This window comes from Ornithorhynchus anatinus, chromosome 18 (assembly GCF_004115215.2).
Source record: "Ornithorhynchus anatinus isolate Pmale09 chromosome 18, mOrnAna1.pri.v4, whole genome shotgun sequence".
Classification (NCBI taxonomy): domain Eukaryota; kingdom Metazoa; phylum Chordata; class Mammalia; order Monotremata; family Ornithorhynchidae; genus Ornithorhynchus; species Ornithorhynchus anatinus.
Window position 1 is genome coordinate 14,788,641 of NC_041745.1, and position 69,401 is coordinate 14,858,041.

Below are 69,401 nucleotides of genomic sequence, written 5' to 3' on the forward strand. Positions count from 1 at the left end.
CCGCCGGGGGCCGCCCCCTCCTCCTACGTCGGTCCGACGGCATCCGCCGCGCCCCCGGCTACGTGCGGGGCGCCGTGCCGGGCGCCCGGGACGGGCGACCCGGCGACGGACGGAGACGACCCCCGCCCGTCGGCGGGCTCGCGCGTCCGACCTCGGCTGCCCGGGCTCCGTCCTCTCCCGGTCCTCCTTGCCCCTCTCGGGCCGGTCGTTCTCGGTGTCCTTCGCGGGCTCCTCCTCCTCCGCCGCCGCCTCCCCGCCCCTCCCCCCCCCCGTGGGGGTCCCTGGAGGTGCGGCCCTTCCCCCCCCTCCCATCCCCCATCCGCGCCCGCTCCCCGGGAGAGCCCGTCGGCCCCCACGGCCTCGAGCCCCGCCCCCGTGCGGATCCGACCCGGGCGTCCGGCCCCCGTCTCCCTCCGTCTCGGCGGTCCCGCGGCCCCCCCGGCCCCCGAGGGCCGCTCCGACGTCCCCCCCGTCGCCTCGGGCGCGTCCGAGGCGGGGCTCCTCCCCTTCCCGCGCCCGCCCCGTCGGACCCCCGCCCCTCCCCTCCCCGTAGACGGCGCCCCCGCCCTCCCCCCCCTCGCGGGCCCGCGACCTGGGCGTCGCCTCCTCGGGTCGCGTCCGTCGAGCGCCGTGCGCGGGGCGCCGCGCCGAGCGCTCGGCGAGTATGACGCGACCATCGACGGGGCCCGCCCCCGCGGGCCCTCGGACCGCCGGGCCCGCGCTCCGGCCGCCGGGCCGCGCCGCCCGGCGCCCGGCGTGGAGCACGTGCTTAACGGATGCCCTTTTTAAATCGGAACACCCCCCCAGGCCTCGCCGCCCACGCCCACCTCGGGTCCAAAATCAATCTCCGGGAGGACGCCCCCGTGCCCACGGACGCTTTATTGAGGACGCTCCGCGCCGGCCGGGGAGGCTTCCCGCGGCGGGCCGACGGGGGGGGCGGAGGGAGGGGGGGGACCGGGCGGGGGCCGGCCGACGGAGCTTCGCTCGCGGGGGAGGGAGAGGGCGGGGCCGGGCCGGACGGGACGCCGGGAGGCGGGGAGGGGTCCCCTCGCCCGCCTCCCGGGGCGGTGGCGGCCCCCGGCCGAGATCCGCCGCCGCCCTTCCGGGGCCGGGGCGGCGGGGACGCCCTCCGGCCGCGAGCGCTCGGCGGCGCCTCGCGGGCGGGGACCGCGTCCGGCCGCTCTCCCGTCGGGCTCCCCGAGCCCCGGGCGCGGCGTGAATGGGGAGCCGCACCGCCGGAGGGGGAGGGGGGTCGGACCGGAAGCGGGCGAGAGAGGCCGGGGATCCCACGGGAAGGTGGGGGGGGCGGGCCGGAGACCGGAGCCCCCGGGCCGGCCCCTCCCCTCGCGAGCCCCGGGCCGGCTCCGCTCCGCCGCTCCCCGTCCCTCCCTCCCCGGGCCGGGCAGGGGGCCCCGTTGGGAGGGGACGCCCCAGACCCCCGCGGGCCGCCGGGCCGGACCCCGGGATTCCACCTTCCGCCGAGGTTGGGGGGGGGGGGGTCCGGCGGCTCCCCGCTCCGCCTCCGGGGCGGGGGGGGGGGGGGTGGCGCGTCAAACGTCCGTCATCTCGTCCTCCAGCTCGGCGGCCTCCGTCCCGCCCGGCGCCTCCGCCTCCTCCTCCTCCTCCTCCTCGTCGTCGTCCTCCTCGGAGGTCACGCTGGGGTCGTCCGCCTCCGCCACGCATTTGGGGCACGAGCAGACGAACAGGTAGTTCTCCCTGGGGGGGGGGGGGGGGGGGGCGGGCCGGGTCGGCCGGGAGGAGCGCGGCGCCCCCCGCCTCCCCCCGCCCCGGGGAGACCCCCGCCGCCCCCCCGCCCCCGGGGCGACCGGCCCTACCGGAGGATCCTGCGGCGGCTGTGCCGGCTCCGTCCGCGTTGGCAGCGGTCTAGGTAGCTGATGCAGATCTCCTGGGGGGGCGACGGGGCGGTCCCGCTCGCGGGCGGCTCCGTCCCCCGGGAGCCCTCCCCGCCCGGCCCCGGGACCCTCGGCTCCCCGGCCTGGGGGACGGACGCCGAGACCGCGACCCCCACGCGGGCCGGGGACCGCGGCCGACCCCGTCCGGCGCCGGGCGCGCCGCGGGCGGGTCGTTCTCCGACCATCCTCCGGCTCCCCGGGGGCCTCGGTTCCCTCCCCTGGAAAACGGGGCCGAAGACCGGGAGCCCCGCGCGGGACCCGACGACCCCGCATCTCCCCCGGCGCTCGGGACGGCGCTCGGCGCCTAGCGGGCGCTTACGGACGCCGACCTCGTCGTCCGCCATTTGGCGAGCCTCGGCGGCGGGGCGAGGGCGACGCGACGCGCTCCCCGCGGGCCCGCCCGTCGGCGCGTCCCCCCTCCCGGACCGGGGGCCCCCCGCCGCGCGCCGACGCCCGCGCCGGCCGCCGGGGCGGACGCGAATCGACCGGCCGGGACGGGGAGCCGGCCGCCCCGCGGACCGGCGGCGGGGCCGGGATCGGGACCCGCGACCCCCGGCTCTCCTCCACCGTGACCCGGGGGGCGCGGCCGGCGTCGCGCCCCCTCACCTCTCCGGCCCCGATGTCCTCCAGCGCCGTCAAGTGCAGGAGGGAGTCGTCGTCGGGGAACGAGGCCTCCGCGTTGGGGACGCAGCTGTGGTTACCTGCGGCGGGGGAGAGAGGGGGACGCCGAGACGGCCGCCCGGTGACGCGCGCGGCCCCCCCCCGCCCCCGGCCCGCCCCTCCCCGCCGGGGGCGGAACGGAGTCTCCCGCGTCCCCCCGGGTTCGTCTCTCCTCCTGCCCCGACCCTCCCCCGGCGCGACGGGACCCCGCGGGTCCCGATCTCTGGACCGCGAGCCCCGGGGCCGGGCGCCGAGTGGGCGCCGCCCCCCCGTCCTCCCCCGCGCGCCCCCCCCCCCCCCCCCCCGCCCCGGCCCCCCTACTCACAGCAGCTCTGGAGCACGTAGAGGCCCGACCCCTCACAGTTCAGGAACTCGCCCGTCTCTGCGACGCCACGGGGCGGGAGGGGAAGACACGGACCGCGCGATGAGGCGACGGGGGCGCGGGGACGTCGCGCGGCCCGCCCGGGATCCCGGCTGGCGCCCTCCGGCTCTCGGCCCCCGGCTCCCGCCCCCGAGCCGCGCCGCTCCGCCGGCCGCCCCCGGGCGCTCGGGACGGCGCCCTGCCCGCGGCGAGCGCTCGGGAGGTAGGCCCCGACCCGGCGCCTCCCTTCGCCGTCGACCCGCCGCGGCGGTGTCGCCGTCACGGGCGCCCGCCGCGTCGACGGCGTTTACGGTTATCGTGATGGCGCTCCGTTCGGTCGCGACCTATCGGGCGCCTGCCGGGCGCGGAGCGCCGCGCTGAGCGCCCGGGAAGGCGCGGCACGGCGACGAGGCCTTCGCCGGGCGCCCGCCGGGCGCCGGGGCGGAGGGGAGCGAACCGGGCCGGCCCCGGCCCCCGCCCCGCGTGGGGCCCGCGGCCTCCGTCCCCGTTGGACGGCCGAGGGCGCCGAGGCCCGGGGGGGCGACTCGCCCGGGGTCACGCGGCGGCCCTTCTGACTTAACGGCGCGGGGATCCGGTACGCGCCCGCTACGCGCCGGGCGCCGTTCCGAGCGCCGGGGGCCCGCGGTCTCCGCCCCCCCCCGTTCCGTTCCGCGGCCGAGGGAGCGGCGGGGCGGGGCTCCGGACCCGCGACGCGCGACTCCCCGGCCCGGGCTCTCTCCGCCGAGCCCCCCGGGGCGGCGCCGCGGGGGGCGGGGATCCTCACCTCTCTCGATGTCCTTGTAGAGCTGGTCGATAAAGGCGTCCAGCTGCCGACGGTCCCGGGGCTTCAGCTCCAGGGCCTCGCAGCCTTGGACCCAGCGGCTCAGGGAGCTGCGGGGGGCGGGGGCGTCGGCGCGGCCCCGCGCCGGCCCCGCTCGCCGCCGCGCGATGCCGCTCCTCCGGTCCGACGGCCTCGAGGTCCTCCCGCCCCGTCGCCCGCCTCCCCCCGCGACCCCGCCCCCCCCGGCCGTCTCCCCGAGCGTCCCGGCGCTCCGCCCGACCGACCCGACCGACGCGGGCCCCGGATCGGCCGCCTCGACCCCGCCGCCGCCGGGGACGACTCGGGGGGGGGGCGTCCGGCCCCCCGCTCACCTCGTCCCGATCCCTTGCCCGTTGGTGCCGACCAGCGCGAAGAGGGAGCGAAATCCGTCGGGGGTGAACCACTGCGGCGGGGGGCGAGCGGGAGGGAGAGGGGCTGGGGGGGACGCCGCGGGCCGCCCCTCCGTGCCGGGCGCCTCCCGGGGGCCGGCCGCCGGACCCTGACCCCCCGGGGGCCGGCGAGCCCGGCGCCGGGCGGGGATCGTCTCCGGCGGTCCCGTTCCAGGCGCTCGACGGATACCATCGAGTGAACCGTCCGTTCCGAGCGCTCGGCGCGCTGCTCCGCGCCCGGCGGGCGCTCGACCGATACTACGGCACGAGCCGTCCGTTCCAGGTGCTCACGCTCGGTACGGTGCCCTGCGCCTAATGAGCGCTCGACGAATGCTACCCAACGGACCGTCCCTTCCGAGCGCTCGGCGCGGCGCTCTGCGCCCTAGTGGACCGTCTGCCTCCCCCTCCTCTAGTCGGGAAGCTTGCCGGGGGCGGGGAAGGGGTCCGTCCGCCGTCCCGGGGTCGCCTCCCGAGCGCGCTCAGTACGGCGCCCGGCCCGCGGCGAGCGCTCCGTAAGCAGGCCCCGACGACCCGCCGGACGCGGTCCCGGCCCGCGGCGAGCTGACGGTCTGGGGTTGGGGGGCGGGGGGGGAGACGGACGGCCACGTAGCGATCGTTCCGGGGACTGAGCTATCTGCTGAGCGCTCGCTACGTGCCGGGCGCCGCGCCGGGGCGGATCCGAGGGGGCGGGACCCGGGGCCCGTCCCACGTGGGGCTCACGGTCGCGAGGGAGGCCCGGGGAGGCGAGGCGACGGGCCCGGGATCGGGACCCGCCGCCCCCCGGCCTCCCGGGGGTTCCCGGCGGGGCCCACCCCGACCCCCGGAGACCGGCGGGGGCGACTCACCCCGCCGAGCCGTTCCTCGTAGAGCGCCTCGGCGAAGAGGCGGCGCAGGAGCTCCAGCTGACCCTGGGAGAGGGGAGGAGACCCGGGTTCCGATCCCGTCCCCGCCGCGCGTCTGCCCGGGGGGCGGCTGGGGCGAGGCGTTCCTCTCCCCCGGCCGACGGGGACGGGATCCCGCTCCCCGCCGGCCCGCGCCCGCCCCGGCCGGCGCTCGGCGCGGTGCCCGGCGCGTCGTCGGGGCGCCGCCGGGGCCGCGAGGATCGCTCCGCACGCGCCCGACCGCTCGGGCCGCGGCTCCGCCCGCGGCGAGCGCCCGGCGAGCGCCGCCGACCCAACCGTCTCCGCCGTCCTCACGGCGACCGGGTCGCCGGTACCCGCCGAGCGCCCGCGGCGGGGCGCGAGGCCGTCCGGTGGGACACGGTGGGGATCGCCGTCTAAGCGAGGGGGGGAGGCCCGGATCCCGTCCGACGGTAACGTCGGTATCCGTTAAGCGCTTCCCGTGCGCGGAGCGCCGTTCTAGGCGCCGGGGGAGACGCGGGGTCATCGGGTGGTCCCGCGGGAGGCTCGGCCTTCATCCCCGTTTCGCAGATGGGGGAACCGAGGCCCGGGGGAGAGTGAAGCGACTCGCCCACGGTCGCACGGCTGCCGGGCGGCGGCGCCCGGAGCAGAACCCGTGACCTGTGACCCGCGAGCCCGGCCTCCGTCCGCCGAGCCACGAGCCGGTCGCGGGGAGGGACCGTCGGCCCGCCGTCCTCTCCCGGGCGCGGGCGCCCGATAAGGAGACGAGGCCGACGACGGCGTCCGTCGGGCGCCTCCTACGTGCCGGGTCCCGTCCCCATTTCCCGGAGGGGGGTCCCCGGGGCCCGGAGGAGGGAAGCGACGCGCCCGGGGCCGCCCGGCCGACGGGCGGAGGGACCCGGGCTCCCCGCCCCGGAGTCGACGGCCCACCGACGGCTCGGCCCCCGGGGGCCGGGGCCGGGGGGGGCGGCGGCATCCGAACCCGGGCCCTCGGGGTCCCGGGCCTCCCCCGGCCGCTCCGCCCGGCCCGCCTCCTCCGGGAAGCCTTCCCTTCCCCCGACTCCCCCTCCCGCCTCGCCCCGGCCCGCGCCCTTTCCCCGCCCCGCGCCACCCGGGCGTGTCAGGTGACCTCGCCGTAGTTCTCTTTATCCGGGTCAGCGCCGGTTTCGCTTCTTGTGAGATCTACGCGGATACATCTAATTCTAGTTATTTATATCGATGCCCGTTTTACTCCTTCTGATGTGCACGTATACGCGCGCGCGCACACCCCCCCATGTAGAGAGGTATCTGTTTTTATTAATGTCTGTTTTACTTGTTCTGATGTGTGTGTGTATGTATGTATATACACACACCGCCCCCCCCCCCCCATATATATACACCTATATATAGAGATACCCAGTTCTTTTCATTTATACGAATGCCCGTTTTGCTTGTTCTCATCTATATAATTCTATTTATTTGGATTCATGCCTGTTTTACTTTTTCTGATGTGCATGTATATATAGGTATATATACACACACACAGGCATATATGCCTATATCTCTCTCTCTCCGTGCATATATTCATTCATTCGATAGTATTTATTGAGCGCTTACTACGTGCAGAGCACCGTACTGAGCGCTCGGAATGGACAAGTCGGCAACAGACAGAGACGGTCCCCGCCGTCCGACGGGCTCACGGTCCGGTCGGGGGAGACGGACGGACGAGAACGATGGCGATAGAAAGAGTCGAGGGGAAGGACGTCTCGTAAAAACGATGGCGACTAAACGGAATCGAGGCGATGTGCATCTCATTAACAAAATAGATAGGGTAATAGATATATACAGTTGAGCGGACGAGTACGGCGCTGAGGGGATGGGAAGGGAGAGGGGGAGGAGCGGAGGGAGATGGGGGGAAAAGAGGGTTAAGCCGCGGAGAGGTATGTATATAGGAATGTACATATATAGATACGCACACACAGATATAAAGATATCTATATAGACATCTACATATCTATATCTATCTATATATACACACCCATATATTGATATGTGAATATCTCTATAGAGATAGATACGCACCTATGTATAGATATCTAATTCTATCTATTTATATTAATGCCTATTTTACTTGTTCCGATGGGCGTGTATATATATATAGGCGTATATATATACACCCATAGAGAGAGATGTCTCATTTTTTTATTTATAATAATGCCCGTTTTACTTGTTCTGACGTGCATACACACACACACATCCCCCCCGTCTATAGAGAGATATCTAATTCTATTTATATTAATGCCTGTTTTACTCATTCTGATATATATATATATATATATATTATTCTATTTATATTAATGCCTGTTTTACTTGTTCTGATGTGCATATATATACACACGCACACACGCCCACACCTATACAGAGAGATATCCAATTCCATTTATTTATATCGAATGCCTCTCTCTGTTCTGATATGTATACACACACACAGATATCTGATTCTTTTTTTGCACATTAATGCCCATTTTACTTGTTCTGATATATCTATATAGCTATATCTAGATATACATATATATCTAATTCTATTTATTTATTCAATGCCTGTTTTACCTGTTCTGATATGTATACACAGACACACACACACACACAGATCTAATTCTATTTATGTTAACGCCTATTTTACTTGTGCCGGTATATACATATATAATTTCATTTATTTATATCAATGCCTGTTTCGCTTGTTCCGATGTGTATGTATATACACACACACACACACACACACACACATATATATATTTATATATATATACACACACACACACACACACACACACAGAGAGATGTATCTCTAATTCTATTTATTAACACTGACGCCATCGATGCCCCTTCACTCGTCCGGCCGTCCGACTCCCCGCGGGCCTAGACCGCGAGCCGGTCGCGGGCGGGGACCGTCCCCCTCGGTCGCCGCGCCGCCCCCCGCGAGCCCTCGGCGCGGCGTCCCGCGCCCGGCAGGCGCCCCGGCGGGACGACCGAGGCCACGGGCGACGGCCTCCCGGGCTCAGGGCCTCGTCCCCCAGGGCGGGCCGGGGGATCCGCTCCTTCTGCCGTCCGGGACTCCCCCGGGGCGCCCGGCGGGATCAGAACCCGGGACCCTCCGGCTCCCGGGCGCGGGGGTCGGGGACCCGGGTCCGAGCCGGGTGCCGGCCGGGGGACCTCGGGCGAGTCACGTCGCTACCCTGGGCCCCCGTTCTCCCGTCGGCCCCCCTACCGGGGGAGCGGCGGGGCTCGGCGGCGGGAGCCCGGGCCGGGGAGTCCGAGGTCGTGGGTTCTGATCCCGGCTCCGCCGCCCGACCCTGGACCGGTCACCTCGCCTCCCGGCGCCCCGGTTCCCTCGTCCGTCAAACGGGGACGACGACGGCGACCCCGCGTCTCCCCCGGCGCTCGGCACACGGCAGGCGCTTAACCGACGCCGACATCGCTACCGCTGTTCGGCCGTCACGCGGGACAGGGCCCGTGACCCACGTCCGTTAACCTCCCGGTGCCTCGGTCCCCTCCTCTGTCAAATGGGGACGGAGACGGGGAGCCCCACGCGGGACGGCCCGATTACCTTGTATCTACCCAGCGCTCGGAACGGTGCTCGGCGCCGAGCGAGCGCTTAACGGAGACCCGAATTATCACCTGGCCCGCCGGCCTCACGCGGGGAAGGGCCCGTGACCCACGTCCGTTGACCTCCCGGTGCCTCGGTTTCCCTCGTCTGTCAGACGGGGACGGAGACGGCGACCCTCACGCGGGACCGCCCGGCGGCCCCGCGTCTCCTCGGAACGGCGCTCGGCACACGGTAGGCGCTCGGCCGGTACCGACGTCCTCGTTATCATCCTCTGACCCGTCGGCCTCCGGCGGGACGTCTCTCCCCCGGCGCTCGCGACGGGGTCTGACCCCCCGGCGAGCGCCCAAGAAACCCCACGGCACGTCTACCGACGGAGAAACGCGAAGCCGGGCGCGCGGCCCAACCCACGCGGGACGGGGGCCGTCGATAAATCCACGGCGGGGAGGGAGACGGCGGCGGGGCTCGCCCGTCCTCACCTCGAACTGGTCGCCCAGGAGTTTGTGCACGATCTCCTCCTCCTCGTTGGCCGTCTTGCTGCAGAACTGGGAGAAGAGTCTGATCCAGCGCTCCTTGTCCTCGGCCTGGGCCGGGGGGGACGGAGGGAAAAGGGGCCCGTGGCCGAGGGACGCCTCCCGGGGAGCCCCGGGCAGAGTCGCCTCGCTTTCATCCGGTGGTACTTGTTGGGCGCTCACCGCGGGGGGCAAGCCGACGACCTCGGATCCGCCCCGGCGCCCTGAACCGTGCCCGGCACGTAGTCGGCGCTTCGCTGTTGTGATTATTATTACACTGTCATTCCTAACTTAATCATTATCATCGTTAGGGAAGGAGCAGGGCTCAGCGGAAAGAGCCCGGGCTCGGGAGTCAGAGGTCATGGGCTCCGATCCCGCCCCCGCCCCTTATCGGCTGTGGGACTCTGGGCCGGTCGCTTCCCCTCCCCGGGCCTCGGTGACCTCGGCTGCGGAACGGGGTTGAAGACCGGGAGCCTCCCGCGGGACGACCCGGTGACCCGGATCCCCCCCGGCGCTTCGCCGATGCCGACGTTATCATCGTGGTTATCATTAAACCGGGGGCGAAGCCCGTGAGCCTCATGTGGAACAACCCGATGACCCCGGATCCCCCCCGGCGCTTAGAACGGCGCTCGGCGCCTAGTAAGCGCTTCGCCGATGCCGACGTTATCGTTGTCATTATTACTGTTAAAATGCGGGGGGAAGACCGCGATCGCCCCGTGGGACAACCCGATGACCCGGATCCCCCCCGGCGCTTAGACCGGCGCTCGGCACCCAGCGGGCGCTTCACCGACGCCGACGTTATCGTTATTATTAAAATGGGGGCGAAGACCGGGAGCCTCACGGGGGACAACCTGATGACCCCGTATCTCCCCCGGCGCTTAGAACGGCGCTCGGCACCAAGTGGGCGCTTCGCCCACACCGACGTTATCATTATCATGATCGTTGTTAAAATGGGGGTGAAGACTCTGATCGCCCCGTGGGACCGCCCGATGACCGGGCTCCCCCCCGGCGCTCAGAGCGGCGCTCGGCACCTAGCGGGCGCTTCACCGACGCCGACGTCATTATCATCAAAATGGGGGTGAAGACCGGGAGCCCCCCGTGGGACGACCCGACGACCGGGATCCCCCCCCAGCGCTCAGAACGGTGCCCGGCACCGGGCGGGCGCTTCGCCAATAACGACGGTGACGACGACCCCGGTCGTCGGCCGACACCATCGTCGTCACCGCGGGGGTACCGACCGGCCGCCCTAACAGGTTACGGGGGCCGCCCCGTCCCCCCCGGAGGGTCCCGGGGGGCTCGGCCGGCTTCTCGGGGGGCCCCCGCCCCGCTCACCTGCTTGACGGTGGCCACCATCCTGGCCATCAGCATGATGCTGGCCGTCTCCGGGGGGTAGTGGATATTCCTGGCGGGGAGAGAGACGGAGATCAGAGATCCGGCCCCCCCCCCCCCCCCCGCAGCCCGGGACCCCACCACCCGATGACCCCGGATCACCCCCGGCGCCGAGGACGGCGCTGCGCGCGTCCTAGGCGCTTAAACGCCGCCATCATCTTCGTCGCCGTCGTCGTCACGAGGTCATCGGGTCCCACGCGGGACTCACGGCCCGAGCGGGAGGGCGGAGGGGCGCCGCGGGTGAGGAAACCGAGGCACGGGGCGCCCGGCACGGGCTCCCGCTCACCTCCAGGCCTCCTGCAGCTTGTTGAGCGGGTGTTCGGGATCCCGGTGAGAGGGGCCCATGCAGAGCGTGCGGTGGTACTGTCGGGCCGCCGCCTCCCGGCACTCGGCGCTGCAGTAGGGCACCTGCCAACGGACGGCGGGGCGGCGCGCGGGTGGGCGTCCCCTCCCCGGCGCGAGGGGGTCCCGGCCCGCCCCCCCTCCCCGCCCCCGGGATCCGCGCCCCGACCCCCGGGGGAGAGGCGGCGCGGCCCGGGCGGACGCGGGTTCCGATCCCGTCTCCGCCGACCGGGCGACCCCCCCCCCCCCGCCCCTCCGTGTCCTCCACCGCGCAACGGGGGCCGCCCGTCGGCCCCCCGGCTTGGACGGCGAGCCCCGGGCGGGACCCGCGGCCCGCGGCCCGAACCGGTGGGCCCGTCCCCGCCCCGGGGCTCAGCACGGCGTCTGCCCCACGGCGAGCGCCTGACCGATACCCTAGAAAGAGGAAAAACGCCACCCGGCTGGCCGGCGCCGCCGGGCCCGGACCTGCCGGGGCGGCGCCGGAGGCGGGGCGCCGCCCCCGGGGTGGGTACGGGTCGGTCGACGACATCTACTGAGCGCCCGCTAGGCGCGGAGCAGCGTTCCGAGCGCCCGGGAGGGTCCGACCCGCCCGGATCGGCGGCCGACACGTTCCCCGCCCGCGAGGGGCTGGCCGGCTACGTTCACTCGGGGCTGTCGGCCGAGCGCCCGCCGTGCGCACGGCGCCGTCCTGAGCGCCGGGGACGGTCCCGGTCCGTTCGACCGTACGTCCCGGGCGCTTCCCGCCTGCCGGGCGCCTCCCCCCCCCCACCCCGTCCCTCCCCGCCGTCCTCTGCGAGCCCCGGGTTCGCCCGCGGGGCCGCCGCCGGGTCGGGGCCCCCGGGACGGCGGCGGGGCGGGGAGACCGAGGCGGCGGCGCCCGCGGGTCTGACCTGGCAGGAGGGGCAGGTGCGGTGTAGGTCCCGGCGGACGGCGCACAGCTCGGGGTGAGGCAGGACCCGGCAGGCGTTCCCCGACAGGCGCCGGGCGTTCTCCTCCGCCGTCTCCAGGGACTTGAGGCAGTGGCCGCACGCTGAGGACCGAGGGCCGCACGCTGTGCCCGGGGCCGGCCGCCGGCCCCGCCCCGCGCCGAGGGGGGGGGGTCCGAACCCAGACCCCCGCCCCATCCGGCACGCCCTGTCGTCGGCCGTGTCGACGCCCGTCGACTTGTTCGGTTTCGCGGTCCGTCTCCCCCCTTCCAGACCGGGAGCCCGCCGTCGGGGCCGGGCCCGGACGAACGAGCGGGCGTGCGCGTCGCGGAACGGGCGGACGGGCGCGTCCGTTCGAGGGTGACGATTCATTCGCCGGTGTTTACCGAGCGCCCGCTCCGTAACGTCGGCGTTACGTAGCGCCGGGGGGAGGAGGGCGGGGCGGGGCGGCGCGGGGCCGTCGGGCCGTCCCACGCCAGGCTCCCGGCCGACCCCCTCGCGGGGAAGCGGCGGGGCTCGGTGGGAGGGGTCCCGGGCGGGGGAGTCCGAGGTCGCGGGTTCGGATCCCGGCTCCGCCCCTCATCGGCGGCGTGGCTCCGGGCGGTTCGCTTCCCCGGGCCTCGGTCTCCTCGTCCGTCCAACGGGGAGGAGGCCGGGGAGCCCCGGGGGGGCCGACCGGATGGGCCGCATCCCCCCCCCCCGGCCCCGGCGCTCGGAACGGCGCCCTCCTCGCCCGGCGGGCGCCCGCCGCGCCGCCGCGATCATCCCCCTTTCCCGCCGAGGTCGCCGAGGCCCGAGGAGGCGGCGTCACCCGGCCGGCGAGCGGCGGGGCGGGGATCCGAACCCACGACCCCCGCCGTCCTCCCCTCCGTTCGGGCGTCGGGGCCGCGGAGCGCCGGGGCGGGAGGCGGGCGCGGGGGCGCGGGGCGGGGGGCCGGCGGGGGCCCCCCGGCGGGCCGGCCGCTCACCTCGGTAGCGGTACAGGGCGTTCCACGGGAACTGGCAGGCCACCAGCGGCTGCTCCCGGAAGATGGTCTCCCCCTTGGCCAGCGGCCGCCTGGCGAAGAGCCCCTTCCCCTGCGGCGGGACAGCGGGGGCCCGTCAGGCGCCGAGCGCCGCGCGGGGGACGGACGCCGGGTCGCCGGCCCGTCCCCTTCTCCCACCGAGGGGCGGCCGAGCCCGACGGCCCCCCGGGCCTCGGGCGGGGGGTCGGAGGCGGCGGGTTCCGCCCGTCCGCCGGGCGGGTCGCCCCCGGGGGCCTCGGCCCCGTGGCGCTAACCGTGACGTCGGGATCCGCCCAGCGCCCGCCACGTGCCCGGCGCCGTCCTGAGCGCCGCGGGAGATCCGGGCTCGTCGGCCCGTCCCCCGGGGGGCTCCCGGTCGGCCCCCGCTTTCCCCACGAGGGAACTGAGAAGCGAAGGGACTCGCCCGCGGTCACACGGCCGGCGGGGCCGGGATCCGCACCCGGGTCCTCCGGCTCCCGGGTGTCCAGCGGGAGCCCCGCGGGGGACCGCTCGGGGCGGCGGGGGCGCACCGGAAGGAGGGCGACGGCGTCCGAGGAGGAGCGTGACCCTTAAGGGTCGGAATGACGGTCCTCCGTCCGTTCCGTCGCGATCGTCGAGGACGCCGCCGCCGCCGGCGTCTGCTAAGCGCTCACTACGCGCGCTGTTCTGAGCGCCGGGGAGGACGCCGGGCCATCGGGTCGTCCCCCGGGGGGCTCCCGGGCCGCATCCCCGTTTTCCGGACGAGGTCGCCGTGGCGCAGAGACGTGAGGCGACTCGCCCCGGGCCCCGCCGCCGCCGGGCGGGATCGGAACCCACCGCCTCCGCCTCCCCGGCCCGAGGTCGCCCGGCGCGTCCGCCGTCCCTTCGAGATAAATCACGACGACGTCGGCATCCGGTCGGCGCCCGCCGTGCGCCGAGCGCTCCGCGTCCGATACGAACCCACCCCCCGAGGCCCGCCCGCCCCCCCGGACGACCGGAGGATCGTCGTGGTTATTATTAATAGCGACGGTGATGATGGCACCTCGAGCGTGATTAGCGACAACGATGACGTCGGTATCCGTTAAGCGCTCGCCAGGTGCCGAGCACCCTTCTAAGCGCCGCGGTGGCCCGGGGCCCGGAGAGGTCAGACCGCCCGCCCGAGGTCGCACGGCTCCCGGCGAGGGGAGACGGGCGCGAGGAGAAATCGATCAACGGCCGATACGGACGGCGAGGCTCGGCGGGGCGGGCGCGCGCGGGGCCGTCCGAGGCGGCGGGTTCGAATCCCCGGCTCCGCCGCCCGTGGGACTTCGGGCCGGGGACTCGGCTTCTCGGCGCCTCGTCCGTCCAACGGGGGCGCGGACCGGGAGCCCCGCGCGGGGCAACTGATGACCCCGTATCCCCCCCCCCGCCCCCAGCGCTCGGGACGGTGCTCGGCACACAGTCGGCGCTTAATAAATACCGACATTGTTATGATTCTAAGGGAAGGGGGATGGAGGGAGCGAGCCGGGGCGACGCGGAAGGGAGCGGAAGAAGGGGTAAGGTGGGGCTGCTCAGTCAGGGAAGGCCTCTCGGAGGAGGGGTGGGACGCAGCGCTAAATTCGCGGGAGGGAGCCCGGGCCTGGGAGTCCGAGGTCGCGGGTTCTAATCCCGGGTGACCCGGGGCCAGTCGCTCCCCTTCTCCGGGCCTCGGGTCCCTCCTCTGCCAAATGGGCCCCGCGAGGGACGACGGGATGACCTTGCGACTCCCCAGCGCTTAGAAGGGGGCCCGGCACAGAGCGAGCGCTTGACAGATCCCCTCGGCATCGCTCGCTGGGCGCAGAGCACTGGACTAGGCGCCTGGGGTGTACGATTCGGCGACAGAGAGACACCATCCCCGCCCACCACGGGCTCCCGGTCTAGAAGGGGGGAGACGGACGACAAAACGGGCAGATGGGCAACGCATAAACTCATTCGTTCGTCCGTCTGCATTTACTGGGCGCTTCCCGGGTGCTGGGCACCGTACCGAGCGCTTGGAAGGTGCGGTCTGGCGACAGAGGGACAGAGGGAATCCCTATCCGACGCCGGGCTCACAGTCTAGAAGGGGGGAGGCGGACGGCAAAACGAGGAGACGGGCGTCCACGCCAGCGAAACTGACAAGTGGGCTTATAGATTCCCGCGATCTCGCTTACCGAGCGCTGGACCGAGCGCTTGGGAAATCCAACTGGGCAACGGAGAGCGACCGGCCCGGCCCGACGACGGGCTCGCGGTCTACGAGGGGGGAGACGGACGACAGAACAACCCAAGTAGCCGGCCGAGATAGACGCGCGTTCGTTCATCCCGGCGGTGGGATTTACCGAGCGCCGTGGGCAGAGCGCTGTCCTAAGCGCCGGGAAAGTACGGTTCGGCGACAGAGAGGGACCATCCCCGCCCGACGACGGGCTCACGGGCTTAGAGGGGCGACGGAACGAGGGGCCGGGCCTCGATATCGATGGAAAGCATTACAGACTCGCTCGTTCATTCAATGGCACTTACTGAGCGCTTACGGTGTGCAGAGCACTGCCCTGAGCGCTTGGAACGTCCAGTCGGGCAACAGAGAGAGCCCGGCGCGGCCCCACGAGGGGCTCGCGGGCTGAAAGGGGGGAGTCGGACAGCGAAACCACACAATGACAGAGGGCGAGCCCGTCGTCGGGCCGGGACCGTCTCTCTCTGTTGCCCGGCTGTCCCTTCCGAGCGCTCAGTACAGTGCTCTGCACCTGGTAAGCGCTCAGTACTACTGAATGAATGATGATGATGATGATCACGTCGGTATTTGTTAAGCGCTCACTCTGTGCCCGGCACTGTTGTGAGCGCTGGGGGAGACCCGGGGTCAGCGGGCGGTCCCCCGTGGGGCTCCCCGTCTTCATCCCCCTTTGACCGATGAGGGAACTGAGGCCCGGAGAAGGGAAGCGACTCGCCCAAGGCCGCCCGGCCGACCAGCGGCGGGGCCGGGCCGAGGGAAGCGGCGGGGCTCGGTGGAAGGAGCCCGGGCTTGGGAGTCGGGCGGCCGTGGGTTCGAATCCCGGCTCTGCCGCTTGTCAGCTGGGTGACTGTGGGCGAGTCGCTTCAGCGCTCTGGGCCTCGGCGACCGCAGCTGGAAAATGGGGGCGAAGACTGGGAGCCACATGGGGGGACAACCTCATCACCTTGTATCTCCCCAGCGCTGAGAACGGTGCTTGGCACCTAGACGGCGCTTAACAAATACCAACATTATTATCATTACTAATAAATTGATGTAATGTAATAATACGTAGCTACCCTGTATCTCCCCCAGCGCTCAGAACAGTGCTCTGCACATAGGAGGCGCTTAACCAATACCAACATCGTTATTAATACATTAGTGTAACGTAATAATACATAGATACCCTGTATCTACCGTAGCGCTTAGAACAGTCCTCTGCACGTAGGAAGTGCTTAACCAATACCAAAATTATTATTAATACATTAATGTAACGTAATAATATGGAGCCACCCTGTACCTACCCCAGTGCTTAGAACAGCGCTCTGCACATAATAAGCGCGTAACAAATACCATCATTATTATCAATAGGGACTCGCCTGCTGTGTGACCTTGGACAAGTCACTTCCCTCCCCTCTAAAATAACAATAATAATACCGAGACTCATAATAAATGAATAAATAATACTAAAGGAGACTCATGGTAAATAAATAATACTAAGAGACTCGTAATAAATAAATGAATTATACCAAATAAGGCTCAACATAAATAATACTAAACAAGACCCGTAATAAATTAATAAATAAATAAATAAATAAATAAATACTAAATGAGGCTCATAATAAATAAATAAATAATGCCAAGTAAGGGTCATAATAAGTAAACTAATAAACAAATAATGCAAAATGAGGCTCCTAATAAATGAGTAAATAATACTAAATGAGACTCGTAATAAGTAAATAATACTAAATAAGGGCTCATAATAAATAAGTAAATAACACCAAAGAGGGCTCATAATAAATAAGTAAATAATACCAAAGGAGGCTCGTAATAAATAAGTAAATAACACTAAATGAGACTCATAATAAATAAATACTAAATGAGGCTCATAATAAAAAAGTAAATAATAAATGAATGAATGAATAGATAATACTAAATGAGGCTCATAATAAATAAGTAAATAACACTAAATGAGACTCATTATAAATAAATAATACTAAATAAGGCTCATAATAAATTAAAAAAAATACTAAAGGAGGCTCATAATAAGTAAAAAATACTAAGTGAGACTCGTTATAATACTAAATAAGGCTCATAATAAATAAATACTAAATGAGGCTCATAATAAATAATACTAAATGAGACTCATAATCAATTAATAAATACTACTAAATAAAGCTAATAATAAATAAATAATAAACAAATACTAAATGAGACATAATAAATAATGCTAAATAAAGCTAATAATAAATGATAAACTACTAAATGAGACTCAAAATAAGTAAAGGAATGCTAAAGGCTCATAATAAATAAACTAATGAGGCTCATAATAAATAAGCAACTCATACTAAATGAGACTCGTTATAATACTTAATGAGGCTCATAATAAATAAAATGCTACATGGGGCTCCTAATAAATAACACTAAAGGAGACTCATAAGAAATAAATAATGCTAAATAGAGCTAATAATAAATAAATGATAAACATATACTAAATGACACAAAATAAGTAAATATAATGCTAAATAAGGCTTATAATAAATAAATAAACTAAATGAGGCTCATAAGAAATAAATAATACTAAATGAGACTCATAAGAAATAAATAATGCTAAATAAAGCTTATAATAAATAAAGAACTACTAAATGAGACTCAAAATAAGTAAATAAATACTAAATAAGGCTCATAATAAATACATAAACTAATGAGGCTCATAGTAAATAGGCAACTCGTACTAAATGAGACTCGTTATATGGCACTTGTCAGCTGTGTGACTGTGGGCGAGTCACTTCACTTCTCTGTGCCTCAGTTCCCTCATCTGTAAAATGGGGATGAAGACTGCGAGCCCCACGTGGGACAACCTGATTCCCCTGTGTCTACCCCAGCGCTTAGAACGGTGCTCTGTACATAGTAAGAGCTTAACAGATACCAACATTATTATTATTATTATTATTATTATTATTATTTTTACTTAATGAGGCTCACAATAAATAAAATGCTAAATGGGGCTCCTAATAAATAACACTAAAAGAGACTCATAAGAAATAAAAAACGCTCAATAAAGCTCATAGTAAATAACAAATACTAAATGAGACTCCAAATAAGTAAATAAAAACGAAATAAGGCTCATAGTAAATAAGCAACTCGTACTAAATGAGACTCGTTATAATATTTAATGAGGCTCGCAATAAATAAGATGCTAAATGGGGCTCTTAAAAGATAAATAATACTAAAAGAGACTCATAAGAAATAAATAACGCTCCATAAAGCTCATAGCAAATAAATAATAAGTGGTAAATGAGCCTCGAAATAAGTAAATGAATACTAAAGAAGGCTCATGATAAACTAAGTGAGGCTCATCCTAGAAAAGTAAACACCCACTACAGGAGACTCGGAATCAAAAAGGAAATAACGCTAAACGAGACCCATAATAAATAGCTGAATAACACTGCCTAGGGCTCATCATAAATAACTACCCAGGCGATGGGGCTGCGAATACCAACATCATTATCATTATTATTACGATTCTTCCAGCGAGGCTGGAGCCCGGAGGCCCGGAGGCCCCCGCCCCCTTCCCCCCTTCCCCCCCTTCCCCCCGCCCTTCCCCCTCCCTCCCCCCGCCCCTCCCCCCTCCCTCCCCCTCCCCCCCCTCAGGTGGGGCGGCGCGAGCCCGTTGGGGGCCGACCCCGAGGGCAGGGGTGGGGATGGGGCCCGGGGGGCGGGGGTGACCTTGGCGGAGCTGACGAAGCGGACCTCCACGGCGGCCCGGGCGGCGCCGGCCGGCCCCGCGCACAGGCAGAACACGTCGGCCGAGGCCGCCGCCATCTTCGCTGACCCCTCACCTCCCTCCTCCCCCGCCGGCCTCGCGAGACCGCGCCCGCTTCCGGTCCGGGCCACGCGCCCATCCGCAGCGGCCGGCCGGCGCCACTGCGCAGGCGCGGGCAGCCGCGCCCCCTCCGCCCCCATCGGCCAATCCGGAGCGTCCGGCCGGCCGACGCCACTGCGCAGGCGCGGGCCCCTGGGTCCCTCCACCCCCGTCGGTCGATCCGGAGCGTCCGGTCGATGCCACTGCGCAGGCGCGGGCCCGGCCCTCACCGCCCGCGCGGGAAGCCACGCCCCCCTGCCCCGTCAGTCAATCCAGAGCGGCCGTCCGGCCGACGCCACTGCGCAGGCGCGGGCCCAACGCTCGAAGTCCGCCCCTGGCTACTCATTCATTCATTCATCCATCCATCCATCCATTCATCCATTCACTCATTCGCATTTATTGAGCGCTGATTGGGTGCGGAGCACTGTTCTAAGCGCTTGGAAAGGCCAATTGGGTAACAGAGAGAGACCGTCCCCGCCCAACAAGGGGCTCCCGGTCTAGAAGGGGGAGACAGCAGAACAACAGAAGTAGACAGGCATCAATCGCCATCAAAATAGACAACTGGAAGCATAAATCCAGACACATCATTAAGAAAATGGAGTAATAAATAATATGTACAGATAGAGACAAGTGCTGTAGGGAGGGGAAGGGGGTGGAGCAGCGGGAGGGCTCAGTCTGGGGAGGCCTCCCGGAGGAGGGGGGCGATGGTTGTGGGATGGGTTCAGGGCTTACCATGTGCCAAGCACTGTGCAAAGCGCCAAGATACAGGACGATCCGGTCGGACGCCGTCCCTGCCCCGCGTGGGGCTCCCGCTCTTCATCCCCATCTCCCGGATGAGGGAGACGTGAAGTCACTCGCCCGAGGTCACCCGGCGGCAGAGCCGGGCCCACGCCGGCAGTCCTGCGTATTTGCGGAGCGCTTACTGTGTGCTGCACACTGCACTGAGCGCTTGGGAGAGTACGCTGCAGCGGTACAGACACCCTCCCTGGCCACAGTGGGCTTGCAGTCCGCAAACTCGAACCCCGGTCCTTCCGACTCCCAGGCCGGTGCTCCATCCACTAGGCCACCCTGCTTCTCCCCCTCTTCTCCCTGCCCCTCCGGGTGCCCGCACTGAGCCGGAGGAGGCGGATTCTGGCTAATTTCCAGAAAGCGGCAGGGCACAGTGGATGTTGGTCCATTCGTTCGTACCTATTGAGCGCAGAGCACTGTACTAAGCGCTGGGGAGAGTCCAACACAACAATGAAAGGACACAGTCCCTGCCCACAAGCTTAGGTGGGGAAGACAGACGTCAATACAGATTGAAAAAATTGACAGTTACGGACGTGAGTGCCGGGAGGAGAAAGGGAGCCAGACCGGGCGATGCAGAAGGGACGGGGAGATGAGGAGAAGGGGGGCTTAGTCTGGGAAGGCTTCCCGGAGGAGGCGGAGGCTTCGAACAAGGCGGGCAGGGGGAGGGAGAGTCGATGTCTGACAGATTTTGGAGGAGGGAGGGCGTTCCGGGCCAGATGTGGTCCACTGGCCGTCGGCGAGACGGGAGAGATGGCGGCGCCGCGAGAAAGTTGGCGTTGGAGGAGCCAAGTGTGAGGGCTGGGCCGCAGGAGGAGAGAAGGGAGGTGAGGCAGGAGGGGGCAACGGGCCGGACGGCTTTAAAGCCGACGGGGAGGAGTTTTTGTTGGATGCAGAGGTGGAGGGGCAACCCCTGGGGTTTGGGCAGGACACGTCCTGAAGGTTTCTGTAGAAAGACGACGCGGGCCGCAGAGTGAAGTCGGGCCCGGCGCCGGGAGGTCGGCAGGGAGGCCGACGCGGGAGGGGACGAGCGACTGTATCAAGGCGGTGGCGGTTTGGACGGAGGGGAACGGGCGGACTTTAGCGGCCTCGGGCGGACTTTAGCGGCCCCGGGAAGGTGGGACCGACGGGATCGGGTGACGGATCGACGGGGTCGAATGACAGAGAGGAGTGGAGGACGCGGGATTGTGAGAGGGGAAGGATGGTGGCGGCGTCTACGGGGAGGGGAAAGTCCAGGAGAGGACAGGGTTTGGGTGGGAAGATGAGGAATTCTGTTTTAGACCTATTAAGTTTCAGGTGACGGGGGGACGTCCAAGCGAAGCGAAGGGAGGAGGAGACGCGAGAACGCGGAGAGGGAGGGAGATGAGGGCCGGAGGGGGAGATCTGGGTTAAATCCGCACAGAGGTGAAGCCGTGGGAGCGAGTGAGTCTCCGAGGGAGCGGGTGGAGATGGAGAATAGAAAGGGACGGAGAACTGGACCTTGAGGGACGCCCACAGTTAGGGGGTGGGAGGCGGAGGAGGAGTCCAACAAAGAGAGTGAGGGAGGACGGTCGTGATTCTACTTATTTGCTACTGTTTTAATGAGATGTTCATCCCCTTGATTCTGTTTATCGCTCTTGTTCTCGTCCGTCTCCCCCGATTAGACCGTGAGCCCGTCAGAGGGCAGGGACCGTCTCTATCTGTGGCCGATTTGTCCATTCCAAGCGCTTAGTCCAGTGCTCGGCACGTAGTAAGCGCTCAGTAAATACTCCCGAATGAATGAATGCCAGAGGAGAACCGGGAGAGGACGGAGTCAGCGAAGCCAAGGCGGGGTGACATTTCCAGGAGAAGGGGGTGGTCCGCGGTGTCGAAGGCCTGGGAGAGCGGAGGCCGGGGAAGAGAGAAAGCTGTGTGACCTTGGGCGAGTCGCTTCACTTCTCCGTGCCTCAGTGACCTCATCTGGAAAATGGGGATGAGGACGGAGCTTCCCCCTTTCCCTCTGCTCCCTCTCTGCTCCCCCTTCCCCTCCCCTCAGCACTGTGCTCATTGGGATAGATTTTGATCGCCCTCTTCATTTGGTTAATGAGGTGTCCATCCCCCTGATTCTATTTATCGTGAATAAGTGAGAAGCAGTCAGAGGTCATGGGTTCCAATTCCGCTCCGCCACTTGTCAGCTGGGTGACCGTGGGCGAGTCACTTCACTCCTCTGTGCCTCGGTTCCCTCATCCGCAAAATGGGGATGAAGACTGAGCCTCCGGCGGGACGACCCGATGACCCCGTATCTCCCCCAGCGCTCAGAACGGTGCTCTGCACGGGGTAAGCGCTTAACAAATACCAACATTACTATTGAATTGTCTTGTTTTTGTCCGTCCGTCTCCCCCGATTAGACTGTGAGCCCGTCACCGGGCAGGGATCGTCGCTATCCGTTGCCCAGTTGTCCATTCCAAGCGCTCAGTCCAGCGCTCTGCACATAGTAAGCGCTCGGGAAATACGATCGAATGAAGGAATGACTGGGAGCCCCACGGGGGACGTCCCGACTACCCTGTATCAACCTCAGCGCTTAGAACAGAGTTCGGCACCTAGTGAGCACGCTGCCGCTTGTCAGCCGTGTGACTGTGGGCAAGTCACTTCACTTCTCTGTGCCTCAGTTCCCTCATCTGTAAAATGGGGACGAAGACTGCGAGCCCCACGTGGGACGACCCGATGACCGTGTATCTCCCCCAGCGCTTTAGAACGGTGCTCTGCACCTAGTAAGCGCTTAACAAATACCAACATTTTAATTATTATTATTAAACGGCAACATTTGAGAAGCAGCGTGGCTCAGAGGAAGGAGCCAGGGTTTAGGAGTCAGAGGTCGTGGGTTCTAATCCCGGCGCCGCCACCTGTCGGCTGTGGGACTTTGGGCGAGTCACTTCCCTTCTCCGGGCCTCGGTGACCTCATCTGGAAAATGGGGATGAAGACCGGGAGCCCCACGGGGGACAGCCCGATGACCCTGGATCTCCCCCAGCGCTTAGAAGGGTGCTCGGCACATAGTAAGCGCTTAACAGATACCGACATTATCATCATCATTATTATTATTAGGTCGTGGGTTCTAATCCCGGCTCGGCCACTTGTCTGCTTTGTGACCTTGGGCGAGTCACTTCACTTTTCTGGGCTCGTTATATCCCGGCTAGACTACCGTGTCAGCCTTCTCTCCGACCTCCCTTCCTCCTCTCTCGCCCCGCTCCGGTCTATTCTTCGCTCCGCCGCCCGGCTCGTCTTCCCGCAGAGACGCTCCGGGCGTGTCACTCCCCTTCTTAAAAACCTCCAGTGGTTGCCTGTCGACCTCCGCACCAAACAAAAACTCCTCACTCTAGGCTTCGAGGCTCTCCGTCGCCTCGCCCCTTCCTACCTCTCCTCCCTCCTCTCTCTCTACCGCCCACCCCGCACGCTCCGCTCCTCCGCCGCCCGCCTCCTCGCCGTCCCTCGGTCTCGCCCGTCCCGCCGTCGACCCCCGGGTCGCGTCCTCCCGCGGTCCCGGAACGCCCTCCCTCCTCGCCTCCGCCAAACCGATTCTCTTCCCCTCTTCGAAACCCTACTTAAAACTCACCTCCACCGAGAGGCCTTCCCAGACCGAGCTCCCCTTCTCCCTCTACTCCCTCTACCGCCCCCCCCTTCACCTCTCCGCGGCTTAACCCTCTTTTCCCCCCATTTCCCTCCGCTCCTCCTCCTCTCCCTTCCCATCCCCTCAGCACTGTACTCGTGGCTTAACTGTATATATCTATTACCCTATCTATTTTGTTAATGACATGCACATCGCCTCGATTCCATTTAGTCGCCATCGGTTTTTACGAGACGTCCTTCCCCTCGACTCTATCTATCGCCATCGTTCTCGTCCGTCCGTCTCCCCCGACCGGACCGTGAGCCCGTCGGACGGCGGGGACCGTCTCTGTCTGTTGCCGACTTGTCCATTCCGAGCGCTCAGTACGGTGCTCTGCACGTAGTAAGCGCTCAATAAATACTATTGAATGAATGAATGAATGAATGAATGAATGAATGAATGGGCCTCAGTGACCTCCTCTGGAAAACGGGGATAAAGACCGTCAGCCCCAGGGGGAGGGGGACTGCGTCCAACCTAACTTGCGTCTACCCCTGCGGCTTAGAACGGTGCTGGCCGCCGAGCGACTTAACGAACGCCAGCGTTATGCCCGTGTGGACTTGGGCAAGCCGCGGAACCTCTCCGTGCCTCAGTTCCCTCATCTGTAAAAGGGGGATGAAGACTGTGGGCCCTACGTGGGACAACCCGACGACCTTGCATCCAGCCCAGCGCTTAGAACAGTGCTTGGCACCTAGTAAGCGCTTAACAAAGACCAACCGAAGAAAACCAAACAGACCCCCGGTCCCCGCATCCGTAAACGGGGGATCGGGGCCGCCAGCCCCGCGTGGGACGAGGACGGCGTCCGGCCCCGTTTGCTCCTCCCCATCCCGGCGCTTAGTAGAGGGCCTGGCGCGTAGTGACCGCTTATCCTCGGCGGAAAGAGCCCGGGCTGGGGGGTCAGAGGTCACGGGTTCGAATCCCCGCTCCGCCACTTGGCCGCCGTGTGACCGTGGACGAGCCGCTTCACTTCTCTGGGCCTCAGCGACCTCATCCGTAAAAGGCGGGTGAAGACTGGGAGCCTCGCGTGGGACAACCCGATGACCCGGCGCTTAGAACAGTGCTCTGCACATTGTGAGCGCTTAACAAACACCAACATTATTATTATTAACCGCGGTTATTATAGGTGGAGACCGGAGGGGCGGGTGCCGCTGATCTGGAGAACGTGGATCATTTGCGGCGGGGAGAGGGGTCCGGGGTCCGTCCCCAGAGACCCAGCTTTCCTCCCAGTTGCCTCTTCCCCCCCAAATTCCTCGGCTCCCTCCCGAGCCTTCCCCCCTCTTCCTCCCCCTCAAGACCCTCCTTTTTCCCCCTCCTAGCCCCCCTAACCCTCCCCAAGGGGTCAAATGCAGGCCACAGCCTGGCCAGACAGTGGGGTGTCTAATCTGATCCCCTCTAATGGCCGGGGACAAAGCGGGCCTCAGCTCATTTCCTCTCCCCCACCGGGCCTCCTTCCCCCTTCCCTCCATTTGCAAGAACAAAGGTCTCGTCCTAGCCTGCCCCAGTGGATCCACCGCTATGTACTGAGCGCTTAACCGGGCGCAGAGCGCCGTGAGAAGTGCTCGGGAGAGCAATCGTGGAACTTGTTCCAGCGCCCAGGCCACAGGGTTGGACACTGTCCCCGTCCCACGGCCGGCTCGCACTCTTACCCCCATTTTCCAGATGAGGGAACTGAGAAGTGAAGTGACTTGCCCCGCAGCAGACACGGGGCGGCGTCGGGATTAGAACCCACGCCCTCTGACTCCCAAGCCCGGGCTTCCACGGTACATAGTGGATAGGATGGGATCCCCGCCCTGCAGAAGCGGCTTGGCCTGGTGGGTAAGGTATTTGTGACGCGCTTACTATGTGCAGAGCACTGTTCTAAGCGCTGGGGGAGATGCAGCATCATCGGGTGGTCCCACACGAGGCTCACGGTTAATCCCCATTTTACAGATGAGGGAACTGAGGCACAGAGAAGCGACTTGCCCACAGCTGACAAGTGGCAGAGGCGGCATTCGAACCCATCACCTCCGGCTCCCGAGCCCGGCCCCCTTCCACTGAGCCCCGCGGCTTCGCTGGGCCCGGGGGTCAGGGGGACCTGGGTTCGAATCCCGGCTCCGCCACCCGCCTGCTGTGCGACCTCGGGCGGGTCGCTTCTCTGGGCCTCGGCGACCTCGTCCGGAAAAGGGGGGCGAAGACGGCCAGCCTCAGGTGGGACGCCCCGACGGTTATAGCTCGCGTCCGCCCCATTGCTCAGTACAGTGCCTGGGTAGGTAACGTTCCAAGCGCTTAGTCCAGCGCCCTGCACATAGTAAGCGCTCGATGAATCCTATCGAATGAATGAACGAATAGGCATTTAAGAGACGCCGCGACGACGATGATTATTCTTAACGAATCTCCTTTTCAACATACAGAGGTTTGGTCCCGGCTCTGCCGGTGTGTGAGGGAAGGCACACACAACCTGAATCTCCGTCTCTCTCAACGCCAAGTTCAACTAAACTCACCTCGGCCAGGGAACGCGTCCTCTTTCGTCGCGCTGCCCTCTCCCAAGCGCTCAGTACAGGGCTCCGCACACAGTGAGCGCTCAATAAGTACGATGGAGCGATCTCTTCTGGGGTACAGGGCAGAGAGGAAGAGGTACAGGGGCCTGGTGGAAAGAGCCCGGGCCCGGGAGTCGGAGGTCCCGGGTTCTAATCCCCGCTCCTCCGCTTTCATTCGTTCGGTCGTACCTATTGAGCGCTTCCTGTGTGCAGAGCGTGGGAAAGGACAATTCGGACAGTTCGGCACACGACAGGCTCACGGACCCGTCGGCCCCGTGACCCCGGGCGGGTCCCGTATCTGTGCCTCGGCTTCCTCATCTATAAAATGGGGATTAAAGGACGATGAGGACGGTCTTTGTCAAGGGCTTGCTCCGCGCCAAGCGCCGTTCTAAGCGCCGGGGGAGGTCATCGGGTCGCCCCACGGGGGGCTCTGATCCCCGGGCGAGGTGACCGAGGCCCAGAGAAGCGACTCTGGGCGGGATTAGAACCCACGACCTCTGACTCCCAAGCCGGGGCTCTTTCCGCCGAGCCGCGCTGCTCCTCCCTGGACGGTGAGCCCCACGGGGGTCAGGGAGCGGTAGATACCCCAGTGCTTAGCACACCGCTTAACCGACGCCATCGCCGATCGCGTTTATGGAGTGCTCACCGGGGGCAGAGCACTGTACCGAACGCTCGGGAGCGTACGAGATAAAAGCCGCCCACGGCGACCCCCCCCCCCCCCCCCCCACACGGACCCGGTAGAAAGATCGGGGTCCGGGGGGGGGGCAGAAGGCCCTGGGTTTCTCACCTCAGCCCTGCCCCTCGCCGGCTGGGTGGCCCCGGACAAGTCATTTAACCTCTCTGTGCCTCGGTTCCCTTATCTGTAAAACCGGGGACCCCGTTTATCGAGCGCTTTCTGGAAGCGCTTAGCAAGTAGCACCATCATGACTTTCCTCCCTCTGCCTTAGACCGTGAGTCCCGCGGGGGCCGTGTCCGACTTCCTTGGTCCTCCGTCAGCTCGTCGTGGGCGGGGACGGGCGCCGTCTATGGTTGTGCCGCCCTTTCCCAAGCGCTCAGTACAGTGCTCTGCCCTCGCCGAGCGCTTAACAGACAGGATCGAACGACATACGGATTCCTACGGACGGCTCGTTTTCCTCCAGCTCATCGCCCGCGACGAGCCTAGCGGAAAGAGAGCGGGCCTGGGAGTCGGAGGCTCCGGGTTCGAATGCCGGCTGGGCCACCTGCCTGCCGCGGGACCTCGGAAGTCACTTCCCTCCTCAACGCCTCCGTTTCCGCAAATATCAAAGGGGGATTCCGTACCCGTGCACCGTGAGCTTCCCGGAGGGGCCGGGCCCGCGTCTGACCCGACGCCCCAGCGCTCCGCACAGTGCTCGACGCACCCAGCGGGGGCTAAAGAGATACCATAACGGATCACGAATTAGCCACGTGGCCACCTGTACCCCAGGGGCTCAGCCACGGGGCAGAGGAGCGGCCACAGCCCGGCCCCGGGGGGGTTCGAGGGACCGGGTTCTAATCCGTCCTGCCCCTCGTCCGCTGCGTGACCTCGGACGAGCCGCTTCCCTTCTCCTCGTCCGTAAAACCGGGATGAAAATGTGGGACCGTTCGCGTCTAACAACCCCAAGCCCGGCACTTAATAAGCGCTTCAGAGACCCTAAGAAAAAAGAAAGGGAGAGGCTCGGTGGCAAGAGCCCGGGCTCGGGGAGTCGGCGGCGGCGGGTTCTGATCCCGCGCTGGTCTGCTGGGTGACCTTGGGGAAGTCACCTCGCTTCCGCGGGCCTCAGTTCCCTCGTCTGGAGAAGGGGGATGAAGCCTGGGAGCCCCGCGGGGGACAAGCTGCTGACCTGGGATCTCCCCGGGCGCCCAGAGCGGCGCTTGGCACCTAGTAAGCGCTTAACCGCCACCATCTTCCTTCTTAGCATTAGTGAAAGAAAATCCCCAGCGCACCACTGAAAATGGAGCAGCTTTATTAGAACGCCGATCGCGGCAAATAAATTAACGGTGCTTCCCTCTCTTTATAAATAGCCTACGGGGCCCGGGCGGAACGAAAGACCGGGCAGAGGGCGAGGAAACGAGCCCTCCCCTCCCCCCCGTGTCCCGGGGACCCCCTCGTCCCCCCCAACGCACCCCCAGGTCCATCACCTGAGCTCCGGTCAGCCGGAGGGGTTTCGCGAGCGGGGGTCGGGACCCGTGGGAGCGATAGCCGAGGCCCCGTTCGCCTCCACCTGTGTTTCCCGGGGGCCCGGCCCGCCCCCCGAACCGAGTGTCACCCCCGGGGGGGACCGCCGGACCCCCGAGGCCGGTCCCCCCCGCCACAGTCCCGCCGTTCCAGCCCCGGGGGCCAGGTTTGGCCTCCCGAGCAGGAGCCGGGCCGCTCCCCGGCGTCCACCTTGGATTTTCCCCTCCCTCCCCGGCCCGGAGCTTCGTCCTCTGGTTCCCGGGCGGCTTCCGAGGTGATCAAATCCAAGGGTCCGGGCCGGGAATTTCTGGCGGGAAGCGGCTGGCTGATCTGCCAGCTGTGCGACCCGGTCCCGGGTCCCGGGCGTCCGCCGTGAACCTCCGCGGGTGCGTCGGCGCGGACCCGCAACCCGCCCGCTCCCCCGCCCGAAGCCTTCCTGCGGGTCCGCCTCCCCCAAGAAGCCCTCCCTGCCTAAGCCCCGCTTCCCCTCATCTCCCCCACTCCCTTCTGCGTCGCCCCGCCTCGCGTCCCCCCGTCGCCTACGTCCAGATCCGTCATCCGTTCGTCGATATCGAAGTCCGCCTCCCCCGCCGGGCCGTGAGCTCGCCGTGGGCAGGGGATGCGACAGTCTACCGTCGCGCGGTCCTCTCCCGAGCGCTTAGTACAGTGCTCCGCGCACAGTAAGTGCTCGGTAAACACGACCGACTCGCGTTTTCTTTAAAGGGCGGACGGCGGAGGACGCCGTCCCCCGAAGCGGTCGGGCTGGGTGACCGTGGGCAAGCCGCGGGGTCTTCCGCGGGCCTCGGTCCCCTCCTCCGGAAAATGGGACCGTGAGCCCGTCGGCGGGCGGGGACCGTCTCTACCTGTTGCCGAACTGTCCGAGCGCTTAGTACGGTGCCCTGCACCTAGTAAGCGCTCGATCGGTACTATTGAATGAATGGGGATGGAGACCGGGAGCCCGCACGGGGGGACGGCCTCGTTTCCCTGGGCCCACCCCGGCGCTCAGCACAGCGGCCGGGCCCCCAGACAGGGACGCCGCGGTCAGCGTGCCGGTCATCTGGGGTCGGGAGCCGGAGAGGGGGCTCGGGAGGCGGGCCCGGGGGGCCGGCCGGAGGAGGAGGAGGCGGGGAGGCCGCGGCCGGCCCCGCTCAGTTGTCGACGTCCAGCGCGTCGTCCCCGTCGCTGGGGTCGCCCTCGTCGGACGACGGCGGGGCCCGGGGCCGCGGGACCAGCAGGGCCAGCTTGGCCGCCTTCTGCTCCTGGCTCTGCTTCCGCCACTTGATCCTTCGATTCTGGAACCAGACTTTCACCTACGGGGTGGGGACAGAGCCGAATCGCCGCTCAAGGGGTCGCCTCGGGGCCCGAGGGTGTGGGCGGGACTGGACTGAGTGAGCGCGGAGCGCTCGGGAGAGTGCCCGTGCGTTCGTTCCGTCTCGGCGCGCCGACTGCGTGCAGAGCGCTGTACTGAGCGCTTGGGAGAGTATCCACGCATTCGGTCATATTTATCGAGCGCTGACCGTGTGCAGGGCTCGGTGCTCAGAGCTCGGGAGAGTATTCGTGCATCCGTTCAGTGGTTTCGACTGAGCGCTACGCGCAGAGCGCCGTGCCGAGCACTTGGGAGAGCAACCGTGCATTCATCCGGTCATATTTATCGAGCACTGACTGTGTGCAGAGCGCCGTGCTGAGCCCGCGGGAGAGGACGGTTCAACGACAGACACGTTCCCGCCCCAAACAAACTCACAGTCTAGAGTAACAGATCGGTACAGATCAAATGCATGTAATACAGAGTATAATAATAATTACGGCACTGTTAAGTACTTACTACGCGCTAGGCGCCGTGCTAAGTGCTGAGAACAAGCAAAGGGGGTTGGACACAGTCCCCGTCCCACCTGGGCCTCGGTTTCAATCCCCATTTTCCAGATGAGGGAACCGAGGCCCGGAAGTGAAGTGACTCGCCCGAGGTCACGCAGCAGACAAACGGCAGAGCCCGGGATCAGAACCCGTGACCCTCTGACTCCGGTCCAGGTCCACGCTGGAGAAGCAGCGTGGCCCAGTGGCCGGAGCCCGGGCCCGGGAGTCAGGAAGGCCTGGGTTCTAATCCCAGCTCCGCCACTTGTCTGCTGTGTGACCCCGGGCAAGTCACTGTGTCTAGATCTAGAATTTATCTGTTCTGAGGCTACTGACGCCTGCCTTGTTGTTCCGTGGTCTGTCTCCCCGCTTCTAGACCGTGAGCCCGTCGGGGGCAGGGATCGTCTCCATCTACCGCCGAACTGCACCTGCCAAGCGCTTAGGACAGTGCTCCGCGCACAGTCGGCGCTCAATAAATACCACTGGATGAATGAATGGATGAACTTCTCCGGGCCTCGGTTTCCTCAACTGTAAAACGGGGACTAAGACCGTGAGCCCCAATGGGACAACCTGATGATCTTGCATCTCCCCCCCGCCCCCCCCCCCCCCCCCCGGCGCTTAGAACGGTGCTCGGCACACAGTAAGCGCTTAACAAATACCATCGTCATTATTGATCCCGGCTCCGCCTCCGTTCCCTCATCTGGAAAATGGGGATGGAGACTGTTAAGCCCCACGTGGGACAAGGACCGCGCCCGACTCCGACGACGACGGCACCCGTCGAGCGCTTCCTACGTGCCAAGCACCGTTCTAAGCGCCGGGGGGGGTGGATACGAGGTCATCGGGTCGTCCCCCGTGGGGTTCGCGGTCTTCCTCCCCGTTTTCCAGATGAGGCAACCGAGGCCCGGAGACGTGAAGCGACCGGCCCGGAGTCCCACGGCCGGCACGGCGGCCGGCGCACGGTAAGCGCTCGGCGGGTGCCGTCCGGGGGGGAGGGGGAGTGTCCCGGCTCCGGGAGGGAGAGGCCGGCGGAGGCCGGTGGCTAGCGAGGGGCGGGCCGCGGGCGGGCCACCGGTCCCGGCCGGCCCGGCCGAAGGCGACGGCGAGCCGCTCCCGGGTTCCGCCGGAGGGAAACGGGGCGGATCCCGCTCCCGGGACCGCTCCCTTCGTCCCGGCCTATTTCCTAAGCGCCGGGAAGGCAGAGGCGGGCGGCGTGTCCTCACCTGCACCTCGGAGAGCTTGAGGCTGGTGGCCAGCTGCACCCGCTCGGCCCCCACCAGGTACTGCTGCTTCAGAAACTCCTTCTCCAGCCTCTCCAGCTGCTTGGAGCTGAACACCGTCCGGACCCGCTTGGCTTTCTCCGGGGCCTTCGTCTGCCACGGCGGCGAGCCCGCGAACCCGGCCGGTTCCGGTCCTGGAGGGGGGAGACCGAGTCAGCGAGAAGCCTCCCCCGGCCCCGCCTCGGCCGGGGAAGCGGCCCGGACTGGCGGGCAGACGCCAGGTCTCCTCCGCCGCCGGCCCGGGACGCCCTCCCCGCTCGCATCCCCCAAACCGACCCTCTTCCCCTCTCCCGAGAGCTCGCCTCCTCCGGGAGGCCTTCCCGGACCGAGCCCTCCCTTCCCCTCCGCTCCTCCCCACGTCTGATTTATCTGTGGATCTAATTCATCACTATTTTATGGACGGTGCGTCTCCATCCATCTTCACCTCGCTATTTAGACCGTGAGCCCGTCGTCGGGCCGGGGCGGTCTCTCCCCGTTGCCCAACGGCACGGGCCAAGCGCTTGGGACAGTGCTCTGCACCCAGTCGGCGCTCGGTAAATACGACTGATGAATGAGGTCGCGGTTCCGATCCCGGCTCCGCCGCCGGTCGGCCGGGGGACCTCGGTCCAGTCCCTTCACCTCTCTGGGCCTCGGCTGCCTCGGCCGTAAAACCGGGTTTTAAAAACTGGGAGCCCCGCGTGGGGCGATCGGATGACCCCGTATCTATCCCGGCGCTCGGAACGGTGCCCCGCACAGAGTGAGCGCTCGACGGATCATTATTCGCTGGGCCTCGGCGCCCTCCTCGGGAAAAGGGGGGTGGAGACCGCGAGCCCCACGGGGGGCAGGGACCGTGTCCACCCCGATCCGCCTGTTCCCACCCCAGCGCTTAGTAATAACAACGGTATTCGTTGAGCGCTTCCTAGGTGCCGGCCACTGTTCTAAGCGCTGGGGGAGATACAAGGTCGTCAGGTGGCCCCACGCGGGGCTCACGCTTTTAATCCCCATTTTACAGATGAGGTCGCTGAGGCACGGAGAGGGGAAGCGACTCGCCCACAGTCACACAGCCGACAGGTGGCGGAGTCGGGATCGGAACCCACCGCCTCCGCCTTTCCAGGCTCTTTCCACTAAGCCAGGCTGCGGGGCCGTAATTATCATCACCGTACTCCGTGTTGTATGGTGCGTCGTTCATTATTTCGATGGCATTTATTGAGCGCTTACTACGTGCAGAGCACTGTACTAAGCGCTCGGAATGGACAATTCGGCAACAGAGACCGTCCCCGCCCGACGACGGGCTCCCGGGAGGTTATATATATCTGTTTACCCTCTAGACCGGGAGCTTGCCGTGGGCAAGGAATGTGTCTTTTCCTTAGACTGTCCTCTCCCAAGTGCTTAGTACGGTGCTCTGCACACAGTTAGCGCTCAATAAATACGGTCGCGCCGCCGAGTGAATATCTGAAATTCATTTATTTATGTATATTAATATCCGTCTCCCCCTACCAGCTCGTCGCGGGCAGGGAACGTGTCTTGTTTCTTCTTCCATTGCTCTCTCCCCAGCGTTTAGTGCGGCGCTCCGCCCACGGTCGGAAGCACAGAGGGAAGCGGCGCGGAGTGGTGGACAGAGCAGGGGCCTGGGAGTCGGGTCGCGGGTTCTAATCCCGCCTCCGCCACTTGTCGGCCCCGCGCGAGTCACTTCACTCCTCTGGAAAATGGGGGATCGAGGAGTGCGCGCGACCCGACGCGCCTGGATCCACCCCAGCGCTCCGAGCGGCGTCCGGCACGCAGCGGGTGCCGAACAAATCCCTTAATTATCATTAATTACTACTACCGGTCGGCGCCCGATAAATACGATGGAACGAGTGGACGAAGCGGTGAGGGCGAGGCGGCTTTGCAGGAGAGCAAGTGGTCAAAAATCCCACCGCCCCCCAACCCCTGAAATAAAATCTCCAGTCGCCACCGGTTTTTCCGGGTAAGAGGGAAGCAGTGGAAAAGGGCCCGGGGCCGGGAGTCCGGAGACCTGGGTTCCAATCCTGCCTCTGTGCTACGTCTGCCGGGTGATCGCGGGCGCTTCTCCGGGCCTCGGTTTACTCGTCTGTAAAAGGGGGATGAGACGGTCTGTTCTCTCGCTCCCCTCCTTTAGACTGTGAGCTCACGGTGGGCGGGGAATGGCCCCGTTCGTTGATGTCTTGTTCCTTCCCAGGCCTTTCCCAGCGCTTAGGAGAGCGCTTGGCACATTGTGAGCGCTTAATACCCAGGTATTATCATCAGTAGAGTGCTCTGCACAGAGTAAGCGCTTTAACAAATACGGTTGAGGGAATAAATGAATGAACGGGTCCCACAGGACACATCGGCGGGGCTCAGTGGAAAGAGCCCGGGCTGGGGAGTCGGAGGTCCTGGGTTCTAATCCCGGCTCCGCCGCCTGTCAGCCGGGTGACTTGGGGCCGGTCACTTCGCTTCTCTGGGCCTCAGTGACCTCGTCTGTCAAATGGGGATGAAAACTGCGAGCCCCACGCGGGACAAGCCGATGACCTCGTACCGCCGCCCCCAGCGCTTAGAACAGTGCTTGGCACATAGTAAGCGCTTCACAAATGCCATCGTTAATATTATCAGGTCTGTGCCAGATCGGATTATCTTATATCTCCCCTAGTGATTAGGGAGATGCTTGACACATAGAATGCACTTTCTAATAATTATTATTATTATTATTATATATTATTAATAACCCGCGGGGCTCCGGGTCTTCATCCCCGTTTTCCAGGGGAGGGAACTGAGGCCCAGAGAAGTGAAGTGACTCGCCCAGGGTCACACGGCCGGCAAGGGGCGGAGCCGGGATCAGAACCTCAGACAGGAGAAGCGTCTCGTGGCTCAGTGGAAAGAGCCCGGGCTTGGGAGCCGGAGGTCATGGGTTCGAATCCCGGCCCGGCCGCTCGTCGGCTGGGCGACTGTGGGCAGGTCACTTCACTTCTCGGTGCCTCAGTTACCTCCTCCGTAAAACGGGGATTGAGACCGTGAGCCCCAAGTGGGACGACCTGATTCCCCCGTGTCCACCCCAGCGCTCGGAACAGTGCTCGGCACATAGTAAGCGCTTAACGAATACCGACATTATTATTATCACCTCCCCCAGCGCTCAGAACGGTGCTCTGCACAGAGTAAGCGCTTAACAAATACCGACATTATACAATGAATTATTAAGGTTCCCTTTTCCTGCCTACGGAGGCCGGTCAATGAACGGTCTTTATTGGGCGCTTACTGCGTGCAGAACACTGTACTAAGCGCTTGGGAGGGGGGACGACGGAATATAGCGGGCACATTCCCTGCCCACAGATTTACAGTCTAATAATAATAATAACAATAAAGGCACTAGTCATGTGCTTAAGGGACAATTAACCGACTCCCCTCCCCTTCAAAGCCTGATCGAAAGCCCGTCTCCTCCAGGAGGCCTTCCCCGATCAGCTCGCTGCGGGCAGGGAGGGTCACATCGTAATCTCCCAAGCGTTTAGCACAGCGCTCTGCCCACCGTGAGCGCTCGGTCGACCCGGCTGAATGAATAAATGCGATCGTCCCGAGTGGACCGCCCAAAGCCTGGGGCGACGCGACCTGAGGCCGACGATGATAATCGTCACGGTATTTGTTAAGCGCCTACTATGTGCCAGGCACTGTACTAAGCGCCGGGGTGGGGTTGGACACGGTCCCCGTCCCACGGGGGGCTCGCGGTCCTGGTTTTACAGGTGAGGCCCGGAGAAGTGAAGCGACTTATCCGAGGTCACCCAGCAGCCGGGTCGACGGGGGCGGGATTAGAACCCGTGACCTCCTGCCTCCCGGACCGGTGCCGACTACCTTCCCTGGATCGTCCCCGGTGTCCCAAGCAGCGTGGCTCGGTGGAAAGAGCCCGGGCCTGGGAGCCGGAGGTCGTGGGTTCGAATCCCGGCTCGGCCGCCTGTCAGCCGGGCGACTGTGGGCGAGTCACTTCACTTCCCTGGGCCTCAGCGACCTCATCTGGAAAACGGGGATTAAGACCGTGAGCCTCACGTGGGACGACCCGATTCCCCTGTGTGTACCCCAGCGCTTAAAACGGTGCTCTGCACATAGTAAGCGCTTAACAGATACCAACACTATGGGGAAGCGGCGTGGCTCGGTGGAAAGAGCCCGGGCTTGGGAGGCAGAGGTCGTGGGTTCGACTCCCGGCTCGGCCGCCTGTCAGCCGGGCGACTGTGGGTGAGTCACTTCACGTCTCTGGGCCTCAGCGACCTCGTCTGGAAAACGGGGATTAACCGTGAGCCTCACGTGGGACGACCCGATGACCCTGTATCTCCCCCAGCGCTTACAACGGTGCTCTGCACCTAGTAAGCGCTTAACAGATACCAACAGTATACCGATTTGTACATTCCAAGCGCTTAGTAGAGTGCTCTGCACGTAGTAAGCGCTCAATAAATACTAATGAGTGAACGAACCCCCAAAATCCCTTTCCAAACTCTAAATCGTGGATTGTCCCGGACTGTGATCCCGCCTCCCAATCCCCCCCCCCCCCGGCCCGGAAATTCTCTCCCAGCGCTTAGAACGGTGTCCCGCACACGGAACGCTCCCACTTGGCACTCTTAACGACGGTGATCAGGGTACTCGCTAAGTGCTAAGTATGTGCTAAACGTTGGGGATACGCGTCCATCAGGTGGGACTCGAGAGGGAAGGATCTAATCCCCAATCTACAGAGGCCGTGGGTTCTAATCCCGGCTCCACCGCTTGCCAGCCGTGTGACCTTGGCCAAGTCACTTCCCTTCTCTGGGCCTCAGTGGCCTCATCTGCAAAGGGGGGGTGAAGCCTGGGAGCCCCACGGGGGTCAACGTGGTGAGCTTGCATCCACCCCAGCGTTCAGAACGGTGCTCGGCACGCAGTAAGCGCTTAACGAATGCCAACATTGAGCGTGGCTCAGTGGAAAGAGCACGGGCTTTGGAGTCGGAGGTCATGGGTGCGAATCCCGGCTCGGCCACTTGGCGGCTGGGGGACTGTGAGCGAGTCACTTCACTTCTCTGGGCCTCGGGGGCCTCATCTGTCAAATGGGGATGAACTGCGAGCCTCGGGCGGGACCACCCGATGACCCTGCCTCTCCCCCGGCGCTCAGGACAGTGCTCGGCACCCAGGAAGCGCTTAACGCATACCAACATTCTCATCACCGCTGTTCTTTCTGCCAGTTGAACCCAGGCCCGGTCCCAGGCGGGGCCCGGCGGGAGGGAAAGGACTCGACCGAGGTGGCCCGGCCAAGGGGCTCTGGGGGGCACGTCCCGCTCTAAAACGCAGTTCGAAGCGCTGGGGAAGGAGATCAGGTTTCCAGATGAGGTCACCGAGGTCCAGAGAGGTGACCGGCCCCAAGCCCCCCCGGCTGCCAAGGGGCAGGGCCGGGATCCGAACCCGTGACCTCGGACTGCCCCGCCCGGCCTCTTCCCCGGCGCCCAACACTGTGCGAAGCGCTGGCGAGGGGCCCAGGGGTCCTTACCTCCGGAGGGGCAGCTGGGGTGGGAGCAGGCCTGGCTGAGGAAGAAGGCCGGGGGGCCGGCAGGAGGAGGAGGAAGAGGAGGAGGGGGGCCCGGCAGGAGCCCCAGCGTGTAGCAGAGGGGCAACGAGGCCACCAGGGGAGGGAGCCAAGGGCCCGGGCCCGGGGGGGGACCGGGGGGCTCGGACGCCCGGCGGGGCCCGGGCCGGGCCAGGATGGAGTCGATGTGGAAGGAGGTCAGCTGGCGGGCCGAGGCCGGCATCCCGGAGACCGGCATCCCGGAGGCCGGCCTGGAGGAGGACGACGACGAGGACGACGAGGACGACGAGGCTCCGACCGGAGGACTGGACGGCTGGGCCCCGGGCCGAGCTTTATACTGAGCGCCCCTCCCCTCCCGCCCCCCGGCCAGCCACGTGCAAACGGCCACCGGGCCCGGCCCAGTCTGGGGGAGGGAGGGAGGGAGGCGGGAGACCCTCCCTCTCTTCCAGGGATGCAATCGTAACCACCGAGGGCCTTTCCGAGGACCGTCCCAGTTGCCCCTGCCCAGCGCTTAGGACAGCGCCCTGCACACTGTAGGCGCTCAACAAGTAGGACCCCCTGGGGCTGATACGCACAGAGCCACCGGGCTCGGCCCAATTTGGGGGGAGGGAGGCGGGAGACCCTCCCTCTCTTCCAGGGATGGAATAATCACCGTGTTGGGCCTTTCTGAAGACCACCCCAGCTGCCCCTGCCCATTGCTTGGGGCAGTGTTCTGCACACTGGAGGCGCTCAATAAGTAGGACCCACTGGGACTGATACGCAGAGAGCCACCGGGCTCGGCCCAATTTGCCGGGAGGGAGGCGGGGGACCCTCCCTCTCTTCCTGGGATGGAAAAATAACCACGATGGGTCTTTCTGAAAACCGTCGCTTCTCTCTGTGCCCCAGTTGCCCTTTCCGAGCGCTTAGGACAGCGCTCTGCACACCGTAGGCGCTCAATAAGTAGAACCCACGGAGACTGATCTGCAGAGACCCAGCGGGCCGGGCCCAATCCGGGGGAGGGAGGCGGGAGACCCTCCCTCCCTCCCTCCCAGGGATGAAATAATAACCACGAAGGGCCTTTCTGAAGACAGCCCCAGCTGCCCCTTCCCAGCGCTTAGGACAGTGCTCTGCACACTGGAGGCGCTCAATAAGTAGGACCTACCACCGGGCTCGGCCCAATTTGCGGGGAGGGAGGCGGGAGACCCTCCCTCTCTTCCTGGGATGGAAAAATAACCACGATGGGTCTTTCTGAAAACCGGCGCCTCTCTCCGTGCCCCAGTTGCCCTTTCCGAGCGCTTAGGACAAGTGCTCTGCACGCTGTAGGCGCTCAATAAATAGGACCTACTGGGACCGAATGCAGTAAGCGCTCAGCAAGTACGAGGGAGGGAATGAAGCGCTTGCCGGGGGCCGAGCTAATACTAACAGCGAGGGAGTCGTTAAGCGCTTACTCTGGGCCAAGAGCTGGGGAGATGCGGGGTCAAGGAGGTCGGCTCACGGGCCCGCCTCCGCCGCTGGTCCGCCGTGCGACCCTGGGCCAGTCACTTCACTCCGCTGGGCCTCAGTGACCTCATCTGTGAAATGGGGATGAAGACTGAGCCGCACGTGGGACAACCCGGTGACCTTGTATCTTCCCCAGCGCTTTGAACGGTGCTGGGCCCAGAGTAAGCGCTTAACAAATCCCATTATTATTATTATTATTATTATTACGCTGTATCTCCCCCAGCGCTTTGAACAGTGCTGGGCCCAGAGTAAGCGCTTAACAAATCCTATTATTATTATTATTATTACGCTGTATCTCCCCCAGCTCTTTGAACGGTGCTGGGCCCAGAGTAAGCGCTTAACGAATCCCGTCATCATTATTATTATTATTACCTCGTCTCTCCCTCAACGCCTAGAACAGTGCTCGTCACCCAGTAAGGGCTTAACAAATACCATTATTTTTATTATTATTATAGCACCACCCCCTCCGTGGCCGTGATCCAGCTCTGGGAATTCCAGTTTTCCTTAGGGAGAGGTTGGGGGGGGGGGGCGGGGGAAGGGGGAGGGTCGAGGCCGGGAAGGTGTGAAATTTCCCAGGGGTGGAACAAGAGCCTGGTGGGGTTGAGTTGTAAAATCGGCCCCCCTTTCCCCAAAGCACACCTCCCCACCGCCGCAAAAGTCCTCTTTTGAAGTGGTCGAGGCGGTGTCCTGCACATCTGGGGGCTCTCCCCCAGCCCCCCCAATCCCCGGGGACCCCCAACCCCTGGCCTAGCGAGGCAGGTGGGGGGAGGGAGTTTCTGTTTGGAGAAACCAGAAGCCCCTAGCAGACCCCCCCCCCCCCACCCGCTGTCCGTTTCCCTCCTCCTGCCTCGAAAGAGCCCGGGCTTGGGAGTCGGAGGTCATGGGTTCGAATCCCGCCCCCGCAGGGACTTTGTGCGAGTCACTTCACCTCTCTGGGCCTCGGTGACCTCCTCTGTCAAATGGGGATGAAGACCGGGAGCCCCACGTGGGACAACCTGCTCACCTTGTATCGCCCCAGCGCTTAGTACAGTGCTTTGGACATAGTAAGCGCTTAACAAATACCACCATCATTATTATTATTGACTCTCTTCATCTTGAAGAGCCTCCAGCTCCCGGGTCCTCCCCATCTGCCAGCTGGGTCACCCCGGGCAAGTCACTTCACTTCTCTGGGCCTCGGTTCCCTCATCTGGAAAACGGGGACGGAGAGGGCGAGCCCCACCGGGGACGGGGACCGTGTCCCACCCCACCCGCTCCTGTCCGCCCTTGCACTCGGCACAGTGGCCTGGCACGTGATAAGCGTTTCACAAATACCACCAGCGTTATTCTACTCTGGGCCTCAGTTTCCTCATCTGTAAAATGGGGACTGAGACCGTGAGCCCCACGTGGGACGGGGACCGGATCCGCCCCAGCACTAAGTACAGTCCCCGGCACAGGCTTGGGAGTCCGAGGTCTTGGGTTCTAATCCCGGCTCCGCCACTTGTCAGCTGGGTGACTGTGGGCGAGTCACTTCACTCCCCTGGGCCTCAGTGACCTCGTCTGTCAAATGGGGATGAAGACCGTGAGGCCCACGTGGGACCGCCTGATTCCCTTGCATCTCTCCCGGCGCTTAGCGCACAGTGAGCGCTTAACAAATGCCATCATCATGATTATTATGGTTACAGTGCTCTGCGCACAGTGAGCGCCCAAGGAATACGACTGAATGACGCCCAGGCGCCCGCTCCCTCCACCGCGCCACTGTCGATGGTTGGACTGTACTTTCCCAAGCGCTTAGTACAGCGCTCTGCCCCCCCCGGAAGCGCTTAGTAATCATGTTGGTATCTGTTAAGCGCTTACTACGTGCAGAGCACTGTTCTAAGCGCCGGGGGAGATACGGGGTCATCAGGTTGTCCCACGGTGAGGCTCACAGTTAATCCCCATTTTACAGATGAGGGAACTGAGGCGCAGAGAAGTGAAGTCACACAGCTGACAAGTGGCAGGGCCGGGTACAACGCTCTGCCCCCGGGAAGCGCTTAGTACAGCGCTCCGCACCCAATGCGAGCTTAATTGATTGACAACCTGATTCCCCTGTGTCTACCCCAGCGCTTAGAACAGTGCTCGGCACATAGTAAGCGCTTAACAAATACCAACGTTAGCATCATCATTATTAATAAATGGGACTGAATGACTTCCAGGCCCCAGCTCCACCCACTAGGCCACTTGTCTCCACCCCGGCGCTTAGTACGGTGCCTGGCACGTAGTAAGCGCCTAAGAAGTGCCATGATAGGGGGGATTATTATTTGGAAATGAAGTGCTCCGCCTTTGCGCCTCGGGGGGCCCGGCGACCCCTTCCCCAGTGCCCCTCACCTGCCCTCCCTGGAGGTGTGGAGTCGTTAAACCCAGGCCTCGATGGGGGGCGGAGGAGGAAGATTTTCCCCTGGAGCTGGGGAGGGGCCCGGAGGTGTAAATTGGGCGATCATCTCTCTGTGGGGGTCTGACATCTGCATGCGGGGGGGGGGGCGGAGGGCAGGCTCCTCCCCTTTCCCGGGTCCTGGGTTCCAATCCCCCCTCTGCCGGGTGACCTCACTTCGCCGGGCCTCAGTGACCTCGTCTGGAAGCTGGGGATGGACCGTGAGCCCCACCTGACGATAATTATAATAATAATGTTGGCACTGGTTAAGCGCTTACTCTGTGCAGAGCACTGTTCTCAGCGCTGGGGGAGATCCAGGGTCATCGGGTTGTGAGGCTCGCGGTCTTCAGCCCCGTTTTGCAGATGAGGGAACTGAGGCACCGAGAAGTGAAGGGACACGCCCACAGCCACGCAGCTGACAAGTGGCAGAGCCGGGATTCGAACCCATGACCTCCGACTCCCAAGCCCGGGCTCTTTCCGCTGAGCCACGCCGCTTCTCTATTCCCTCGGATCCACCCCAGCGCTTGGCACAGTGCTCGGCGCGTTGTAAGGGCTCCACGGAGGCCGTCGGTATTATGAGTCCATTCATTCGGTCCTATCTATTGGGCGCTCGCTGGTGCAGGGCACTGTACCATCCCGAGTCACTTAACCTCTCTGGGCCTCAGTGACCTCATCTGTAAAATGGGGATTAGCCGTGAGCCTCACGTGGGACGACCCGATGACCCTGTATCTCCCCCAGCGCTTAGAACGGTGCTCTGCACCTAGTAAGCGCTTAACAGATACCAACATTATTATTAAGCGCTCGGGAGAGTCCAAAAGAGGGCAGAACGGTGACGATCCCTGGCCGCAATGAGCTCACAGGGCGGGGGAGACAGATATCAACACAAATAGATATAAATAAATAAAATGATAGATCTGGACATTCATTCAATAGTATTTATTGAGCGCTCACTATGTGCAGAGCACCGTACTGAGCGCTTGGAATGGACAATCTGGCAACAGATGGAGACGATCCCGGCCCACTGACGGGCTCACAGTCTCATCATAAAGTCGGGGGGGGGGGGGGGGGAGGAGACTAATGGTAATAATAATGATGATGGTATTTGGTAAGCGCTCACTATGTGCCAGGCACCGTCCTAAGCGCTGGGGGAGATACAAGTTCATCAGGTGGCCCCACGTGGGCTCAGTCTTCATCCCCATTCTCCGGATGAGGTCACTGAGGCACAGAGACGTGTAGTGACTTGGCCAAGGTCCCGCAGCTGACAAGTGGCGGAGGCGGGATTAGAACCCAAGACCTGTGACTCCCAAGCCCGGGCTCTTTCCACTGAGCCACCCTGCTGCCTAACGGAAGAGCAAAGGGAAGGGGGCGACGCAGAAGGGAGTGGGAGATGAGAAAAAGTGGGGTTAAGTCAGGGAAGGCCTCCTGGAGGAGGTGGGCCTTCGATAAGGCTTTGAAGCGGGGGACAATCATTGTCTGGGGGATTTGAGGAGGGAGGGGGATTACCTTCTATCTACCCCAGCGCTTAGAACAGTGCTTGGCACGTAATAAGCGCTTAACAAAATACCGTCTTCATTATTATTATTATTATTAATAATAACGGCATTTAAGCGCTTATTTAACTTATTATTACACTGGAACAATAAACAGATACATTCCCTGCCCCAAATGAGTTTCTAATGCAACCTCAGCCCATTTGCTCCAGTCCGGCCCAGAAGGGACGTAGAGGACGGCTAATCATGGGTTCGAATCCCGGCTCTGCCACCTGTCGGCTGTGTGACCGTGGGCAAGTCACTTCACTTCTCTGTGCCTCGGTTCCCTCACCTGTAAAATGGCGATGAAGACTGCGAGCCCCACGTGGGACAACCTGATGACCCTGTATCTATCCCAGCGCTTAGAACAGTGCTCCGCACGTAGTAAGCGCTTAATAAATACCAACATTATTATTATTAATAATCCGAGTCCTCCCTAGAAATATTCTAAAGGTCCCCGCTGGGAGAAAATTGGAAGAATTTCCAATCCAGCCCCAAATTTCCCTCACCTTTCCTCCACCGGTGGGTTTTCCATTCTTTTTGCCGTCTTATGTTCTTTTCGCCGTTTTATCACTCTCTTCTGGATTCCGCTAGGGCCTCCAACCAACGGAATTTGAGCTTTTAAGAGTGTGCAGAACCCTGTACTAAGCACTTCATTCACTGAGCGCTTGCTGTGGGCAGAGCTACTGTGCTAAGCGTTTGGGGGAGTCCAATACAACAATCAAAAGACATATAGGCGAATACAAGACACGAGGAAATAAATCATCGGTTTGCATTCGCTCTAGCACTTAGTGCCTGGAACACAGTAAATACCTTAATACTATTAAAAAAGAAATTAATAGATACCTTCCCTGCTCGCAAGGATTTAATTGTCTAGAGGGCATTTTATTTATAGAAGCAGCGGGGCTCAGTGGAAAGAGCCCGGGCTTGGGAGTCAGAGGTCGTGGGTTCTGATCCCGCCACCGCCACTTGTCAGCTGGGTGACCTTTGGCAAGTCACTTAACTTCTCTGGGCCTCAGGTCCCTCATCTGTAAAATGGGGATGAAGATTGTGAGCCCTACGTGGGACGGCATGATCACCTTCTATCTACCCCAGCGCTTAGAACAGTGTTCGGCACGTAGTAAGCGCTTAACAAATACCCTTTATTATTAAGGGCGGAGATCCAAATTGGACCCAGGGCGGGACATAAACCGCCCCCTTGTCCCCCTACCCCACTAAATCATCGAGGCAAGATTGTGGGCAGCCAATGTGTCTACTGTTATACTGTCCTCTCCCGATCGCTTAGTACAGTGCCCCGCACGGTGTAAGCGCTCAATAGATCCGACGAAATGAACGAATGAAGAGTCCAGCCAAGCTCTGCAGCCGCGTCTTGAACAGATTTCAGTCCCTCAATCATGTGAGGGCTTCCTGTGTGCAGAGCACCGTACTAAACGTTCGAGAGAGTACAGTAACAATAATAATAATAATGTTGGTATTTGTTAAGCGCTTACTATGTGCAGTGCACTGTTCTAAGCGCTGGGGGAGATACAGGGTGATCAGGTTGTCCCGCGTGAGGCTCACAGTCTTAATCCCCATTTTATAGATGAGGTAACTGAGGAACAGAGAAGTGAAGTGACTTGCCCACAGTCACACAGATGAGAAGTGGCAGAGTCAGGATTCGAACCCATGACCTCTGACTCCCAAGCCACTGAGCCACGCTGCTTCTCTAACAGTATAACAGAGTAGGTAGACACAGTCCCTTTCATTCGTTCAATCCTATTTACTGAGTGCTTACCGTGTGCAGAGCACTGTACTAAACGCTCGAGAGAGTACAGTATAACACAGTAGGTAGGCATATTCCCTTTCATTCGTTCAATCCTATTTATTGACTGCTTACTGTGTGTAAAACACTGTCCCAGCGCTTAGAACAGTGCTTTGCACATAGTAAGCGCTTAACAAATACCGTTACATATACATACATATACCAAGCTCTTGGGAGAGTAGAACGAACTTACAGTCTAGGGGGGGAAGACGGACATTTATACAAATTGTTACAGAGAAGCAACGTGGCCTAGTGGCTACAGCCCGGGCCTGGGAGTCCGAAGACCTGGGTTCTAATCCTGGGTGGTGACCTTGCTGGGTGACCTTGGGCAAGTGGCTTCCCTTTTCTGGACCTCAGGTGCCTCCTCTGTAAAATGGGGATTAAGACTGTGAGCCCCACGTAGAAAACGAACCGGGTCCAACCTGATTACTCTGTATCAACCCCGGTGCTTAGTACAGTGCCTGGCACGTAGTGAGCGCTGAACAAAGGCCGTTGAAAGAGAGATGCTGGGGGAGAGGATGAATAAAGGGTACAAATCTAAAGGCAGAAGGGAGTGGGACAAGAAGAAAAGAGGGCTTTCATAACCCTCCTAGGGCTTGGGAGTCAGAGGTCATGGGTTCGAATCCCAGCTCTGCCACTTGGCAGCTGTGTGACTGTGGGCAAGTCACCTCACTTCTCTGTGCTTCAGTCATCTCATCTGTAAAATGCGGGTGAAGACTGTGAGCCTCACGTGGGCCAACCTGATTCCCCTGTCCCTACCCCAGCGCTTAGAACAGTGCTCCGCACATAGTAAGCGCTTAACAAATACCAACATTATTATTATCGAAATGGAGATTTTTTTTTCAAGATACCAGTGGGTTTTCATTTCTCCAGCCCCCAAAACAAGGGCCGCTAACGATTTGCGGGCCGGAAGGCAGAGAGACTCACCTAAAACTGGCCCAGTGCAAAGGCCGGGTGGAATTGGGGGGGAGATCAGGCCCCCCAAAACTGGAGACCCCAGCGCTTGCTGCTTTCATAAGCCCCCTGGCAAGTTGCTCGCCTTTCTCAGGGGAAAGGGGGGGGGGGGGGGGCCGGAGAAAGCCACCAGCTGCAGCCGCTTATCAAGTGCTAATGAGGCTTTTAACTCCCAGGCCTCATTTCCCCAAATTAACCTGTCCCTTACCCCTTGGGCCTTGATTGACCGGTCTCAATGGGCTCAGGTGACTCATCTGGGGGAAGGGGGGGGGGGGGTGGGAAAAAAAAGAAAGCAACCGTTCTGTAGCTCTCAAAGCACTCATTCTGATTTTCCTCTCATCTTGGAACCCATTTACCCACGTTCCACTCATTCAATCGGCTCGATTGAGCGCTTACTGTGTGCAGAACACTGTACTGAGCGCTTGGGAGAGTCCAATTCGACAGCAAACATCCCCCCTCTCCCGCCACTTTTCCCATTCAGTCGTATTTATCGAGGGCTTACTCTGTACCTTTCCAGTAACGTGCCGCTTCCCTCTCTGGTCCCCGCATATAATAATAATAATAATTACTATTATGGTGCTTGTTAAGTGCTTAAACCTCGCATATCATAATAATTACTATTATGGTGTCTGTTAAGCGCTTACTATGTGCCCGTCCATGGGCAGGGACAGTCTCTGTTGCCGATTTGTCCATTCCAAGCGCTTAGCACAGTGCTCTGCATATAGTAAGCGCTCAATAAATACTACTGAATGAATGAATGTTCTAAACGGCTCGGCTGCATTCAAGGTAACCGGGTTGGACCCAGTCCCTGCCCCCCACGGGGCTCCCGCTCTTAATCCCCATTTTTTCCAGATGAGGGAACTGAGGCGCAGAGAGGTGAGGCGACTTGCCTAAGGTCACACAGCAGACGCGTGGTGGAGTCGGGATTAGAACATTCCAAGCGCTTAGTCCAGGACTAAGCGCTCAATAAATACTACTGAGTGAATGAATCAGAACCCAGGGCCTTCCATCAGGCCCGTGCTACCTCTTCCTCGGTCCCCCCTAAGCCCCCACTTCCATTCAGTCCTATTTATTGAGCCCTTCTTGTGCGCAGAGCGCTGTACTCAACGCTTGGACATCAACACTAGGGCAGATGCAGTCCAGGCCCTCAGTGAGTTTGGGGTGTCCACTTCAGCATCCCGACCCAGGGCCGCCCAGCTCATCCCACCCCACCGCCCCCAGCTCTGGTGGGGACGGGGTCGGGGGGGGGGCCGATGTCCGCTTGGTTCCCGGGGGCGAGGGGGTCCCCGTGACCGGTCCGCCCAGCCCCATTCTTGCCAGGGATGTTTCATCCGGAGCAGATCTAGGTTGTCACCAAAATTATTAGGTCACCCGGGCCTGGCAGTCAGAAGGTCATGAGTTCCACTGCCGCCTCCCGCCGTGTGATCCCGGGCAAATCACTTCTCTGGGCCTCAGTTTCCTCACCTCTAAAATGGGGATTGAGACGGCGAGCCCCACGGGGGACGGGGACTGGCTCCAACCCGATCTGCTTGTACCCAAACCAGCGCTTAGTGCAGTGCCTGGCACATAGTAGGCACTTAATAAATACCGTCATTATTACTATTAATATTATTATCTGAGTGGAGACGCGGTACTGGTGTAGTGGCTGGAGCCCGGGCCTGGGAGTCAGAAGGTCGTGGGTTCTAGTCCCCGCTCCACCACTTGTCTGCTGTGGGACTTTGGGCAAATCGCTTCACTTCTCTGGGCTTCGGTTTCCTCATCTGGAAAATGGGGATTCAGGATCAAGGCTGGGGAGCCCCGTGTGAGACAGGGACCGTGTCCAACCCTATTAGTGCATATGCATCCCAGCTCTGAGTACAGTGCCTTGCACAGAGTAAGCGCTTAACAAATACAAGCGCTTAGTACAGTGCTCTGCACAAAGTAAAGAGCATGGCGCAGTGGGTAGAGCCCGGGCCTGGGAGGCGGAAGGTTGTGGGTTCTAATCGCGCCTCCGCCACTTAAGTAATAATAATGTTGGTATTTGTTAAGTGCTTACTATGTGCAGAGCACTGTTCTAAGCGCTGGGGGAGATACAGGGTCATCAGTGTGTCCCATGTGAGGCTCACCGTCTTAATCCCCCTTTTAGAGATGAGGGAACTGAGGTCCAAGAAGTTGAGTGACTTGCCAAAGGTCACCCAGCTGAGAAGCGGCGGAGGTGGGATTCGAACCCATGACCGCTGACTCCCAAGCCCCGGCTCTTTCCACTGAGCCCCGCTGCTCCTCTATTGTCTGCTGGGTGACTTTGGGCAAGTCACTTCACTTCTCTGGGCTTCGGTTTCCTCGTCTAGAAAACGGGAATTAAGACGGTGTGGGACGGGGACCGGCTCCAACCCGATTAGCATGTATCCACAGTGCCCGGCGCACGGTGAGGTCTTAAATCCAAGCGTTTAGTACAGTGCTGGGCACACCGGAAGTGCTCAAATAATACCACTGCGCAAATGAAATAGCAGAATTATTCTTATGAAAAGGGGATGAGGCTCATCATAGCTTGGGGCGGGGGCGCCCGGGGGCAGGAATCCCTCTTAATCTCAGCCCAACCTTTAATTATCTCATTGCCCCGGCTTTGTCTGCCCCTAATTTGGATGCTGATGTCCCCAGGAAGACACAAAACAGCCTCTTTGGACGCCCCCGCGGCTAGTCTTTCCCTCCCCACAATTCTCCGGCCAAGGGGACAGCGGAGGAAGGGTCCTCGTCCTAAATCGCCTCCTTTTAGGCCTCAAATTTGGGGCTGGAGTTACTGGACTCATCTCTTCTATTTGATTTTTTCCCCCCTCCCGTCTTTTATCTCTTAACTACCCCTCACCTCTCTCACCCAGATCCCTCTCCACTCCCTCAATCAATCAAGCGGTATTTGAGCGCTTAAGAGGCGCCAAGCACTGTACTGAGCACTCGGGGGAGTACGAGAGAGTTAAGGATTTGGCTGGGGAGATAATCCCAGACAGAAATTACAGAGTTTCCAGATCAACTGGGGGAAAGGGAATAAGCAAGTGCCTAAAGAGAAGCAGCATGGCTCGGTGAAAAGAGCCCGGGCTTGGGAGTCTGAGGTCATGGGTTCGAATCCCTGCTCACACAAGCACAGCTTGTCAGCTGTGTGACTGTGGGCAAGTCACTTCACTTCTCTGGGCCTCAGTTCCCTCCTCTGTAAAATGGGGATTAAGACCGTGAGCCTCACGTGGGACAACCCGATGACCCTGTATCTACCCCAGCGCTTAGAACAGTGCTCTGCACACAGTAAACGCTTAACAAATACCAACATTATTATTATTATTAAAGGATGCTCATCTGCACTTAGTTTGAGGGAATTAAACCCAGACACGTGGCCGGGGAAGGGGGGAAGATGGCCAAATTAAGGGGTCAGAGGTGAAAGGGCGAGGGACAATAAGCACCTGTGTCCACTCTACAAGATCTGGGACCTCAGGTGTTGGGGGAGGATCCAGAAGTGAGGGGTAAACTGAGGTAGGAGGCTGCTTAAAAGAAGCAGGGGGGTCTAGTGGATAATAATAATTATGGTAATATTCGTTAAAGTGCTTACTATGGGCCGGTTAATCAGGTTGGACACAGTCCCACTTGGGGCTCACGGTCTCCATCCCCATTTTACAGATGAGGTCGCTGAGGCCCAGAGAAGCCAAGCGACTCGCCCAAGGCCACACAGCAGACTCTTGGCCGAGCTAGGATTAGAACCCAGGACTTTCCGTCTCCCGGGCCCGTGCTCTACCCACTAAGCCACGCTGCTTCCGATCGATGAATCTGGGTTCTAATCCCGGCTCCACCACTTGTCTGCTGGGGGACCTTGGGCGAGTCACTTTGCTTCTCTGGGCCTCAGTTCTGTCATCTGCAAAATGGGGAGTCAACACCTGTTCTCCCTCCTACTTAGACTGGGAGCCCCGTGTTGGACCTGATGACCTTGTATCTACCCCAGTGCTTAGTATAGTGCTTGGCACATTGTAAGTGCTTAACCAATGCCGCATTTGTTTACGGAGGGGCGTTAGTTCATTCAGTTGCATTTATTGAGCGCTCACTGTGTGCAGTTCACTGTGCTAAGCGCTTGGGAGAGTCCAATCCAGGAATAATCAGACACATTCTCTGCCCCAAACACACTGACAGTCTAGAGGCCCAAGGACACACTCTCTGCCCCTCTAGACCGTCAGCGCGTCGTGGGCAAGGAATGTGTCTGTTTATTGTTGGTTTGTCCTCCCCAAGCGCTTAGTACAGTGCTCTGCCACAATAGGAGCTCAGTATTTACCACTGAGGGATTGATTGATGCCGACCGTCTCAAGATGTCACCCACCTAACCCTTTAACGCTTCCTGTGTCACTGACCCCTCCATCTCTTTTTTTAAATGGTATTTGTTAAGCGCTTACTATGTGCCCGGCACTGGGCTAAGCGTCGGGGTAGATAAGAGCTAATAATAATAATGATTATGGTATCGATTAAGCGCTTACTACGGGCCAGGAACTGTTCTAAGCCCTGGGGGAGATACGAGAGAATTGGGTCCCTGACCCACGTGGAGCTCAGGGTCTTCATCCCCATTTTACAGATGAGGGAACTGAGGCCCAGAGAAGGAAAGTGACTCACCCAAGGCCACTCAGCAGACAAGTGGCAAAACTAGGATTAGAATTCGGGTCCTTCTGACTTCCAGGCCTGTGCTCTATCCATCAGGCCACGCTCCTTCTCTTCCTCTTTCCTCTACCCTCTTCTTCCTTTAACTTCCACTTGGGCAAGTGAAGTGACTTGCCCAAGGTCACCCAGAAGATAAGTAGCCAGTGGCAAATACCGATAAGTTTGGTATTTGTTAAGCGCTTACTATGGGCCAAGCACTGTTCTAAGCGCTGGGGGAGATACAGGGTCATCAGGTCGTTCCACGTGGGGCTCCCAGTCACGCCAGCTCTGCCACTTGTCAGCCGTGTGACTGTGGGCAAGTCACTCCACTTCTCTGTGCCTCAGTTCCCTCATCTGGAAAATGGGGATTAAGACTGTGAGCCTCACGTGCGACAACCTGATTACACTGCTGATTACCCCAGCGCTTAGAACAGTGTGCTCTGCACACAGTAAGCGCTTAACAAATACCAACATTATTATTATTCATCCCCATTTTACAGATGAGGTCACCGAGGCCCGGAGAAGTGAAATGACTTGTCCGAGGTCACGCGGCAGAGAAGGCAAATCTGAGGCCTAAATCAACACCTAAATTTAATCTCCATGGCTCTACCACACGCAAAGGGGGTCTCCTAATCTCGATTATTTAGGGAAGGGGGCTATAATTTACTCCTATTTAGCACCGATTACAGCCAGTGACCCCGGGGGCGTCTATCTTGGGAGGGGTTAATGGGCTGAGGGTACAGCCAACATGACCCCTGGGTGACCCCGGGGTGACCCCTGGTCGCCCCCTGCCCCTGGGCAAAACGCCCCAGGTCATCTCGTCCTTTCATTGTTTCTTGAGCGCTTACTATGTGCAAAGCACTGTACTAAGCACCTGGGAGAGTACACTCTAGCCGTAAACAGACACGTCCCCTGCCCACAAAGAGGCCACAGTCCAGAGGGGGAGACCGACATTAATAGAGAGAAATAAATGACATAAGTGGTGTGGGGCTGGCTGGTGGGGGGCCGGAGGGGGGCGGTGAATGAGGGGATCAGCGCTTACAACAGTGCTTGGCACATACTAAGCGCTTAACGAATACCTTTATTATAAGAGAGCAAGTGAGAGCGACTTGCACGAGTGGGAGAAGAGGAAAGGAGGGCTTAATCCGGGAAGGCTTCTTGGAGGAGATGGGCCTTCGATATTTATATGGATGCTATTCATTCAATCGTATTCACTGAGCGCTTACTATGTGCAGAGCACTGTACTAAGCGCTTGGAATGGACAATTCGGCCACAGATCGATGCCTCTTGACTTGTTTCGCTGTCAGTCTCCCCCCTTCTAGACTGTGAGCCCCTTGAGGGCAGGGACTGTCTATCTGTTGCTGAACTGTACTTCCCAAGCGTTTAGTACAGTGCCCTGCACGCAGTAAGCGCTCCATAAATACCATTGGATGAATGAGTGGCTAAGGCTTCGTTTAGGTCAGAAGAGCCTTCTGACCCCCCAGTGTGGCTCGGTGGAACCAGCCCGGGCTTGGGAGTCAGAGGTCACGGGTTCAAATCCCGGCTCTGCCGCTTGTCAGCTGTGTGACTGTGGGCAAGTCACTTCTCTGTGCCTCAGTTCTCTGTGAAAATGGGGATGAAGACTGTGAGCCTCACGTGGGACCACCTGATGACCCTGTATCTCCCCCAGCGCTTAGAACAGTGCTCTGCACAGAGTAAGCGCTTAACAAATACCAACGTTATTATTATTATTATCCAGAAATGGGGATTTGGAGAGGAATGAGGGGCATCTCTTCCAACGGAAGAATAAAGTGGGGGGATGGTGGGGTGGTGGGAGGGGCGGAAGGTGGTGTGATGTGATGTGGTGCGGGGTGTGTTTGTGAGAGTGGGAGTGACATCAATATGCTCGAGTCAAAGTATTTATTAAGCACCTATTAAGTGTCCAACACTAGGCTTTGCCCTGGGGTAGATGGGAGATAATCGGATCAGAGGCATCCCCTGTCCAACACAGGGCTCAAGGTGTAAAGAGGCATTCCTTTCTTCCTTCCTTCATCCAGTCGCATTTATTGAGCGCTCGCTGGGTGCAGAGCACTGTCCTAAGCGCTTGGAACGTCCAGTTGGGCAACGGAGAGGGACCAGCCCTGCCCAACGACGGGCTCACCCATCTAGAAGGGGGAGACGGACGACAAAACAAGGAGGCAGCAATACCATCTACTTAGCTTCTCTGTGCCTCAGTTACCTCATCTGTAAAATGGGGATTAACTGTGAGCCCCATGTGGGACAACCCGATTACCCTGTATCTACCCCAGCGCTTAGTAAGTGCTTAACAAATACCAACATTATTATTATTATTATTATTAAATCCAGAGGAAGAAAGGCCCGCAGAGGTGAAAAGGTCACCCAGTGACAGAGCCGAGGTTGGAAAAAGAACAATTACAGTCTTTATCATTATTATCAATAATAGGAATAATCACTGTGGTATTTAAGCGCTTATTATGCGCCAGGCACTGTACTAAGCACCGGGGTGGAGACGAGCAGATCGGGTTGGACGCAGTCCCTGTCCCACGTGGGGCTCAAACTCTTAACCCCCATTTGGCAGATGAGGCACATGAGGCACAGAGAAGCAAAGCGACTGGCCCAGCGTCACACAGCAGGCGAGGGGTGGAGCCGGGATTAGAACCCACAACCTTTATGGAACGTGTACTGTGATCAAAGTAATGCGCTGGAGTAGACGATGTACAGTGCAGTTCTGGACTGGAGAAAACAATCAATCAATCAGTGATATTTATAATAATAATAATAATAGTTGTTAAGCGCTTACTAGGTGCCAATCACTGTTCTAAGCACCGGGATAGATTCAGGTTAATCAAGACAGTCCCCGTCCCACACGGAGCTCACAGTCTTAATCCCCACCTTCCAGATGAGGGAACTGAGGCCCAGAGAAGCGACGTGACCCGCCCGAGGTCACACAGCAAGCAGGTGGAGGAGCCGGGCGATTAGAACCCAGGACCTTCTGACTCCCAGGCCCCGGGCTCTATCTGCAAGGCCACGCCGCTTGCCGAGTGTTTAGTTTGTGCAGGGTAGTGCTTGGGTAATACAGAAAAGTTAGGGAAACAGCGTGGCTCAGTGGAAAGAGCCCGGGCTTGGGAGTCAGAGATCATGGGTTCGAATCCCGGATCTGCCGTTTGTCAGCTGTGTGACTTTGGACAAGTCACTTCACTTCTCTGTGCCTCAGTGACCTCATCTGTAAAATGGGAATTAAGTCTGTGAGCCCATGTGGGACAACCTGATCACCTTGTACCCCGCCCCCCCCCCCCCAGTGCTTAGAACAGTGCTTTGCACTTAGTAAGCACTTAACAAATGCCATCATTATCTGTTGCCGAATTGTACATTCCAAGGGCTTAGTACAGTGCTCTGCACATAGTAAGCGCTCAATAAGTACTATTGAATGAATGAAAAGTTGGTAGACACATTCCCTGCCCCCAGTGAGATTCCAGTCTAGAGGAGCTAATAATAATAATAATAATAATAGTAATGTTGGTATTTGTTAAGGGCTTATTATGTGCAGAGCACTGTTCTAAGCGCTGGGGTATACAGGGTAATCAGGTTGTCCCGCATGAGGTTCACAGTCTTAATCCCCATTTTACAGATGAGGTCACTGAGGCACAGAGAAGTGAAGTGACTTGCCCACAGTCCCACAGCTGACAAGTGGCAGAGCCGGGATTCGAACTCATGACCTCTGACTCCCAAGCCCATGCTCTTTCCACTGAGCCTACTAATGATAGCAAAAATGGTATTTGATAAACGTTTACTATGTGTCAGGCATTGTACTAAGCTTAGGGGTAGATACAAGGGTTGGACACAGTCCCTGCCCCACATAGGCAGTCTCGATCCCCATTTTCCAGATGAGGTCACTGAGGCCCAGAGAAGTGAAGTGACATGCCCACGGTCACACAGCAGACAAGTGGCACTCCCCCTCCTCCCTCCCTCTGCTCTTCCCCCTTCCCCTCCCCACGGCACTTGTGCATATTTGTACATATTTATTTTTCTATTTATTTTATTAATGATGTGCATAGATCTATAATATCCTGATGGTAGTGACACCTGCCTACTTGTTTCGTCTTGCCGTCCGTCTCCCCCTTTCAGACCGTGAGCCCGTCGTCGGGCCGGGATCGTCTCTATCCGTTGCCGACTGGTCCCTTCCAAGCGCTTAGGACAGTGCTCCGCGCACAGTAAGCGCTCAATAAATACGACTGAACGAATGAATGGCAGGAATAGAACCCAGGTCCACCCGCTAGGACACGCTGCTTAACGCTCACAACCCAGGTTTCCCAACTCCCAGCTGCACAGCCAATCGTCAAGCTCGGGCTGCACAGGGAGAGGTGACAGAGCCCGCCTCTTCTCCTTCTGATCTTCCCCAGTGTTCAGCAGAGTGTGTATTCCCTCCTCCCAAGCCAAGGAGAGAAGCAGCATGGCCTAGTGGGTAGAGCCGGGGCCTGGGAGTCAATAGGGTCTGGGTTCTAATCCTGCCTCCGCCACTTGTTTGCTGGGGAAAGTCACTTCGCCGCTCTGTGCCTCAGTTTCCTCAACTGCACAATGGGCATACGACGCCTGTTCTCCCGCCTACTTAGACTGTGAGCCCCGTGTGGGACGGGGACGGGGAGGGTGTCCAACCTGATTGTCTATCCAAGCGCTTAGAGCAGTGCTTGAGACTTAATCAATCCATCGGTCGGATTTATCGAGCACTTACCGCGTGCAGTCCACCGTACTAAGCGCTAAGTACAATATAAAAAAATTGGTAGACATGTTCCCTGTCCACATCGAGTTTACTGTATAAAGTAAGTGTTTAACCGATACTTTAAAAAAAAAAAAAACAAAATCCCACCTCCGGATTGTATCCCATTTTCATTGAGAAGCAGAGTGGTCCAGTGGAAAGAGCCCGGGCTTGGGAGTCAGAGGTCATGGGTTCAAATCCCAAATCGACCAGACTTCAACCCTTCGCCACCTTCAAAGCCCTCCTAAACCCCCCCTCCTCCAGGAAGCCTCCCTGTATTAATTATCGATCCCCGTCTCCTCACAACCTTTCAGTTGCCGCCTGGATTGACTTTTGCCCTTCCTCAGCCCTGGTAATAAAAATAATAATAATAACGGCATCCGTTAAGCGCTTACTCTGTGCCAGGCACTGGGGTGGATACAAGCAAATCAGGTTGGACACAGTCCCCGTCCCGCACGGACTTCTCAGTCTCAATCCCCATTTTACAGATGAGGGAACCGAGGCAAAGAGAAGTTAAGTGACTCACCCAAGGACACACAGCGGGCAGGGGGCGGAACTGGGATTAGAACTCATGACCTTCTGACTCTCAGGCCCGTGCTCTACCCGCTAGGCCACGCTGCTTCCCAGCATGGCTTTGCAGCAGCTTCCCATATGACCATTCACCCGAAGGTTCGATTTCATTTATTCCGATTCCACTGCTTGTGAATATTTCTAGGTCTGTCTTCCTCATCGCTGAATTATTTCTTGAGCACTTTTACTGTGTGCAGAGCACTGTACTAAGCAGCTGGGAGAGTCCGCCAAGCAGCATGGCTCAGTGGAGAGAGCCCAGGCTTGGGAGTCAGAGATAGTGGGTTCTCATCCCGGCTCCGGCACCTTGTCAGCTGTGTGACTTTGGGCAAGTCTCTGGGCCTCAGTTTCCTCATCTGTAAAGTGGGGATTAAGAATGTGAGCCCCACGTGGGACAACCTGATCACCTTGCATCTCCCCCAGCACTTAGAACATTGCTTGGTACATAGTAAGCGCTTAACAAATGCCATTATTATGATGATTATTATACCTGTAACCGTGTTGGTTGACATAGTCCCTGCCTTCAGTGATCTCCTGGTTCTCGTCTTATCTCTCTGGCTGTTCATTCTCAGTCTTCTTGGCGGCTCCTCCTCTGCCTCCCACCCCCTAACTGTGGGGGTCCCTCAAGGCTCAGTTCTGGGTCCCCTTCTATTCTCCATCTCCACCCGCTCCCTTGGAGAACTCGTTCGCTCCCACGTCTTCATCTCCCACCTCTATGCGGATTTAACCCAAATCTCCCTCACCAGCCCTCGTCTCTCTCCCTCTCCGCGGTCTCGCATCTCCTCCTGCTTTCAAGACAGTTCTACTTGGATGTCCTCCCGTCACCTCCAATTTAACCTGTCCAAAACAGAGCTTCTTCTCTTCCCACCCAGACCCCGTCCTCTGCCGGGTTTTCCTCTCACTGTAGACGGCACCACCCTCCTTCCCGTGCCACAAACCCATAACGTGGTTTGACTCCTTGACTCCTCGCTCTCATCCAACCCACCTATTCACTCCGTCACCCGATCCCGTCGGTCCCACCTTCCCGATGTCGCTAAAATCCGCCCGTTCCTCTCCATCCAAACCGCCACCGCGTTGATACGATCGCTCGTCCCCTCCCGCCTGGATGACCGCATCCGCCTCCTTGCCGACCTCCCGGCCTCCCGTCTCTCCCCGCTCCAGTCCAGACTTCACTCGGATTTTTTTTCTACGGAAACATACGGGACAAGTTTCCCCACTCCTCAGAACCTTCCGGATGCCCGTCCACCTCCGCATCCGACAGAAACTCCTCACCGGTGGCTTTAAAGCAGTCGATCCCCTCGCCCCCTCCGACTTCACCTCGCTCCTCTCCTACTCCAACCCAGCCCGCACGCTTCGCTCCTCGCCAACCTTTTCACTGTACCCTCACTCGTCTATCTCACCGCCAACCGCTCGCCCACATCCCGCCTCTGGCCTGAACGCCCTCCCTCCTCAAATCCCACAGACAATTCCTCTCCCCGGCTTCAAAGCCTTACTGAAGGCCCGTCTCCTCCAAGAGGCCTTCCCGGGCTAAGCCCTCTTTCCTCTCTCCCTTTCCCTTCTGAGTCGCCCTGACCTGCTCTCTTTATTCGTCCCCCCGTCCCAGCCCCACACCACTTACGCGCGGCTTAGAGGAAAGAGCCCGGGCCCGGGAGTCGGAGGACGTGAGTTCGAATCTCAGCTCCGCCACTTGTCTGCTGTGTGACCTCGGGCAAACCCCTCAATTTCTCTCGGTTCCCTCATCTGCAAAATGGGGATTAAGACTATGAGCCCCAGGTGGGACAACCTGCTTACCTTGCGTCCGTCTCAGCGCTTAGAACGGTGCTTGGACATAGAAAGCGCTTAACAAATACCGTAATTAGTATTCTTATGTCCATACCTGTCATTTACTTATACGAATGTCTGTAAGCTCGCTGTGGGCAAGGAATGGGTTTGTTTAGTGTTCTATTGAACTCTCACAAGCGCTTAGTACAGTCCTCCGCCCGCAGCGAGCGCTCGATAAATACTACTGAGTGAAAGAATGAATCCCGTGGGCCCTTTTTAATGTTTCCCTCGGCGTAGCCCCTTCGGTTTGTGCAGCTTTGCGCACTTTCCCCCGCACCACGCTACTGGGGCCCGGGGAGGGGGGAACCCGGGGGTCTGGAGCCATTATCGGGGAGGGAGTCCTGGGGGGTTCTGGACATTCGAGGGGGAGGGAGAGGCTGAGGGGGGTCTGGGTTGGGGAGGGGGCCCGCAGGCCCCTGCTCCTAACGAGCTGAGAAAACTCACACCCCGGGGTCAGCCTGGCAGGTGGGTGGGGGGAGCCTCCGGGCCTAGTTGCCCCCCGTAAATCTGGGGAGGGGCCCGGGGAGGGGGACACCCCAGGCTCAGCACCTGCGCGTTTGTGTGTGTGTGTATGTGTGCGCGCCTTGGCCCCCTCCCCGCCCCCAGCCCCCCACAAACAGGGCCTTTTCAAGCACCGACATGAAAGGGCCGCATTACAAGCAGAATCCTCATTATTAGTTCTTAATTAGGGCTGCCAGACCCGAGATTAAAAGGAAGGGGGGGGGGCTTTAAAGAGGGAGGGGGTGGCCATGGGGGGGGGGACTTTCTCTTTTCCAAGGACCATTCAGGGGCCCAGCAGACTTTCCCCTCCCCCCCGTGGAGCCCCCTTTGTCCAGCCCCATGGGGGGGGAGGTTTACACCCCAGCATCAGAGCTTCACCTGCCCCCCCACCCCCACCCCCCAGCCCACCCCTCACCCCTCTTGCTGTAAAGAAAGATCAACACAGCCGTGTTTGAGGAGGACAATGAGACCCTTGGGGGGGGGCTATGGCGGTCCCTTTCAAGAGCCAAACACCTCCCCCCCGGACTCATGCACACCCTCTCCCTTATACCCATTCACGCGTACACACGCTCTGCACTCAAGAGGTCCCGGAACGTCCTTGGAGGCGGTACCAAGCCATCAATCCACGCTATTTATTGAGCGCTTAGCGTGGGCAGCTTGAACTGGCGGACGGAGCGGGGCCTGGGAGTCAGAAGGGCCTGGGTTCTAATGCCGGCTCCACCATATAGCAGCTGCATGGCTTTGGGCGAGTCGCTTCGCTTCTCTGCGCCTCAGTGACCTCATCTGTAAAATGGGGGATGAAGACCGGGAGCCCCACGTGGGGCAACTCCGGATTACCTTGTATCTACCCAGCGCTTAGAACGGTGCTTGGCACATAGTGGAATGCTTAACAGAGACCATCATCGTTCTCATCATTCCCTGGGCCTCGGTTACTTCGTCTGTAAAATGGGGATTAAGAGTGCGAAGCCCCATATGGGAGGGGGACTGTGTCCAACCTGATGAGCTTGGATCTCCCCCAGCGCTTATAACAGTGCTTGGCACATAGTAAGGGCTTAACAAATACCACCATTATTATTATTATTCACTCTACTAAGAGCTTGGGCCCCTCTCGGGATGGCACGCGGAGAGTTTCCAGTCCTCTACCAGTCTCGGCTACGGGAGGGAGAGTCCAGCGGAGGCCTGTCCATTCCATCCCTAGCTTGGCCAGCGGCTAGCGAGCGGCAGGCCGTCGGCTACAAGTCAAAAACTCACCCGTGCCGGGCAGCGGCTGGCCAGGGAGAGAGTCAAGGGTGGAGACTCGAGTTGACGGCGCGGAAGATGGTAAGCCCCTTCCGGATTTGATCAGGAAAACCGTACGGATCCACTAACCGGAACGACTGCAGATGGAGGTGGGCGTTCTGGGAGAGATGCGTCCGTGGAGTCGCCGTGGGCCGGAGACGACCGGACAGCATAAGACAAGACAAGGGCTTGGGAGCGTTCGACAAGCAAAGCAGCGTGGCGTAGTGATTAGACGGCGGGCCGGGGAGTCAGAAGGTCCTGCGTTCTAATCCCGGCCCCGCCGCTTATCTGCTGGGTGACCTTGGACAAGTCACTTCACTTCTCTGGGCCTCAGTAACCTTACCTGTAAAATGGGGAATAGGACCGTGAGCCCCACGTGGGACAGGAACTGTGTCCAACCCCATTTGCCTGTATCCACCCCGGCGCTTAGTACAATAGTAAGAGCTTAACAAATACCCTAATAATAATATTTTTAGTATTATCACACCAGAATTGGCAGACCCGCTACCCATCCGTGGATCTGGGGGACGAATGACAGCCCCAGGACTCCCTCAAAGACCCTCACCTGGGTATTTTGGCCTCCCAAGGTGTCCTGGACACTGCCAGAGGACATTCCCTTGCGTGAGAGAGAGTTCCGCGTGGCAGGTTCAAGAGGTCGACGTGTGAGCTGTATCTCGTGTACTGATGGGCTACAGATCGGTGGAAGGGGAGTGGGTGCTCTGGGGCCCAGGGGAAGAAGGCAGTGGTGAACCGCTTCTGTATCTTTACTGAGAAAACTCCGGGGCTACCCAAACCGGAATGACTTTTATGACGGAAGGTGGGATGAGCTGAGAAAGGTGCGTCCGTGGAGTCGCTGTGGGTCGGAAACGGCTCGACGGCCTCTGAAGAAGCAGCACTTCCTTAGTGGCAGCACTAAGCGCTGGGGGCAGATGCGAGTTAACAGGGTAGGGCGCGGTCCCATGTCCCGCATGGGTCTGCCGGTCTTAATCCCCATTTCACAGATGAGGAAACCGAGACCCAGAGAAAAAAAAAAGTTGGTATTTGTTAAGTGCCTACTATGTGCAGAGCACCGTTCTAAGCGCTGGGGTAGGTACAGGGTAATCAGGTCGTCCCACGTGAGGCTCACAGGTAATCCCTATTTTACAGATGAGGGAACTGAGGCACAGAGAAGTGAAGTGACTTGCCTACAGTCACACAGCTGACAAGTGGCAGAGCTGGGCTTCGAACCCAGGACCTCTGACTCCCAAGCCCGGGCTCTTTCCACTGAGCCACGCTGCTTCAAAGCCAATCGACTTGTCCAAGGTCACACGGCAGACACGTGGCGGAGCCGGGATTGGGGCCCAGATCCTTCTGACTCCCAGGCCCGTATTTGGGGGAGACCTCGGACAGGTTATGTTCCTGGAGGTCCCTGATTTTAAGACAGAACATCCAATAAGACGTACATGTGCACACACACTGTACTGAGCACTGGGAGAGAGAGGAAGTAGGAGTATTCATTTCATTCATTCAATAGTATTATTGAGCGCTTATTATGTGCAGAGCACTGTACTAAGCGCTTGGGATGAAACAAGTCGCAACAGATAGAGACGGTCCCTGCCGTTTGATGGGCTTACGGTCTGATCGGGGGAGACGGACGGACGAGAACGATGGCGATAGATAGAGTCGAGGGGAAGAACATCTCGTAAAAATGATGGCGACTAAATAGAATCGAGGCGATGTAACAATTCATTAACAAAATAAATAGGGTAACGAAAATATATACAGTCGAGCGGACGAGTACGGTGCTGTGGGGATGGGAAGGGAGAGGTGGAGGAGCAGGGGGAAAAGGGGGAAAAAGAGGGTTTTAGCGCGGAGAGGTAAAGGGGGGTGGAAGAGGGAGTAGAGGGAGAAGAGGAGTTCGGTCTGGGAAGGCCTCTCGGAGGAGGTGAGTTTTAAGTAGGGTTTCGAAGAGGGGAAGAGAATCGGTGTGGCGGAGGCGAGGAGGGAGGGCTTTCCGGGACCGCGGGAGGACGCGACCCGGGGGTCGACGGCGGGACGGGCGAGACCGAGGGACGGCGAGGAGGCGGGCGGCGGGAGGAGCGGAGCGGCGGGGTGGCGGTAGAGAGAGAGAAGGGGAGGCAGAGGTAGGAAGGGGCGGAGGCGACGGAGAGCCTCGAAGCCTAGAGTGAGGAGTTTTTGTTTGGAGCGGAGGTTGATAGGCAACCAGTACTTGATTTGCATCCTATAGGCACCCTTTCCTCAGCCCCACGGCACTTACGTTTATATAATGATGATCGTGTTTGTAATTATTTGTTATATCTGTTATCTATTTATGCATTTATATTAATGTCTCAGCTAGTCAGTCATATTTACTGAGCGCTTACTGTGTGCAGGGCACCGTACTAAGCACTTGGGAGAATACTCTATAACAACATAGACACGTTCTCTGCTCACAACAAGGTTACAGTCTAGACGGGAAGAGAGACATTAATATAAAGAAAATGAGAGACGTGGACATAAGCGGTGTGTGGGGCTGGGAGGGGGGATGAAGGAAGGTGGGCGAGTCGGGGCGACGCGGGAGGGAGTGGGAGGGAAGAGGAAAGGGGGGGCTTAGTCAGGGAAGGCTTCTCGGAGGAGACGGCCCTTCGATAATGGAGATATCGCTGGCGGGGATGAGGAGGGAGGGCGTTTCCAGGCCAGAGGCTGGATGTGGGCAGGAGGTCAGGGCGAGACGGACGAGATGGAGGCCCAGTGAGAAGGTTGGCATTAGAGAGCTAATGCGTGCGGGCTCGTGGGTAGAAGTAGAGTGGCGAGGTAGGTAGGTTGCGAGGTGGTGGACGGCTTTAAAGTCGACGGTGAGGAGTTTCTGTTTCCCTGCAGAAGCGAAAGAGCCACACTGGAAGTTCTCGAGCAGTGGGGAAACACGGACTGAGCGTTTCTGTAGCAAAGACCCAGGCAGCAGTGAGACGTCTGGACTGGAGCGGGGGAGAGACGGGAGGCCGGGGAGGTCGGCAAGGAGGCCGATGCGGTCATTCCAGGCGGGAGAGGATAAGGGCTTTGGAGTAACCGGTAGCGGTGTGGACGGAGAGGAGAGGGCGGATTTTAGCGATGGTGTGGAAGTCCAACGCGCAGGATTAGTGACGGATTGAATACGTGCGTTGATTGAGAGAGAGGAGTCCAGGGTTAACGCCCAGGGTAGGGTTTGCGAGGCGGGAAGGGTGGTGGTGCCGTCTACAGTGATGGGAAAGTCAGGGTTGGGGTGGGAAGATAAGGAGCTCTGTTTTGGACACCTTCAGTGCGAGGTGAAGCGGGTAGAGATGTCCCTGTGGGCGGCAAGCCGTGGCAGGGAACGTGTCTACCAATTTGTTTTATCGGACTCTCCTAAGCGCTTAGCGCAGTCCTCTGCACCCGGTAAAGCGTTCAGTTTATACAATTGTTTGAGAAGACAGGGTTCCCTCCTACCGTCAGTCAGTCGATGGTACCGAGAGCTTACTGGGTGCAGAGCACTGTACTAAACGCTTGGGAGAGTGCGGAATAATGACGTAACCGACACATTCCTCCAAGGTCCTGCCCCCGGCCTTTCTCTAAGCCCTCAGAGGAGCCGGGAGAAGAGGAAACGGAAGCAGGCTGGCCCGCTCGCCTCCCTTCTCCCCGCTGCCCGGCCTTGGTGGGCCTGCCCAGTGTGGGAAGGCAGCGTGGCTCAGTGGCAAGAGCCCGAGCTCGGGAGTCAGAGGACGTGGTTCGATCCCGGCTCCCCCACGGGTCTGCTGTGTGACTTGGGCAAGTCACTTCACTTGGGCTCAGTGACCTCCTCTGAAAAACAGGGATTACAAACTGAGCCCCACGTGGGACAATCTGATACCCTGGTATCTACCCCAGCGCTCAGCACATAGGAAGCACTTAATACCGTAATAATATTATTATTGGGCTGAAGGAAGGGGGACGCTTGGTCTAGGGTGGAGGATCATCTGACAAGCCAGGTGGAGGGGGAGCTGGAGGGAAGGGGAGGTTCTGGGAGGCGACCCCTTCGAAGACCCCCGGTGGGAGCTCTAATTGGGCTCAGCGGGAAGGCCTGTGTTTGAGTGTCAGTCCTGTGGGAAAATCTCCTTCCTGTCCGCCCTCCGGCGGGGGGGGCGGGGGGGGGGAGGGGCTGGGTGCGGACCCCTCCCTCTTCCCTTAGGGAAGGCAGTGTGGCCTACTGGATAGAGCCCGGGCGCTGAGAGTCAGAAGGGACCTGGGTTCTAATGTCCGCTCCAGCCACTGGTGACCTTGGCCCAGTCACTTGACTTCTCCGGGCCGATCTGTAAAACGGGATGGAGGACTGGTGAGCTCCACGTGGACCAGGACTGTGGTCCAACCTGATTTGCTCGTATCCGCCCCCAGCGCTCCTAGAACAGTAGTAAGTGTCTTAACAAATACCATTTTTATTATCATCATCAGCGGGCTAGAGTTTTCGGCCTGAGAGTCAGAAGGACCTGGGTTCTAATGCTTGGTTTGCCACTTGTCTGGCTGTTTGACCTTGAGCAAGTCACTTCACTGGGGCCTCAGTTACCTCATGAGACTGCTTGCGACGGGGACCGCGGTCCAACATAATTTGCTTGTATCCACCCCCACTGCCTTAGTACAGTGCTTAGGACACAACAAGCACTTAAATAGTGGAAAGGGCAGGGTCTTGAGAGTCAGAAGGACCTGGGTTCTAATCCCAGCTCCGCCATTTGTTGGCCGGGTCACCTCGGGGAAGTCACTTCACTTCTCTGGGCCTCAGTTCCCTCATCTGGAAAATGGGGATGAAGACTGGGAGCCCCGCGAGGGACAGGGACTGCGGATCCCTGGATCCACCCCAGCGCTTAGAACAGTCCCCTCTGGATGGTAAACTCAATGTGCGCAGGGAATGTGTCTGTTTATCGTAGTATCGTCCTCTCCCAGGTGCTTAGTACAGTTCTCCGCACACAATAAGCGCTCAATAAGTACGATCGAATGAATGAATATACGGTGCCTAACGAATATTACTAAAGGAAACAAAAAAACAAAAATAAGCTCCCCGAGGCCAAGTCGGATAGCTTTGGGTGATGGTTCCCAATGGGAATTTCAATAATAATAGTATTTATTAAGCTCTTACTATGTGCCAGGCATCGTACTAAGCGTCTGGAAAATCAGGTTGGACACAGTCCCGGTCCCTCACAGGGCTGACAGTCTCAATTCCCATTTTACAGATGCGGTAACCGAAGCCCCAAGAAGTGAAATGACTTGCCCAAGGTCACCCAGCAGACAAGTGGCGGAGCTGGGATTAGCTGAGTGCAGCGCTCTGCGCACAGTAGGCGCTCAATAAATACTATCGAATGAACCGACAAAAGCCGCTAGATTTTTCGGAAGGGAGGCCTGAGGACAAAGGGGTGTCATTAGAGAAGCAGCGAGGCCAAGGGGATCGAGCACAGGCTTGGGAGTCAGAAGGTCAGGGGTTCTAATCCGGCGGCGCGCCACTCGTCTGCCGCCTCGGGCAAGTCATTTCCCCTCCTCTGGGCCTCGGTTCCCTCGCCTGTAAAATGGGGATGAAGACTGAGAGCCCCATGTGGGACAGGGACTGCAGCCAACCCGGTCAGCGTGTAGCTACACCCGAGCTTACGATGTTGCTGGGCACCTAGTACGCACCTAAAAAATACCATTATTATTATTATTATCATCGTTATTAACCACCCGCCCGCGCCCTGGCATTGCTCGGGCACACAGTGGGAGAGCGGGGAGGGGGGCCGCTCAGCCCTGGGTCCTCACCCCCCCCAGCCAGGTGTGTTTACTTAGCTACCGCCTCCTTGTTCCCGTTCGGAAATGTAGCTGTGTGTACCCAGAAGCAGGCTGTTTGCCGTTCACACTTGCAGGGAAGGCCTCGCTCGGCTTCAAACGCCACCTGTACCTCCCCTCTGCCCCCCTCAAAAAATTGTGACTCCCCTCCCTCAGTTTCCACCAGGGCCCTGGGCTCGAAAGAGGCCCCCGCCCCTCCCCAGTCTGCGGAGTCCGGCCCAAGAAGGCCTCATAGTAAGCATGAAAAATAATCATTGGTCGGCGCTTACTGTGTGCCAGGCACTGGGCTAAGCCCTGGGGTGGGCACAGGCAAATCGGGTTGGACGCGGCCCCCGTCCCGCGTGAGGCTCACAGTCCCGATCCCCATTTTACAGATGAGGAACTGAGGCACAGAGAGGGGTAGTGACTTTTACTTCACGGTAGACAATCGGAGGAGACGGGATTAGAACCCATGACCTTGTGAATCCCCACGCCATGCTGCAAGGCCTAACGGATAGAGCGCGGGGCCTGGGAGTCAAGAGGACCTGGGCTTTAATCCCAGCTCCACCCTTGTCTGCTGTGAGACCTTGGGGCAAGTCACTTCACTTCTCTGGGCCTCGGTCACCTCGTCTGGAAAATGGGGATTAAGAATGTGAGCCCCCACACGGGCCAGGGACCGGGTCCAACCCGATTAACAGGTATCTACCCAGCGATTCGGACAGCCCTTTGGTTTAAGGAGGGCGAATAGAGCCCGGCCTAGGAGTCAGAGGGTCCTGGGTTCTAATCCCACCTCTTCCACTGTCTGCTGTTGTGACCGTGAGCAAGTCACTTTACTTCTCTGGGCCTCAGTTCCCTCAGCTTGTAAAATGGGTTGCGACTGTGAGCCCCACGTGGGACCGGGACTGTGTCCAACTCGATTTGCTCGTATCCACCCCAGCGCTTAGAACAAGTACTTGGCAAATAATAAACTCTGCCAACGAAAAATACCATTATTATTGCTCTAAAATGCCCTCGAGTCACTTCCGATTCACAGCGACTTTACGGATTTATCGTTACTATTTAATATCACTGGCGTAATAGATAGAGCCCGGGCTTGGGAGGCAGAAGGTCCTGGGTTCTAATCCCAGCTCCGCCACTCGTCTGCTGCGTGACCTTGGGCAAGTCACTTCACCCGTGAGCCCCGGGTGGGACAGGGACTGTGTCCTACTCGATTTGCTTGTATAATAATAAACAAGGTATTTGTTAAGTTCTTACCATGTGCCAGGCACTGTTCTAAGCGCCAGGGTGGATTCAAGCAAATCAGGTCGGACACAATCCCTGTCCCATGTTCGTTCATTCAGTCGTATTTACTGAGCACTTAACTGCGTGGCAGGGGCACCGTATTAAGCGTTTGGGAAAGTCCAATACAGCAAGAAAGAGAGACGGCTCACAGTCTCGATCCCCATTTCACAGACGAGGTAACCGAGGCCCAGAGAAATCATTCCTTCATTCGATCGTGTTTACTGAGCGCTTACTGGGTGCACTAAGCGCTTGGAAAGTAAAATTCGGCAACAGAGAGAGACAATTCCCTATCCAAAGGGGCTCACGGTCTAGTCAGGGGGAGTGAGTGAAGTGAAATGACCGGCCCAAGTTCACACTGCAGACGAGCGGCAGAGCCGGGAATAGAACCCACGACCAGTGCCTAAAAGCGTGGCAGCGCGTTAGCTCTTAACAGATACCATCATCCTTCTTCTGCAAATGCCGTCGAGTCGTTTCCGACTCGGAGCGACTTCGTTGGATTTATCACCGCTATTCAATACTGTTACTATTAAACGGCGTTTTTAAAAAAGGCGGGAATTCTCCGCCTGTGCATCTATTCTTCCCAGTCGCCACGAGGCAGCTCCAGACTCTGCACGTGGAGGCCTCGGAGGGCCTGGATTTCGAGGTGCAGAAGCCGGGGCTGGGGGACCGGGACTCCTGGGGCCACCTTTAGCCTCCCCACCTGTCAAACTGGGGGGAAGGAGGGGGCGTGGCGGAGGGGAAGGGGTCCCGGGGGGCAATAGCCCTTTGGAAGTCATTATTAATGTGCCGTAATGGGGGCGGGGGCGGGGCAGGAAGGACAAGTGGGAGCTATTGTTTCGGGTCTGGGGGCGGGGAGGGGAAGTGGTGGACAATGGCCTTGTTTGTCCAGCGGAGATGCAAGACCCAGGGGTCTTTTTAGTATCTTTACGGCCCTGAATGGTAGTAAATGCCCCCCCTTCCCAGCTCCCCTCTTCTAAGTCTCCCCATCCCTCTCTTTTTTCCCTCCTCCCTCTCCCTTCACCCCCACCCCTCCTCTCCCGTGTCCCCCCAAATTCCTCCCCTTATTTACCTTCCTCCTCTTGTCCTCCTTTATTCCTCTCGCACCCTCCCCACGCTGGGGGCTGGATTTAAGCCCCGGGAGACAGGGGGTGGAAGAGGGCCGGGTTTCTGGAGAGTGGTCCTTACTGATAATAATAATAATAAGTATGGCATTTCTTAAGCACTCTGCTATGTTCCGGGCACAGGTACTAAGAGCTGGGGTGGGTTGGACACAGTCCCCGTCCCACGTGGGGCTCACAGTCTTCATCCCCATTTGACAGATGAGGGATCCGAGGCCCAGAGAAGTGAGGTGACTCGCCCAAGCAGACACCTGGCGGAGCCGGGATTAGAACCCATGACCCTCTGACTCCCAGGCCCGGGCTCTCTCCGCTCTACCATGCCGCTTCTCTGAAAAAGCCGTGCCCGCTCTGCCGGCCAGCTGGGCCCTGCCGAGGAAGTCTGGAGGATGGCGAGGTAGGATTTAGGGGCAGGGGTCCAGATGGGGGGCAAGGGGACAGCTGGGAGCATGGGTGAAGTTCAGCCTTAATAGGCTGTATCCAGGAGCCCCTAAGTCAGGTTCTCAACCCCCAGAACAGAGAAGCAGCGTGGTCCTGAGTCCTAATCCCAGTTCGCCGCTTGTCTAGCCCGCTGTGATCTTGGGCAAGTCAATTCATTCTCTGGGCCGCAGTCACTTCGTCTGTAAAATGGGGATTAAAGGGGGAGGGAGGTGGGAAAAGGGTTCGGGGCAGATTCATGGGAGGTCACCCTGGGTCATGGAGGAACAGACAGGATGGGAGGGGGGAGATGGAGGGGTGTTGGGATGGTCCATATTTGGGGGTCACTACGGGGACGGTCGGGGTGGGGAGCGGAGAGTCCGGGCGTGTGGGATGGTCTGTCACCGGAGGGACAGTCAGGGATGGAGAGGGGAGAGATCAGGGGTCATCCCTGACCACGAGGTCGGGGGGTCCAGGAGGGTCACCATCACAATTCCTCCAAGCAACCTCCAAGGTGCCCCTGTCGGAGACAGAGCCCGGGCTGGACAGACTGCCAAGATGAACGGGAGGGGCCCGAGGGAGGGGGACTTGGAAAAGGCATCGTTTAGTCATTCATTCAATCTTATTTACACCCGTGCGGAGCAGTGTACCGAACGCTTGGGAGAGGACTATACAATCAACAGGCACATTCCTTGCCCGCCAGCTGACAGTCTAGAAGGGGGGCAGACAGACATTAATATAAATAGATTACGGATATGTACATAAGCGCTGGGGCTGGGAGCGGGGGGAGAGCAAAGGGAGCAAGTCAGGGTGATGTAGAAGGGAGGGGGAGAAGAGGAAGGGCGGAGGCTTAATCAGGGAAGGCTCCTGAGGAGATGGCCTTCAATAAGGCTTTGAAGGGGAGGAGAGGAATTGACTGTGGGATTTGAGGAAGGAGGGCGTTCCAGGCCAGGCGGGACGTGGGCCAGGGGTCGGCAGCGAGACGGGCGGGATGGAGGCCCAGTGAGGAGGTTTGGAGCAAGGGGGCCGAGTGTGCGGCTGGGTTGGAGAAGGAGAGAAGCGAGGCGAGGTAGGAGGGGGCGAGGTGCGTCGGACCGCTTTAAAGCGACGGTGAGGAGTTTCTGCGGGATACAGAGGTGGATGGGCAACCACTGGAGTTTTTTGAGGAGCGGGGGTGACACGTCCTGAACGTTTTTGTAGAAAAACGGTGCGGGCAGCAGAGTGAAGTCCGGCCCGGAGCGGGGAGAGACAGGAGGCCGGGAGGTCGGCAAGGAGGCCGACGCAGAAATCCAGGTTGGGAGGGGACGAGCGATTGGATTCATGTGGTAGCAGGTTAGATGGAGAGGAAGAGGGTGGATTTAGCGCTATTGTGAAGGTGGGACCGACAGGATTTAGTGTGGGTTGAATGAGAGAGGGGAGACTTGGACCACGCCAAGGTTAGGCCGTGTTCCCAGGCGGTCTCGGGGCTCCGTTGGATGTGGTCCTGGCCAAAGCCAGGGGGGTGGGGGAGATGGAGGATGAGGGGGCTGGGGTCGGGGTCGGGGTCAGAGGTCAGGGGTCAGTTTAGGAGGGATGGAGAGGCAGGGAAGAGGTGGTGGGGGAGGGGAGCTGTTTCCAGCCGTGAACACACGGGGGGCGTCCCGAGCCAGGCGAGACCCTGCTCTGGCCTCCAGTGTGTGACTACTAATAATACTACTAATAAATACTACTAATAATTGCGGCATTCGTTAAGCGCTGACTGTGGGCCGGGCGCCGTACTAAGCCCTGGGTGGACACAGGCGAATCGGGGTCGGACGCGGGGCCCCGTCCCGCCGAGGGGCTCACGGCCTCAGATCCCCCTTTTCCAGATTGAGGGAACTGAGGCCCGGGACAGTGAAGTGACTCGCCCAAGGTCACACGGCCGTCAAGTGGCAGAGCCGGGATGGCTGCGTGTTACTGTGGACCTGTGATCGTTCGGTTCATTCAGTGGTATTTACTGAGCGCTTGCTGGGTGCAGAGCACTGTGCTAAGCGCTTGGGAGAGGACGAGAGAACAAGAAGCAGACACATTCCCTGTCCTCGTGTATCAGGGTGTGTGTGTGTGTGACTGTGTCCTTGTGAGTCAGTGTGTGTGTACGTGTGTCGGTGCCCATGTCTGTGTGTGTCCAAGTGTGTGCGTGTGTAACTGTGTCCTTGAGTGTCAGTGTGTGTGTGTGTCGGTGCCCATGTCTGTGTGTGTCAAGGTGTGTGTGTAACTGTGTCCTTATGTTTCGGGGTGTGTCTGTGTGTGTGAGAGACTGTCCTTGTGTGTCAGGGTGTGTGTGTACGTGTGTGTGCATGTGTGCATGTGTCGGTGCCCATGTTTCTGTGTGTGAAGGTTGTGTGTGTGTGTGACTGTCCTTGTGTGTCGGGGTGAGAGTGTGTAACTGCATCCTTGTGTGTCAGTGTGTGTGTAAGCGAGTTTGGGTCGGTACCCATGTCTGTGTGTGTCAAGGGGTGTGTGTGTGTGTGTGTGTGTGTGTGTGTGTGTGTGTGTGTGTGTGTGAAGAGGTGGGGGGTGCCCATGCCCTTGTGTGTCGGGGAAAAGATTTGGGGGGCTGAGAGTAGTGATGGAACTTCTGGGGTGGGGAC

The 69,401-nt window shown here is 59.8% G+C and overlaps 2 protein-coding genes across 3 annotated transcripts; both read right to left on the reverse strand.

The window, feature by feature from the left end:
- Nucleotides 1-1,538: 1,538 nt before the first annotated feature.
- Nucleotides 1,539-18,789, reverse strand: SMYD5 (SMYD family member 5). 2 transcript variants are annotated; one of them, XM_029046692.1, is made up of 13 exons: nucleotides 18,662-18,788; nucleotides 12,724-12,832; nucleotides 11,720-11,859; nucleotides 10,774-10,895; nucleotides 10,431-10,500; nucleotides 9,066-9,170; nucleotides 4,989-5,051; nucleotides 4,087-4,157; nucleotides 3,719-3,825; nucleotides 2,899-2,955; nucleotides 2,520-2,614; nucleotides 1,836-1,906; nucleotides 1,539-1,716 (listed from the first exon to the last, which is right to left on the reverse strand). In XM_029046692.1, the coding sequence occupies exons 1-13, from the start codon at nucleotides 18,755-18,757 to the stop codon at nucleotides 1,551-1,553; spliced, it is 1,272 nt and encodes a 423-aa protein (XP_028902525.1). In that variant the 5' UTR covers nucleotides 18,758-18,788; the 3' UTR covers nucleotides 1,539-1,550. The 2 variants fall into 2 exon arrangements, with proteins under 2 accessions (XP_028902525.1, XP_028902526.1); XM_029046693.1 differs by lacking the exon at nucleotides 9,066-9,170 and having other exon boundaries at nucleotides 18,662-18,789.
- A 10,017-nt stretch (nucleotides 18,790-28,806) lies between these two features.
- LOC100085126 (homeobox protein notochord-like) lies at nucleotides 28,807-36,755 on the reverse strand. The gene is made up of 3 exons (XM_029046762.1): nucleotides 36,482-36,755; nucleotides 30,961-31,151; nucleotides 28,807-29,202 (listed from the first exon to the last, which is right to left on the reverse strand). The coding sequence occupies exons 1-3, from the start codon at nucleotides 36,753-36,755 to the stop codon at nucleotides 29,041-29,043; spliced, it is 627 nt and encodes a 208-aa protein (XP_028902595.1). The 3' UTR covers nucleotides 28,807-29,040.
- Between the last annotated feature and the right edge of the window lie 32,646 nt (nucleotides 36,756-69,401).

Excerpts from the sequence above, each read along its gene's own strand:
- LOC100085126 (XM_029046762.1), bottom strand. The coding sequence starts at position 36,755 with ATGCCGGTCTCCGGGATGCCGGCCTCGGCCCGCCAGCTGACCTCCTTC. Across the intron at positions 31,152-36,481 it reads CCCCAGCTGCCCCTCCGGAG|GACCGGAACCGGCCGGGTTC; the intron begins GTAAGGACCCCT and ends TCCCCCCTCCAG. Across the intron at positions 29,203-30,960 it reads TCAAGCTCTCCGAGGTGCAG|GTGAAAGTCTGGTTCCAGAA; the intron begins GTGAGGACACGC and ends CCCACCCCGTAG.
- SMYD5 (XM_029046692.1), bottom strand. The coding sequence starts at position 18,757 with ATGGCGGCGGCCTCGGCCGACGTGTTCTGCCTGTGCGCGGGGCCGGCC. Across the intron at positions 9,171-10,430 it reads TGGTGGCCACCGTCAAGCAG|GCCGAGGACAAGGAGCGCTG; the intron begins GTGAGCGGGGCG and ends CCCCCGGCCCAG. Across the intron at positions 4,158-4,988 it reads ACGAGGAACGGCTCGGCGGG|TGGTTCACCCCCGACGGATT; the intron begins GTGAGTCGCCCC and ends CCCCCGCCGCAG.